We start from the raw sequence: 68,616 nt of genomic DNA, 5'->3' as shown, positions 1-68,616 counted from the left end.
TCTTGCTCTCTGTTTTTAATCCCGAGGCTTGATACCTATCCTTAAATTGCACTGTGATTTTATGACAGTGCTACATTTAAGATAGAATTGCAGATGATGCTTCAACTTTTGTGGTTTCTTATGTTTCCTACTAATATATATGAGATAAAATTCCCATGTGATCGAAGAGCACGATGTACCAAATCCCCACTTTAATTTGATCTTTTCTCAGCATACTGTTCTACTACTACTGCACCATGGACTTTTCACTCATCTTGAAAGATTGCTCCCGGGCAATATGAATTTAAGATAACTATGCGAACGACAACGTTTTAATTCACTTGCTGGTGCAATTGCAATTGATCTCTGTAATGAATTAAAGCAGATGATGTTCTCAACTTGGTTGCCTTGAGACGCAAGACTAAAGCTTCTTTCTCGACACTAATTCTTTTGGGGGAGGAAGGGTCCTCAAGAGTATGTTTTCAATTAATTATTAACCAATAATTTCTTCTCTCCATTGCCTCTCCCTTCCTCCATCAGTTACTATTGTAGAATAACTGAGAAATTATAACTCTAACATGTATATACCATCTGAGAGATCTGATTGCTTGATGAAGTTGAGGTTGACATAGATAAACCTGTAAATCAATGGGATTAAATTCCATGAGACATGGAATGAGTTCTGTTTATACCGTATATTAACGACCAATGACCGCCTGACACGTGGAGAAAAACGACAACTTGACATCACAGGCCCTTCGGCAGGAACACTACCGAAGGGCATACATCTTGACGCTTTTGCTTTTGGACACGCAGTCATGCTCACACAATCCACTACAAATTCCCCACATCGGAGATTCCAAAATAAGCACACCTCCCAAGGCCTATATAAGGAGACCCCTATTCCCAAAAAAGAGGAGAGACAGAAGGAAACGGTGACGCTATCGCTGATTCAGAAGTCAATCTTTTACTAAACTGCATTTATTTGGCATCGAGAGCTTTCGCCGGTACCGCACCGCATTCTTGCTCCAAGGTCTTACCGAACGTTTTTTTGTAGAACTTGATCTTCCGAAGACTAACTCCCTTCCGAAGACACAATATCACTAAGTTGGGCGAACCACGTGTCAAACCACTTTTTCGCATCAACAGTTTGGCTCCGTCTGTGGGAAACAAAAAACAATTAACCCACTTTCCCCTAAACACATGGGGACCACTTCAGTACCCACTTTTCTATCGGAGGACGGGGCACCGTTCGGAAGGCAAGCGGGAGCTAGCCCAGCGCTACCCCCATGCACTCCCTACGGAAACGCCCCCTCAACCCAAACAACCACCGAGGCCGAGCTAGTAGCCCAAATCGCATCCCTGCGAAAAGACATGGCTAGGCTTCAGGAGCACAACCACCACCTTTCGTCCAAAGTGGACGAAACCCAACGGCAGCTGCACCTGCAGCAACCGCAGAACGTCCAGACGACTCACTCTTCCGAAAGCTTGGGAACCCCTCACAGGAGGAGGGACCGAAGGGCAGCAAGGGCAACGCCTACTCCCTCCAAACAACTGGTGGTGCCGACACCTAGGGACCAACCACACATACCGAAGAAGGTCTACTCTGATTGCCGACACAGGCTTAATGATCGGGAAGCAGAAAGACAGAGATCCCCGATCAGGGTTAGCGCTCGACTACGGAAATCCCGGATGAACGCCGGGGGAAGTAAGTCACCTATTCGGAAGGTCCAAGGATTGAACTCCACGGAGTCTGCATCCGAATATATCCCTTCCGATGCGCAAACGTCCACCTACCGTTCGGTATCAACTCAATACTTGGGGGACAACTCCGTGAGCCCGCGAAGGCGCTTGGAAGACTATGATGCCGAAGGAATCCCAAGCCGCGATCCTGTTGTCCGACTCCTTTTTCAGAAGGTCCAAAAAATGGAAAAAGACAAGGCTCGCTCCCAGGAACCTGAGTGGGGAAAGCTTCGGCCCGGGCCGTTCACGGGACGCATCCGTCGTTCTCGGCAGGATCGGGAAGTACAACCACTGCGCATACCGTTCTATACTGGGACCGAGGACCCCTTAACCCACCTTCATTCGTTTCAATCCGCCATCGGATGCAAGGGTCTCAGCGACGAGGGGCAGTGTCTGTTATTCCCGTCTTCACTTAGAGAGGCAGCCCTGAATTGGTTCTACCGTTTGGAGCCGGAAACAATAGATTCTTTTGACGAGCTGAAGCAAATTTTCCTCAATCACTTCATGATCCAAACGGACCGTCTTTACTCTGCCGATGATCTGTACACGATTCGGCAGAGGGAGGACGAGCCATTGAGAGAGTACGCGGCGCGTTTCAGTCACGAATACTCAAGGTGTCCGGAAACGGATGACAGGGCAGCCTACGGCGCCTTCAAGAGTGGCCTTCGGTCCTCGCATTTTCGATACCTAGTACACAGCAGCAACTGGCGCACGTATGATGAGCTGATGAAGCAGGCGGCGGAGCACGCCAAGGCCGAGTACTTCAACTCAAAACCAAGCGCTTCGGCACGCCGAGAGGATGCCAAGCCAAGCGCTTATCCTGCGAAGCCGCCATCCTACGATAGGACCGACTCATATTCGGCGGACCATAAGCGGAAAGACAACCGTGACGATCGGAGAGATCAGCCAAAGAAAGGGAAAGGTCGGTATGGTCGCAACGACAACCGAGGACCCCTGCCCAACCGTGACCACGGCAACGAGGTCTTCACCCTGTTGAATACCACGTATGAAACCGTTCTGATGAACGAACAGGAGGCCATACCGAAGCCGAATGTTAGAAGACCCAATCGGCAAGACAACCGGGATACCGGTAAATTCTGCCGATACCATCAGCACAACAGCCACAATACCGAAGATTGTATAAGCCTGCGGAAGATTGTGGAGCAGCTGATCCGAGAGGGGAAACTGGACCAGTATATCGCCCGGAAGCCATCGGCGCCGGCGCCGAACCCTCCTCGGCAGATAAACATGATTAGCACTATCAGCGGGGGACCTACCGTTGCGGGGACGAGCCACCGTTCGATGAAACAGTATGTGCGTACCGCGCAGTTTCCTCAGGTGCTCGGAATAGAGGTGAATCGGTTCCAGGAAGCACCAAAAGTTCATTGGGAGCCGATCACATTTTGCCAAGAGGAAGAAGAGGGAATCCTCTATCCCCACGCCGACCCAATGATCATCCGAGCTGAAATTGCCGATTACGATGTAGGGCGAGTGCTGATCGATACCGGGAGCTCCGTAAGCGTAATCTTTGCTGAAGCTTTCAGAGAGATGGGAATCAATGACAACCAAGTCGACCGGCAATTGACACCTCTGCTAAGCTTCTCTGGAGACTTGGTGCAACCAATCGGTAGTGTCAGACTGCCAATTACATTTGGCACGGCACCAAAAAAAGCAACAACGTACGATCAGTTCCTCATCGTCGACTGCCCGACGGCATACAACGTTATCGTTGGCCGAACGGCACTGACGAGGATCAAGGCGCATCTTTCGCCCCACATGCTGTTGATGAAGTTCCCTACCCCGAACGGCACGGGGGCAATTCGGGGAAATCAATTCAGCGCCCGGACTTGCTACGCTACGGCGCTCAAGGCAACCTCTTTCATACTCCCCAACGAGACCATGACGGTGCAGGGTTCACCGAACGGTACTGGACCGGTTGACGACCCTAGAGATGAATCTCCCACCCCTCACACACAACCTGCCGAAGAATTGGAAACCATAACCTTGAGCGATGAATAGCCCGACCGACAGGTTAGGATCGGCACTAGACTCACTGCGAACCTCCGAACGCAATTCATAGACTTCTTGCGGCATCATTCGGAAGTTTTTGCATGGTCTTACGAGGACATGCCCGGCATCGCCCCGGACGTGATTAGCCATAAACTCACCATCTCCTCCGCCTATAAGCCCGTAAGGCAGAAGCGCCGGTCATATGATGCCGAACGGTATGAGGCGATACGCACGGAAGTCGAGAAACTTCAAACCATCGGTTTCATCCGGGAAGCAACATATCCGGTATGGCTTGCTAACTCTGTCATGGTAAGAAAGTCCACGGGCGGGTGGCGGATGTGCCAAGACTATACCGACCTCAACAAGGCCTGCCCGAAGGACAGCTTTCCGTTACCACGGATAGACCAGCTCGTGGACGCCACTGCCGGCGACGAACTGCTGAGCTTTATGGATGCCTACTCCGGCTATAACCAGATATTCATGCACCCTCCCGACAGCGAGCATACCGCATTCATAACGGACAAAGGGTTGTACTGTTATAATGTCATGCCGTTCGGTCTGAAGAACGCGGGGGCAACTTATCAAAGGCTCGGCAACAAAATCTTCGCCGGTTACATCGGCAACATCATGGAGGTTTATGTTGACGACATGTTGGTAAAAAGCAGAACTGCCGAAGATCAGCTGCAGAACTTATCGATCATGTTTGGCATACTAAAAGACTACAGGATGAGGCTGAACCCGAAGAAATGCGCCTTCTGTGTATCTTCCGGGAAATTCCTCGGATTCATGATCAGTCAGAGGGGGATTGAGGCGAATCCCGAGAAAATAAAGGCAATCATCGATATGGAGAGGCCGAAGACGACGAAGGACATTCAAAGCCTTATCGGACGCGTGGCCGCCCTGACCCGTTTCATATCGAAGGCTACCGACAAATGTGTACCGTTCTTCAAAGCCTTGAAAGGGGGCAAACGGGATATCACATGGGCTGCCGAATGCGATAACGCATTTCAAGCCCTGAAGAACTACATGAGCAAAGCCCCCCTTTTGTCAAAACCGCTGCCTGGGGAAATTCTCTACCTCTACCTTTCAGTATCCGGAACTGCCGTCAGCTCGGTACTAATTCAGAAGCCAGAAAAGGCAGAATTACCAATTTTCTACGTCAGCAAGGCACTCCAGAGCGCGGAACTTCGGTATCCCCCATTAGAGCAGCTGGCTCTAGCCCTTGTTGTCTCGGCACGAAGACTTCGGCCATACTTCCAGGCACACGGGATCAAAGTCCTGACCAACCAACCCCTCCGGCAAGTCCTCCAAAAACCAGAAATTTCGGGCCGATTGATCAAATGGGCGATCGAACTCGGGGAATTTGACATACAGTTCGTTCCAAGGCCCGCGGAGAAGGGCCAGGCTGTTGCCGATTTTATCTCCGAGCTTACCCCAGCAACTGTACAACCGGCATCTGAGGCGACTACCGAGACCATCTTACCGTATCAAACGGGCGCCGAGTGCCTCGACACATCAACTCCCGTCTGGTGTTTGCACGTTGATGGCTCGGCAAACCAGCAAGGATGCGGAGCTGGCTTAGTACTGACAACACCGGACGGACTCAAAATCGAGTACGCCCTCCGATTCGACTTCCGGACATCCAACAATGAAGTAGAATACGAAGCCTTCTTGGCCGGCCTTCGGTTAGCCAAGAGCATGAATGCAAAGCAAATCCGAATTCACAGCGACTCCCAGCTCATTGTGAACCAGGTAACGGCAGGCTTCGCCGCCAAGGATGCCTCCATGTACGCCTACCTTTCAACCGCCCATCAGCTACTCCGAAGTTTCCAAGCATACGAGATCAAACAGATCCCCGGAGGCGAAAACAGCCATGCCGATGCTTTGGCAAGACTCGCTTCGGCGATAAACGACAAAGTCGGAAGAAAGGTACCAGTGGAGATCCTTGCCCAACCGAGCACGGTAACCTCCGAAGCGTGTGCCGTACGATATGAGGATACATGGATGTCTCCCATCTACTTATACCTGACGAACGGCACCCTTCCTGAGGATAAAGCCCAGGCCCGAAAGCTGAGATACCAATCAGCAAGATACACAGTTATCAACGATGTACTCTACAAGCGCGGTTACACTACCCCGTATCTCAAATGCCTCACGGCAGAGCAAGGAGAGTACATCCTTCGGGAGATTCACAGCGGTGTGTGTGGCGATCATTCCGGTTCCCGATCTCTCGCCTACAAAGTCTTTCGGCAGGGATACTTTTGGCCAACCATGCATCAGGACGCCAATACACTGGTGAAGAGGTGTGACAAATGCCAGCGCTTCGGTAATGTCCCACATATCCCTGCCGACCCCCTCACGCCGATTGTAAGTCCTTGGCCTTTCGCACAATGGGGACTGGACCTGATTGGCCCAATGCCGCAAGGCAAGGGGCAGGTAAAATATGCAGTGGTTGCCGTTGACTACTTCACCAAATGGGTAGAAGCCGAACCTCTTGCAACCATAACGGCAGCAAAGATTGAATATTTCGTCTGGACTCACATATGTTGCCGATTCGGTATCCCATATGCTATCATTACCGATAACGGCAGGCAATTCGATTCGGAACTCTTCAGGCAATTTTGCACCCGTCTGAAAATCAACTTGTTTTTTGCATCGCCGGCCCATCCCCAGTCGAACGGTCAGGTCGAAGCAATAAACAAAATAGTGAAGAAACTGCTGAACCGGCAGCTGGACAAGGCAAAGGGAGCCTGGCCGGAAAAGCTTCCCGAAGCACTGTGGGCCATTCGAACGTCTTACCGAACGTCCACTGGAGAAACCCCTTTTTCTATGGCCTTTGGATCGGAAGCAGTGGTACCTGTGGAAATCGGCGAACCTTCCTACCGAACGGAATCCTTCGCACCGAAGGAGAACGAGGAGGCCATGTCTCTAAGCCTTGATCTACTCGAGGAGAACCGAGCACAGGCCAACCTTCGGAATGAAGCCTACAAACAGCGTGTGTCTCGGTATTATGACTCTAGGGTCAGACCCCGCTTTTTCCGAATCGGGGACTGGGTCATGCGCAAGGTGTCGCTTGCGACGAAGGATACCACGGAAGGAACCCTCGGACCTTCCTGGGAAGGACCTTATGAAGTCATCGATATCCTTCGCTCGGGAACCTACCGATTGAGAGGCTCCAACGGCAAGGCCCTCGGCCATCCTTGGAACGTAGAACATCTCAAGTACTACTACAAGTGACCTAGCCTACGGCAGGTTGGAACTGTAATTACTCGATGTATTTATTTTATTGGAATTAATAGAAAGCCCTCGGCACTATTACTTAAGCCTTCCTTTGATTATCATTTTTGCCCACGGCAACTAAATGTTAACATCCCACGGCAGTCTATACTAGCCTACGGCAACGAATGACTGTTCAAATCTTACCCTACAGATCCCCTCGGGACTTGTCAAAATTCAATAACGTCCTTATTAGCCTACGGCAATAAGTAACTTTCGACCCGCAGTTAGCCTACGGCAACTAGCAGTTATAACGCACTCACACTTAGGTTAAAGTCGAAGATTTGGACAATTGATGGTTGAATTAAAAAGAAGCATAAATTTGAATTAAAAGATGCCCTCGGCATCAGTGTGTTCGGGACAAACAGAAAATAAAAACTATTACAAAGATGCAAATAAGAACGCCTCAAGCGGCAGCTTCGCCTCCGGCAGCAGCCTCGGCAGACTCGGGCCCCTCAGCAGCCTCCTCCCCGTCGTAGTTCTCGACCATTTCCTCTGTTATCCCTTCGGGAAGGGGAGGGGGATCGGCAGCAAAATTGAGGTTCAGCTTCTGGCCAGGGTTGTACCGCTTGAATCGGTACAACATATCCGCCATCTCAGAGCCAACTTCCCCGTCCAGCAGGGCAGCGAACTCCTCCGATGAACGGTATCCCTGGATTGCCGTTTTAACGGCAGCCTCAACCTCCGCAGCTTTGGTCCGCTCGGATTCTTGCATGGCGTCCTGTATCGCCTCAGAAACGGCCTCGGCATCACGCGCCGCTGCCCGCGCAGCCTCCAAAGCCGCCCGCACCGCCTCCAGCTCAGCCCGCGCCTCGCCCGCCATCGCTTCCGAAGCAAGGGCACGCCTTTCGGCAGCCTCTTTCTCCTTCAGTAGCTGGGCGTGTGCCTGGATAGCTTTGCCAGCTTCGGCGACCTTTGCCCTGCCGTCATCATAGGCCCTCTTCGCCTTTTCGGCAGCGGAGATAGCCCGCTTGACGCAGAGCCACATCTCCATGGACGCCTGCACACAGAGCAGATAGTTAGAAACCCCACTTGCAGTCGGAATTAAGAAATGACAACCAAGGGTGAGATCCTTACCGCCGCTTGCAGTCGGAAGGCGCGTCCAGCCTGCTCCCGCAGAAGCTTCTTCGGCAACTCGTCAACCTCGGGCAGCTCCATTTGAGATCCGAGGATCATGTGGTTGACGAATTGCACCGTCTTCGACGGACAGGCGATCGTGACGGCCTCGGTAGGCCCGTCCTCGTACTCGGCCGCGAAGACGGCCCTTGAAGCCTCCGAAGGACGGCTCCGTTTGGAAGCTGGCGAGGCCTCCAAGTCCACCATCACCGGCCGTTTGCCGGCGGCCTTTGGAGCGGCAGCTTCTGCATCCGGCTGCCTCGGGACTTGACCCTCGGCAGTAGGCAGGGCGGCGGCTTCGGAGCTCAACTGCCGCAGACGCTCCGAGAGGACCACGTCCTCGGGATCCGTCTCTTGCCGAACGGCAGGGGCCTCAAGTTGTTTCTTCTTCTTCTTCTCGAGGCCCATCATAAGGCGCCGCCTCGAAGATTCGTTCATCTTCTTGGCCTCGGCAGCCTTCCTCGAGTCCGTCACTGGTTAAATGCAACCAATCAATCAGCGTGCATACAAAAATTGGAAACCATATAGGGAAAACCCAACTAGTATACTTACTCTCGGCAGGGGTGACAAGTCTGGCTCTGATGAGATTGTCGGTGAAGAGGAAACGCGGATACACGCGCTCGGCAGCAGGTACCTTCAGCCTCCCCCTGTCGATCTGCCGAATCTGACCTTGTGTAGGAGTCGGCTGCTTGAGTTTGCCTGTCCGAAGAATGAATCAGTAGCGGATATAAAAAGGAATAAAAAGTAAGACAGCCTACCGATCGGCAACTAGGAACCCTACCGGCGGTTTGGAAAGTCGTGGGCACAGAGAACTGCGGGCGTACTCCCGACGGCGATTCCCAATCCCCGGAGAGTAGAACCCGCCGATTCCTCCACGACTTCTGGGAAGTCGGCACCGAGCTGATGAAGTGCCCCCGCTCGGAAGCCTTCAGGCAGTTCGCCTGAACCCAGCCACCATGGACGGCACTCTTTGATTTGGTGATGCTGTAGAGATGGGAGAACTGCTCGTAGGAGGGCTCCCCCTCCCCGGCGATCCCAAATGCCGTTATCACCCCCATCAGGGCCACCCAGAAGTTAGGGTTGTATTGGCCCGGGGCGTACCTGATCTGGGCTAGGATCTTCTGGACGGCAGGCTGCAACGGCAACCTGACCCCTTGCACCAGCATATCGGTGAAGAAGGCGACTTCACCGTCCCCAGGTTCGCTAAGGCATTCCGTAGGGCTCGGAATCCTCATCTTCACCGAATCTGGAATGAGGTATTCGGCCCTAATCTTTTGGAGCTCCCGTTCGGTGATCTTATTCGGCTCTAAATAGTCGACCCCGAATAGAGCTCTCTTCGGCACGCCTACCGGTATCCTAGACCGCTCCCGGTGGACAATTGTTATCCTCGGCCGAGAGGGACCAGCAATGATCTCATCACGACCAGAGGTAGAAGCCTCCGGCAGGGGATCGGGGGTACCAAATCGGGTACCGTCTTTGAAGACTGCGGCCAGCGGAAGCGGCTGCCCCGTCATCAGCCCCTTGCCGACGCCATGAGCAGGAACGGAGTTGACCTCCTCACCGATAGTTCGAACATCGGTGTCCTCTTGCCCCTCGGCATCAAAACTCACGGCCAAACTAGATGTGTCCCAGCCCGATGATAACTCTTCATCGAATGCGTTGGGCTCACTGCCGAAGGAGGACTCGCTAGAAGACATCTACAAGAAAAAGGAAAAAGGGGGGCTAAGGTTCTGTAATGAACTACCCTACCGATGTCTAAGCCACTACCTATAGTCCGCTAGACTACCGGACGAAAGCTCCTAAGACGATCGGCCGGGCCTATACTACGAAGGCATGCACGAAATACGAAAATTAAAAGAAAATTGAGGGTATCGAACGGTATTTTACCTCGTGTAGTATGTAGCCTTGGTTGCCGTTCGAACGCTTCGGAAATCGCCTTGATTGCCGGAAACTCGCGCGAAAATCGCCTTGTTTGCCGTTAACACTCTTCGGAAATCGCCTACGCAGAGCTCTCGCTTCAGTTCTCAAATGCAAAGTGAGTTTTGCGCCTAGAGCAACCTCTATTTATAGGGAGATGGCTGCAACGGTATTCCTCGGGAAACCAAACGGCTCATAATTGCAGCCGTCAGACGTCACTTCGCCAGCCACATGTCGCTCAACGGGTGGCGATGTGGGCTGCACGCTGGGTACAGAAGACGAAGCGTCTCCGCACGCCCAACGCAGAAGACGAAGCGTCTCCACGCGCCAAGCACGGGAAACGAGGCGTCTTTGCCCTCTCTCCTCTGAGCATCGGCGACCCATCGGATCCCAGGTTGAACCTTCCCCAAACGAACTTGCCGAACGGCAGGGCATCTGCGAACCTTCAGGGGAGAACCAAATTCCCTTCCGAAGAACCTTCGGAAGAGAACTTGGGGGACTACTGTTTATACCGTATATTAACGACCAATGACCGCCTGACACGTGGAGAAAAACGACAACTTGACATCACAGGCCCTTCGGCAGGAACACTACCGAAGGGTATACATCTTGACGCTTTTGCTCTTGGACACGTGTCATGCTCACAATCCACTCCTACAGTCCCACATCGGAGATTCCAAAATAAGCACACCTCCCAAGGCCTATATAAGGAGACCCCTATTCCCAAAAGAGGGAGAGACAGAAGGATCAACGGTACGCTATCGCTTGATCTGTAGTCTAATCTTTACTAAATCCGTACTTACTTAAGCATCGGAGAGCCTTCGGCCGGTACCGCACCGGTACCCCAAGGTCTTACCCAACGTTCCCTTTTTGCAGGAACTTGATCTTCCGAAGACTAACTCCCTTCCGAAGACACAATATCACTAAGTTGGGCGAACCACGTGTCAAACCACTTTTTCGCATCAACAAGTTCTAAGTATGGGGCTATGGGCCTAATCACATTAGGCACTCAAATTGCAGTTGCCTTTGGGCGTGAATATACAAATTTCTATGCAAGAACACAATAGGCTGATTGTTATTTGGTCAAAGGCTAAAAAATAAAATTAAAAAAACCCTACGTCCAAGAGCACAATAACCCCTATAAGTAGACCCTAAACCCTAATCTTAAAACCCAAACCCAATAACCTTCCAAGTTTCAACCATGTTAAACATCCCACGGGAGCTAATCTTTGACATCCTTTCACGGCTCCAACTGAAGGATTTGATCCGATATATGTGTGTTTCCAAAGCTTGGTATGCTTTCATCCACAACCAAAACTTCATGAAACTGCATCTCGAACTCTCCATCAAAACCAACTCTACTCGCACCATTTTAATCCAGTCAGTCAGATCCATCATACATGGTTTCATTGCCTTTTGACAGCGATGAGACGCTAGGGACATCCAAAGTTGTGCACCCGATGCCTCCATGGAAACACGGAGGAAGATATACTCTAATCCTGGGCTACTCCATTGGTCTGCTTTTTATCTGCAACTATGATCTCAATAAGGATTTTACTTTGTGGAACCCGTCAATTCAAAAGTTGAAGAAGCTTCCCTTCACAACCCTTGAGCCGCATCCATCACCAGGTTTAGAGATATCCCGTTCCCATATTACAAATGGATTCGGGTACGATTTAGCCAATGATGACTATAAACTCTTGGGGATTTTGGAGCTTGCTAATAGCGACGATGTTATCGTGAGTTCTCAAGTCCATGTTTATAGCCTAAAATCCCACTCATGGAAAAGGATCCAAAACATGCCTTGCGATGGTTATGGTTTTTCAGAAGATTCAGATAGCATCGTGTTTCTCAATGGTGCTCTAAGTTGGCTCATGTCTAAAGAGTCAGATGGTGCAGATAAGTACATGATCGTGACCCTTGACCTTGCCAGTGAGAAATGTCGGGAGTTTCCCATCCCAGTGGACAGGATTGACATTGACATTTCTAGCCTGGATTTGGAGGTCTTAGGGGACTATCTGTGTGTTTCTGTTAATTGTTTCTGGTGTCGAAGTGAGGCTTGGATTATGAAGGAATATGGGGTGACTGTGACAGAATCTTGGAGCCTTCTTTATTCTATTGACCTGGGACCGAGGTATGACTCCTGCAAACCTTTGGTGTTTTCAAAGAATGGAAAAATGGTTCTTTTGAAGTTGGAGTGCAACGATGCCGATAGGTTTTTTTGGTATGATTTAGAGAAAAAGAGTGTCAAACAAGTTGAAACTAGCGGTCTGCCTCGCTGCTTCGATGCAACCATTTGGTGGGGGAGCCTTTGTCTTCTTGATGGCGATCCTGTTATTGCTGAGAGTCGGCAGCAAGTCCCCACTACCTCTAAGAAAGGGAAATATTCAAGCAGATGATGATTGGAACTAGAGAGGAAAGTAGTTAATTGGCGTGGGTGACAAGGGTGAATTTGGTTATACGCGTGTTAGTTTTTTAGCTCATATCATTACAAATCAATCACCTCTATTTCGGTAGTTTTGCTGTGTTTCCTGCTACATTTTATTGACCTACTACACCTTTTCTGATACGAGCGTGCTGCATCAATGATTTAAGTCCTCTTGCCATCCTACGCAAAAATTTATTTTTCTTCAAGATTCTATTATTAAAAAAAGTGTTAACTTTACATATAACACAAGTATAACAAGGGAGAGTCTCTAGGTCACTCCCCACGCGTTTACCTAGGTTTAATGTATAGAAAAATATCACAACGAGCAAACAAGAGTTGTCTTTAAATCATGGGCAGAAGTATTTACAGATTGCTACAGAGCAATATGAAGTCCAGATATCTACTCTTATTTCAAAGAACTATAAACTCTATATAAAACTAAGTATCAATTCATCTAATTATCCAAATACCTTTACCTTTCAATATATATTTATAAATCAAGTGAGGAACTAGACGGAATTGGGGAACGGAGGACACAAGCATAAAGCACGGGGAGTAAAGTGAGCCAATTGCAAGTACAACGGGTAAATTGAGATTTTTGGTAAAGCCATATCAATAATTAAGCCTTCATCTAATTATCCATGTACCTTTACCTTTCAATATACATTACAAATCAAATCCTTTTATCCAAAATCTCAAAGAATGCCTACGGTCATGAAGCGATGATTGAGTACAGCCTGTGCAATTGGCCGTTTTCGGAAGTCAGGATTCAGCATTGCCTACAACCGAGGGAAATAACATTGTTTTAATAAAACAAAATGGAAGTGACAATTGGAATTTTACATTCCGTTGAATTATTAAAGAAGCTTCTGTATGCTTAGCCCATCCTGCTTCTTCCAATTGGAAGATGCATCTTACTCAAACACTATAACCAATTCAATGCCTAAAAAGAGCTATCTTCTTCTACTCACCAAAATGAGACTGGACAACAGTAACCTTTTCTTCGACATGGTAATTCGGACTGTTTAGGATATGCTAAGATACCATATTTCATATGTAAAAGGACCCTAAATATACTAAGGGCCCGTTTGATAACCATTTCAATTTTAGTTTTTAGTTTTCATTTTTTGTGCTACAGTATAGAGGAAAATGAGAGTGAGAATTGGGGTGAGGATGAGATTGAGAGAGAGGATGAGAGGGGAGGATGGGAGGGGGGAGTAGCAAAAGTGAAAACAATTTGAAATAGATTTCAGTTTTCAGTTTTTGTTTTCACTTTTGTTACTCATCCCTACCATCCTCCTCTCTCATCTTCTATCTCAATCTCATCTCCACTCTCATTCTCACTTCCATTCAACCTCTTTTTCCTCTATATTCTAACACAAAAATAAAAACTAAAAACTAAATTTGAAATGGTTATCAAACGGACCCTAAGTGTTTAAAGTGAGTGCCGAAAAAGAACATCTATTTATGCTAACTTCGACTATATTAGCTCATCATATGCTGAAATGATGATGAGATTAGTAAATATAGTTGTGAAAAAAGAAAAAAATACAACCCAACCTGGAGTAACTCCCAACCAGCACCATCTCCAAGATCCAGGAACTTCACAGCATCTAATAGCCGGTCATCTGCTAAACAGTACCTGCCAAAAGGAGTCAAAGGGAAGAAAATAAGCACCTGAGGCAGAAACATCCCAAAACCTGCAAAGAAGATCTTAACTTTAAAAGTAAGAAAAAATTCAAAAAGTATAATACAAATGTAACACGAGCACACTTTTTTCTTATTCTACATAGACTCAATGAAAAATAAAGACAAAGAATCAAAGATAATTAATGTTTAAAAGGTCTTTACCAGTCCATTGATACATTTTAACCCCTGCATTGTTCATCTTTTATATTGTAGTGCAGCAAATCTCCCTAAACATAACTATTATTCCAGCAACAAAGCAGATTAGTAAAACAAGACTCCTTTGGACATACAGAAAATGGTAGCTCCATCAGATCAGACTGTAGAACAACTGAGATCACACTAAAAATATTCAACTCTAAAAAAGGAGCCGTAGATGGGAATTTAAACTCATAATTGATGTGACTCATATATTGTCTTAGTGAAGTTCAGGTCACAATGGATAAATTATGCTTCATCCTAGTGTAGTCTGTCTACCGCCAGTGAGGCCGGACCACATATGTGTAATTTCAGTAACTAAATTCCATGAAACAAAGCCCTAAACTACAGAAACAAAGATAGTGAGGTATGAAGCCCCTACAAGAGCTAAAGGAAGTTCTTTAAACAAAATTTTTAAGTGTTTATTACTATTATATAGACAAACTAATAATCATTATGAGCACTTTATGATATCAATGATATCTTACTCTCTAGTTGCTCCAAGATCAAGTTGGAACGTGCTCTCCAAAAGCCTCTGCAAATTCACAACATAAACAATTATGACTAAAAGACTTGCAAATATCACTATATCTGATGTAGTAGCAACAACAGGGTTAGAAACGAAATATCCTGTTAGCAAATGTCACTATAACTGATGTAGTAGCAACAACAGGGTTAGAAACGAAATATCCTGTTTGTGAATATCACTATAACTGATGTAGTAGCAACAACAGGATTAGAAACGAAATATCCTGTTTGTGAATATCACTATAACTAATGTAGTAGCAACAACAGGGTTAGAAAAGAAATATTATGTTTGGAATCTCAATACTAAACTAATTCTCCCAAGTTTGTGACTAGAAGCTTTTTTCCCCAAAGAGAACTGTTAATGGTAATCAAAGGAGTTGGACCATTTATTTCATTTATTTCTATTGTTACTCAAGAGTTAGTCAAACAGTTAACCTAAGAATCAATGTCAATAGTTTTAAGAGTCAACCTATTTGGGGTTTAGAAAACTGGGTCCTGTAAGTTTTCCAAGTCTTCAACTCTTTAATGTCATTTAGCATTTTGTGGATTCTTTTCAGATTTAAGTATTTGTTCGAAGGCTTGCTGCCTTAGTATCTTCGTCAATAATTTCTCCTCTACTTTTCTGTATTTTTTATCTCTAATTTTTCTGCATTCCTAGCAGTTTTTCTTCTTATCTCTATTAGAAAAATTTGTACCACCTACAGTACATCATAATCTAAGTAGCACCCACCTTGTGTTGTCCTATATCAATTTGGAAAAGAATGGAGGATGTTGAAGAGCTTGCTGCCTTGATATCTCCATCTATACTTTCTCCTCCTTATTTCTCTCTGTAATGTCTCTGCATTACACCAATCCCTTCACTTCTTCTTTTTTTCTCGGGTTGTTCTACCAACTATTAACTTTGTCTATCTACAACCCACCACAAACATAGCAATATCCACTTTGCGTTTTCCCACAACAATCACTCATAAGAGAAAAAGGAAACTATCAACTAAAATCAAAAGAAAAGGTATGGTAACGTTATAGCTTACTTGCAAGGAAAGTCCGTCCATTATGCCTGCTTCACAGAATGGAACAAATGCTAAGTATGCCAAGAGAAGACCTGCTTCATATCTGCATGGAGATCATAAAAAGATAGCGTAATGAATATGAGGTGGATTCAAACTTATGAAATGAAGCCAAAGTGCAACAAATTACATGTCATCTGATATTCCAAAGGCTCTTTTTTCCATAGGAGTGAAGGCACCGGCAGTAGATGCTCGTCTCCAAAGTCCCTCCGATAGTAATCCAGGATCCCCTTCTAGATTTGAATACCTAGAAAACAATGTGTTTGGATAATGCAACTGTTAAGGTACAGATGACCCGCTGTTATTCAATAAATCCTCATATGCCTTTCTTTAATAAATAGATAATTGTATATGTAAACTGCAGTGAATCATAAATAAGTAATGGCATTTTGATTCACAAATAAATTAGATTATACAAACTCATTGGAGTGTTGAGTTAAAAAAAATGACTCCACGTTTATATCCTTACTTTAAAAATATTATTAATTAACCTTTAAAAATTACTATTTTCCTTTTGATAAATTGAAGAGACTCAACAACAACATTTCCTTCTGCATGCTCCTTTGTTACCTCCTCCTTAGTCCATTGGTAGATTAAAAGACAGGACCTCAACAATTAAAATATTCAAAGAATCACTTTGCCAAGGATTGAAATTTTGGCCAAAGCACCAAAATTTTGATTACGCATAGATTACACATACAAAAAATATTACAAAAGCAAATATATTATATGACAGTTAGCATACCCAATGTCAACAGAAAAGGCTAGATCCCGAAGTCGTGGGACCAAGTAAGCAGCATCTCTCTCTGTAATTGTGCTGCCAGCAGTTGAAAATTTTGAGCAGATTATAGCAGAGAGAAAATTCATAAACTAATTATTTAGATGAAGCACTGTCTTGAACAAAATTGGATATCTCTAAGCAACATACTTCAGAATAACAGAAGCTGGTCCAAGACTCTGGTGCAACCTGTCATGATCATGCATGTAAGCCAGGCCTCTCATAATGCCCTGAAGCAGCTTGGTAACAAAATATCTTCTGCGTTTGATTGTTTCCTCTTGCTCAAATTTATTCCAAACTCCCGCTGCACGGTTTCTTGACACTTTTTCACTCATAACTTTAGCATAATCTGCGGCACTGGATTTGCCATGATTACGAAAAGCAAGCCACTGCACATGATAAATTTCTTCATTCATTCATTGTCGCTACCAAAAGAATTAATAAACACTTTGTATAAGCAAAGTCTTGAGAAATAATTTCATATAACAAACCTGCTCTCCAGTTTTCGTTTCAAACCCACCTACAAGTATTGCAAGATTCTGACAGATGCCATTTGAACTGTTCTGAACAAAAAAATTAAAACAAAAGGACAAAACTAAAAAACAGGAAAAGGAAACGTTTTTGGTATTGATATTGATTGTAAGTAATTGGGAAACGATGCATGCATATGCAATCATTTATAGGGTAATTTAAGTAACATCTTGTATTACTTGAAGGAATAGGTGAGCATTTAGCTCATTAGCAGCCATCATATCCGCCTCATTCCCACCAGCTCGTTGTCCAGGATAAACCTTCATGCTTAAAAATGTTACTGTTGAACAGAAATTATGAGCCTATAAAAGTGAATCAAAGTAAAGAGGATGGCATTGATAACAATATTACCTTAAAAACAACAGGAGTCCCTTTCAGCGGACCCTGAGAGACTCTCCCATCATATAGCCTGCAAAAGAACTGCCATGAGTACTATTAGCATCAGAAGGATAACAATTTAGAGATATCTTATTCACAATATAGATTTCCTTTGAGCTAATTTCCTCAAACTGATAGGACCAATCATTGTGTGCTTAAGCATACCATACATATATCCTTTAGAATGTACCTGATCTTTACACTGCCTTCTCCTACATCTTGAACTCTCAACCGCCCCAAATCACCCGATGAGTATTCAGTATCTTGGCCCAATGGAGACCCCGAAGAGCTGTTTCAGGCAGAGAAAAGGAGAAAAAATAAATAAATAAAATAAGATCAAATAAAAGAAAGAATAATGTATTAATAAAGTATGAACCAATGAATCCAAGTAGAAATTTTCTTTTTTAACTTTCTTCTTTTCCCTTTGGTTTCTTATCAAAAGATCAATCAAGCGGACGGTGATTATCTAAATTAATAAGAACATACAGCACTTCTTTTTCCTCCAATTTCTCAGCCACCAAACCAAACACAGAAAGCAAGTTCAACAACTATCAAATAAAATTTAACTCTAATTAACAACAATACTGATAACTGCCCAATCAACAACCTAACCTTCGTTCCAATTGTTTAATCAGAAAAACCAAAACAGAGACAAATTCATAGGACATTATGACCCCAAAAATCTCATAAAAGCTTCCCTCTTTATTAGGACATACAACTGCAGCTCTATACAGAAAACTTTTCTTCTTATTTTTTTTTCCTTTCATTTTCTTATAAAGCAAACAGAAAGGTAAGCAGCGTTGACAAAAGGATACCTGGTGATGTTCATGAAGCCATAGCTCCCAATGAGTCGACCCACCTCGAACGAGTCAGAGTTTGTGATCAGACTTGCTTTGCAACAGAACCGAGTCGTCCGTGTTCTGAGTAGTGAGTTGGGTTTGTGAATGTGACGAAGCGGAAAGAGGGAATCAGGTGGTGCGCGGAGCATGGTCGTTTGCTCAGCTTCCTTTCGGTCTTTCTTTCAGTGTCCTTCTGAAGAAATGGCGCCAAGTGGTTGTTAGAGAAAGTTTGGGGAGGAGAGGATAAGGGGGTTTTGTTTTGGGGATGGAATTCCGTACGGTTATTCAATGAACACTTTTTTTTTTTTTTTTTTCTCTCTTTTTAGTTGCTTTGCCTTTAATTTTATCCATGGGTGAAATTGGCTCTTTTGGAAAAGAAGTTTTTTTTTTTTAAAAAAAAAAATAAAAATGCTAGCGTTAGTAGCATATGACGTATGAGAATTGTACGCCACATATGACTTACATAGCATGTCTCAAAACTATTTAAGGAGCATTGAGGACTTTTGGCAATCAACTTTGATCATTAGGGTTTTTTCATCAATGGGACACCAATATTTTAAATGGCCAATGTCACTTAAAAGGTTTTGTGGTGAAGATCTAAACTATTTAAGGACTTAGGATTGGGGGATTTTCACCAGTGAAACACAAAGGTGTCATTACTTGTATTGTATGACAATATCATATTTCATTTTATTGAGAAAAAAGTGTAAGTTATTATTTCTAATCCGAGACCCACCCTCACTAGTATCTTCCAATTTTTTGGTAGTTTTACAATGAGAAAGTTATGTTGAGGGATTCTAACAATAGCTCTACAATTGATATGACTATCAAAGTCCCTCTCATTATAGACTCTCATTTTGGGTATGGGCTTTGTGGAGATATGGAGACATTATCTGCTGATGGGCTTTACGAGTTTGATTCCCTAAACTAAACCAAACCCTGGAACCCAATAAAATACTGATCTGGGCCACGTGTGAAGTAGACAAGCACACAAGTTATCACATTGATGGATGAAAAAAAGAGACCAAAAGAACATGAACAACACTGTTAGTATTATCGCTTAAATAAAATAAAATGTGAAAAGGAACGACCACATCACCACAGTTGATTGAAACAAACAAACAACCCAAGTGGGGTTTGGTTTAGTGGAAAATTGAATGGGCTAGGCCACACATGTTGGGCGAATGTGATTGGACTTCTCAAAGAGGTTCTGAGTTTGATTCTCCGCATGTGTAACGAACATCTTGAGGAGAGCTTTCCCTTAACCTGTGCCGACATTCCTGCCACCTTTTTTTGTAACTAAAAAAAAACAAACAAACAAACAAAACAAAAAAAGCGAAGAATATTTGTTTACCCATGCGCTTGTCTCCACAGAAGGATTCTAAAAAAATTATTGAGAAGAGCCTGTACAGTCTGTACTGTGGACCCATATGTGCCTGTGATCTTACTTTCTTGAGGTAATGTTTCCATAAGATCTCTTGTTTAGTCGTCTCAAAAGTTGTTTTCTTTCCGGCAATCAAGTTCGTTAAAAAAAGTTTGGATTTTTGTAGACATGTCACCTAAACTTATACCTTAGTTTCAATTTGTTACTTTAAAGAAAAATTTAAAAGAAATGTCACCTTAATTTTTCAAAATTCATGATTTGTCATCTAACTTTAATACCATCTAATTTTCCATCCATTTTTAAGGGTATTTTAAAAATAGAAAAATCATTTTTAAAAAAATTTATACATGGTTAGAGAGAGTAGAGAGAAGGGGGGAGGGGGGGGGGGGGGGGGGGTTGTGGGGTGTGGGGTGTTCTTGTGTGATGTGTTTTGGGGGCGGGTAGGGGAGAAAGGGAGGGAGAGGTCTCTTTTCTCTCTTTCTTTTTTTTTTTTGAAAATAGAAAGACTAAAGTACCCTTAAAATGGATGGAAAATTAGATGGTGTTAAATTCAGATGACAAATCATGGATTTTGAAAAATTAATGTGACATTTCTCTGAATTTTTTCTTTAAAATGACAAATTGAAACTGAGGTATAAGTTCATGTGACATTTCGACAATTATCCCAAAAAAATTTGTCGTAACTGCATGTAAATACCGCGTGCGTAAAATGTGACTAGGTTAATCTCCTTGCGCTCCAAATTCTCTCTTCAAATCTCTTTTTTCTAAAGTCGCTTGTCCAAATTAAAAAATTATAAGATTAAATAAGTTGACGAAATGCTTAATTTGGTCAAATTTATAAATATTGAGTTTTATATTGATAAAATTGAAGTCCCGAGTCCCATTTTGATAATAACCTCAAATTTGAAGGGAGCATAGATATAGATTTTACACTCTTTCAAAGAAAAAAGAAAAGAAAAAAATAAAGTCCAACAACTGCATAAAGTGTGTCGGTCCTCACTAATTTGTTTTCCATCAAAACAGGAAGCCCAATAGATTAGATAAACATGGAAAACGAAAATAACATTAGAATTTTATAAAGTGGACGCTTGAGCTTTGCTTTTGTTCACTTCTATTTATAGCACTGGCCATTCCTGCTGGAATTCTATTCGAAATCTTCCAACCTCTCGTTCACACTGCAATATAATCATCTTATTCCAACATCTCTCAACTTGCAAGGTTCGTAATCAACTGTTTTGGTTGAAAATAATTTCTGGGCGTGGTGGTTTTGCTTTGATTTCTTTCATTTTTTTACTGTCTTTTCCTTTCATCGTCTCGTCTGCCTCCAGTTCGATAATTTTGCTTATGGGCATGTTTTACTTTACGCAAGTATTGTGATTTTCAGGTTATTTTGTTTATTGGGTTGTCTTTATTTCCTTGTTTCATGAGGGTTGAGGATGCTCTGTTTCACTAATTTTGATTTTCTGCTGTTTATTTAAATTCATTTGTTTATTATTCCGCAGTGAGAGTTTTAAAGTGATGCTGTGGCATGGAGTTATGTGAATGTTTTTCAATTAACATACAGTTTTTGTGTACCCTGTTATGTTTGCCGAGAAAATGTATGCAGTATCAGAAAATAGCATTCCTACAGCAGTATCTGTTCTTCTTCCTTTAAACCAACCTCGGCATTAATTTTAGATGGCACCCTTATAACAATAAGAAACTTCATTGGCAAGGCACTTATTCGATTTGTTTAGATGTTAAAATGCTTAATTAATCATAGATGCTGAAAAGTCTTCAATACAAACTCTTCTCATTTTTTTGGGTATGTTTATTGTTGCAGAATGGGAACTACTGGGGGAAGTAAATACGGTGAATACACATATGAGACCCTGGAGAGGGAACAGTACTGGCCTTCCGAAAAGCTTCGGGTTTCCATAACGGGGGCTGGTGGTTTCATTGCTTCGCATATTGCCAGGCGACTGAAGAGTGAAGGTCACTACATTATTGCTTCTGACTGGAAGAAAAATGAACACATGACAGAGGACATGTTTTGTAATGAGTTCCATCTTGTTGATCTGAGGGTGATGGATAACTGTTTGAAGGTCACTTCTGGTGTTGACCATGTGTTCAACCTTGCTGCTGACATGGGAGGTATGGGTTTTATTCAGTCCAACCATTCCGTCATTATGTATAACAACACAATGATCAGCTTTAACATGCTCGAGGCAGCGAGGATCAATGGAGCTAAGAGGTTTGTTTGCCTTGGATTTGTTATCTGTTTTTAGACATTTCAGTTAACTTATTCCACTTGGTTTCAGCAATGTTTAAGGGTCTATTGATCCACACTAGTCACCACTATAAATATTTTCCACTTCGTTTTTTTTTTTAAAAATTTTACAAAACAACTTAAATGGTTCTTTTATCTGTTTATTCTGTTTTTGAAGTCTTTTTTTCTTCATGATATCACATATGATTTCAAACTTCTGTTTTTTTTTTTTTTTTTGCTGTTTGAATATCTGCTAACTCGATTTCTCATCATGGTTGCAGGCTCTTTTATGCATCTAGTGCTTGCATTTACCCTGAATTTAAACAGTTGGACACTAGTAATGTGAGCTTGAAGGAGTCTGATGCTTGGCCTGCGGAGGTTTCTGCCGAGTTCTTTGCATTCAAATATGTTAATTATGAAATGTGTTTTCGTCATTTTTGAATTCCTTTGCTTGTGTAATAGCCTCAAGATGCTTATGGCTTGGAGAAGCTCATGACTGAAGAATTATGCAAGCACTATACTAAGGATTTTGGTATTGAGTGTCGGATCGGGCGGTTCCACAATATTTATGGACCCTTTGGAACTTGGAAAGGTCAGCCTCCAGTTGTGAGTTCTGTTATGACTTGATACACACTGCATATTTATGTATTTTGGCATATTCATTGTTGCATATTGTTCGTGATCTGTTTTGCAGGTGGTAGAGAGAAGGCCCCTGCTGCTTTTTGTCGAAAAACCCTCACTTCCACTGATAAGTTTGAGATGTGGGGAGATGGGCTACAAACGCGGTCTTTCACCTTCATTGATGAATGTGTAGAAGGTGTCCTAAGGTAATACTGCCTTCAAATGAAAACATTTGTTGCTACAATTTTGTGGCACTCAAGATTCTGTTGCTTTAATTGCACAACAATTGGTTTAATGTTTAGTTTACTGTGGAAATTGTAATATTCTTCTATCAATCCCCTCCATCATAGGAAAAATAACTGCTTTTTAAGCTTCATTTGAAAATCAATAAGTTGGATTTTGAAAAGGGATAATGGATGCATACTGATTTGACATTCAAATGCATTCAGATTGACAAAGTCTGACTTCCGGGAGCCGGTAAATATTGGAAGTGATGAGATGGTTAGCATGAATGAGATGGCTGAGATAGTCCTAAGCTTTGAGAACCAGAAGCTCCCCATCCATCATATCCCTGGCCCTGAGGGTGTTCGCGGACGAAACTCAGACAACACTCTGATTAAGGAGAAGCTTGGCTGGGCCCCTACCATGAAGTTGAAGGTACAATTTTTCAGGAGTGATTTGTTTTCTTGACTGAATCTCACTTCTACTGAATGAACTAATGTGTGTTTTACTCTGATTTTAATAGGATGGATTGAGAATTACGTACTTTTGGATTAAGGAACAGTTAGCGAAAGAGAAGGCTCAAGGCATGAATTTGTTAGGTTATGGGTCATCAAAAGTAGTGGGAACCCAAGCACCTGTTCAACTGGGCTCTCTTAGAGCTGCTGATGGGAAAGAGTTGCTCTAAACTACCAAGACATATATGATGAAGATGACTATATAATTTGCTTACCCAGCATATCTGGATATGACAGATTTTCATACATAAAGCAACTGCATGGATTTGGTCTTAATTATTCTTCAGCTTTTCGAACAGCAGCCATTTCATGAATATGTAGTATCTAGGGTAGAATAATGTTCTGCGCTTTCTTTTACTGATGAAAGCTTTCGATCAAATCATAGGTTTGGAATGTCATTATATCAATGACATTGACAATTAGTAGCGATGAGTGTTTGTTGTCCAGCTAGAAGATGTGATATCTTGAACAAAAGAAGAAACAAGGGTTTAAAAGCTCAAGTATGCATATTGGTCATTCTAATATCTATACTTGTGTTTCCAAAGCTTGGTATGCTTTGATCCACAACCAAGACTTCATCAAAGCGCATCATGAACGCTCCATCAAAGCCACGAAAATCGGGAGGCCGATGCCGTCAAAATACTCATTGCATATAGTTGGCTGCGCCAATGGTCTGGTTTGCGTACACAACTATACGGATGGGGGTATTGCTTTGTGGAACCCGTCAATTCAACTATAAACTAGTGCAGATTGTAAAGATGGCTAATGAGGAAGACATTGTTGTGTTGTGAGTCATCAAGTTAGTGTTTATAGCCTAAAAGCCAACTTATGGAAAAGGATCCAGGACAGTCCTTCCAGTGGTTATGGCTATCCAGTCCTTGCGAGTGAGAAATATCGGGTGTTTCCCATCCCAGTGAATAGGTTTGACATTGGAGATCATTATACGCCGGATTTAAAGATCTTGGGAGACTATCTGTGTATTTGTATTAATTTCTGGTCTCGATGGGATGTTTGAATTATGAAGGAATATGGAGAGACAGAATCGTGGAGCCTGCTTTATGGCGATCCTGTTATTGCTAAGAAGTCTAACAAGAGGAAAACTTCAAGCTCTAAGAAGAAAGAAAACTTGAAGCTCTAAGAAGAGGAAAATTTCAAGCTCTGTTACTGTTAGTCGAAGCAAAAAACGAAAAAAAGATTATCTGAATATTTGCTTATGATCGTCATTATTGTAACAGTGTTAGCTAGTCTGTTAGTCCGCAGTTTTCTTTTCAACTCTTATCAAATTCTACAGGAAGCTACTGCATGGATTTGGTCCTAATTATTTAACGGTTGAATAATTCTGCTTGTGTGTTCTTCAGCTTTTCGGACAGCCCCCGTTGTGTGCTATCTAGATTCTAGAATAGAATCCCGAACATGAATCATTATACTCTTCTTCAATTTCAATTTGCTGATGAAAGCTTTCCTCATAAATTTGGAAGCAAAACCTCGTTATAACTTATACCAATGACAACAAGTAGCATTGCAATGAGTGTTTTTTGTCTGGCTCTCTCTACAAATAAAGAAGAAACAAAGGGTTTAATAGCTTTAAAAGTGTTTAAGTGAGGTTAGATGTAAATAAACACTTTCAAATAAAGAAAAATCATGCCTTGTATCCATTCACTCATCAAAAAATTATGTAATTTCCACTTTAAAATTCGTAATTCAATACTTAAGAAATTAAAAAAGATTTCTACCTTTCACGATTCATGACTTTTCCTGTTCTAAATAAGTAATATGTTGTAAATGTAATTTGGAATTTTTTTTTAATTTTTTTTTTAATTTACTAACAATATTGAGGGCCTTGTGTTAACTGGGGTACATTTTCCAACCATCAGATTCTACATCAACAGTCAAACATTATAAAACAAAAAAAAAGATCGAGCCAAGTCGGTGGCCCTGGCCTATAAAAACTCTTTGCAATTGAAAATCGCACACACGAGACGAGACAACAAAATAGTCGAGACTCCAGATCCTCCTTTTCCCTCACTTTTTCCCCCAAAGAAAAACTTTCCCTCGCTTTCCCGCCCTCCAAACAATCCCCGAATGGCCGCAATCAGTCTCCGAAAGGGCAACACTCGTCTGCCTCCGGAAGTCAATCGGGTTCTCTACGTCCGCAATCTCCCCTTCAACATCTCCAGCGAGGAGATGTACGACATCTTCGGCAAATACGGCGCCATACGACAGATACGCATCGGCACCAACAAGGACACCAGAGGCACCGCCTTTGTCGTTTACGAGGACATCTACGACGCCAAAACGGCGGTGGATCACCTCTCCGGCTTCAACGTCGCCAACCGCTACCTGATCGTGCTTTATTACCAGCAGGCGAAGATGGGCAAGAAGCTTGATCAGAGGAAGAAGGAGGAAGAAATTGCCAAGATGCAGGAGAAGTACGGCGTCTCCACCAAAGATAAGTAGTTAATTTTCTGTGATTTAACTCTTCTTCTGGTTGGAAATCGTTGGGTTTATATGTTTGTATATGTTGAGGGTTATATCTATGCTCTGGATTTTGTAATCTAACTATTTGGGATTTGGAGGGTTTTTTTAATGCTCTAATTGGCTCTAATTGATTTTTTTTGTAATTTCTTCTGCTTTGATTTGTTTTGACTTGTGAATGTAGATGTGATGAATTTGAAAACAATGGTAGATTTTGAGGTATGCATTGTTGAATGAGATTAGTGATTGAACGCTTTTGATTTTGTTGGTTTTAGAATTTTGCGGCGAGGTATAGTATTTGATGCAAAATCAAGTTTTGTCACCGATAATAAACGTGACATGGAAGGCGGCATGTTTGTGTGGATGTGTCGTGTCTATGGATTGCTATGTGAACAAATATTGTATAAGCTCAATGTGCAAGTCTCTACATTAGGAATACTGGTATGGAGAGTTGAATTTTCTTAGGAAAGTGCTGAAATTGATGAAATATCTCGTTAAGTTTTTCTTATAGTGTCTACCAGTCCATTGGCATGTATTTGGCACGTCCCATAAGTAGGAGGAGAGGTTAGGATATAACATCCTTTAGAAAGGATATCAACTTTTTGTAAGATTTCGCATGTTTAGATGGTCCATGAGGAAGCTGGTGAAATCCTATATGGCATTATCCCTTTCTTTTGTAGTTTTTTGGTGGAGAGGGGGGAGGGGGGCGTTAGTGCTCACCAAATATCCTATCCTCATCCAATGTGCCAAACACAAACCTTAATACACAGAATGCTTGTAGCTGCTTTCTATTCTTTGGTTTGGATTGGATTGTAGATTTGGGGAGAAGTGATGGGATTTGAGCACGAAGAGACAATATACAATTAAGAGACTGAAGAAAGCACTTGGATGAATTTGATTTCTACTTACTAGTTCCATCTATGCTTGCTGATTTTTGCAAAACTCAAGGACTGACACGGGGAAGAATTCATCTTTCCGGGCAGTAGATTAGTGGATTTGTTAAAGGATGTATCTTGAGTAGCCTAAATGTGTAATTAAGGGAGTAGCTGTAGCATAGAGGCAAATTCTATAAAAAAAAAACAGAATTGTCTATAATAGAAAACAAATTCTGCTGCAGTTTTGGTGATGCACCAGAAATAGAAATCAAAGCAATGGACAATAACTTACAGTGAATATAGCTTAATAATTGAATCGGGAATGATTAATCTATGAAGGGCTAAGCTTAAGAACACTATTTTAGTTCAGATTCGATTTTCATTGACTCGATAGGGAAATGTATTTAAAAGAACTTCTATACTGCTATAGCAACTTTGGAATCCCCTTCATTACATATGTTTTCATGAAATCTTAGCCATACAAGCTCATTTAAAAGTCACATGACAAGAACTTCTAAAGCTTTTAGTCTATAGTTATAACATAATATAAAGCAAGATAATTCTCATAAAGTGACGATTACGAACTTGATACATAATAATAACTAGTATGTAGGTCTGAAGGCTGGGCCTACTTGGTGTCACGGGATGACTTTTTCGGAGCGGCCTTAGACTTGATCGCCTCTCGAACAAGCTAAGTCAGTCTCCTTCCTATAATACAAGATCGAACCAAGCAAAGAACAATCGCAAGAGCAAGAACACAATAAGAACGCTTAAGAAAGTTTGGGAGAATATATGCTTGTATTGCTAATTAATGCTTTACAAGTTGTGAGGTCCGGATTCACAATGTGACATCCTCCTTATATACTTTCCCTATCTCACCTACCATCATGGTAGGTGGCTAAGATACAATGTCACCTATCGGCATCTACCAACTACTGTCACCAATTGTGGTCTACCTACTACCACACAACGAATCTGGACATGTAGGCTAAAAGGTCTAGCATGATCAATCCAACGGGTTGGGCCTTGAACATGCGGGCCGTGACATTCTCCCCTACCTAATCCGGTAACGTCCTCGTTGCCGCGGTAGATCCGTCTCGTTCGAATGCTTTGCTGATGTTCTTGTACTTCCACAAGGACTCTTCTTTCTCCCAATTGCCTTCGGACTCTGGCAGGCCCTTCCATTTGACAAAGTACTCAAAGTAACTTGGTACACCCTTGCGTCGCACCTCTCGCTTGGCCATGATGCACTCAACCTCCCTGTCAAATGAAGTCACCATCAAAGATGGAGCTCGTTGAGACTCTTCACGACTTGGCTCCTCGGGGTCGGCATGGTAGGGCTTGAGATTGCTCACGTGGAACACCGGATCGCGTCGTGACACTCCTTCAGTAGCTCTCGCCTCAGATTGTCCCACCTTGGAACATAGATCCTCTTCCATGTTGCATAGAGAACACCATCATCGAGCCAAAATCTTCTTGCCTTCCCATCTTTGACAAGCTCCAACAGACTTTTGGCTTGGGGATCATGCAACAAGCCCTCTCATATCCTCTGCATGATAGAACTCTGGGGTTGTGTGACAACTGCTAGTACGGCCTTCCTGCTTAAGGCATCGACAACGACATTCGTCTTCCCTTGCTTGTACTCCAGTTTGTAGTCGAACTCCGCCAAGAAGTCTTGCACATAGCCTGCTTGGGTGACAACTTCTGTTGGGACTGAAAGTAGCTTGTGGCAACATTGTCAGTCTTAACCACGAACTGAGAACCAAGCAAATAGTGCGTCCAAGTCCGCAAGCAGTGCACTACGGCTGTCATCTTATTCTCTTGAACGGTATATCTCCGCTCCGTGTCATTGAGCTTCCGACTCTTGAAAGCCAATGGGTGTTCATCTTGCATGAGTACACCACCAATAGCAAAATCTGATGCATTAGTGTGTACCTCAAAAGGTTTGCTAAGATCCGGAAGTCTCAGCACTGGTTCCTTCATAAGTGCCCTCTTCAACTCATCGAAGGCATGCTGGCATCGAGGTGTCCACTTCCACGTCTTGGTCTTCTTCAGCAAATCCGTCAAGGGGGCGGCTATGGCTGAATATCCCTTGATGAACCCGCAGTAGTAGTTCACCAATCCAAGGAAAGACCGCAACTCAGGTACCTTGGTTGGTGGTTTCCACTCTTGAATGGCTCGCACCTTGCCCTCCTCCATGAGCAATTGTCCTTCCCGTATCTTGTGACCAAGGAACTCGACCTCTTCTTGGACAAATGAGCACTTCTCCCTCTTCACATAGAGCTGGTTCTCCCTTAGAACATGGAAAACCTTCTGCAAATGCTCGAGGTGTTCCTCCAGAGAATTGCTGTACACCACAATATCATCGATGTAAACCACAACAAACTTGTCCAAGAAAGGATGGAATACCTTGTTCATAAGAGTGCAAAATGTTGCAGGGGCGTTAGTCAAGCCGAACGGCATGACAAGGAACTCGTAAGACCCATATCTTGTCACACATGCGGTCTTTGATTCATCTCCCGGTGCGATCCTCACTTGATAGTATCCTGAGCGCAAGTCCAACTTGGTGAAGTACTTCGCTCCTCCCAACTGATCAAACAAATCTGCAATCAAAGGGATTGGATACTTGTTTTTGATGGTCACCTTGTTTAGCGCCCTGTAGTCGATGCACAACCTTAGTGTTCCCTCCCTCTTCTTCTGGAAAAGAACTGGGGCACCATAAGGGGCCTTGGACGGTTGGATGTACCCAGCGTCCAACAACTGCTTCAACTGCTTCCTCAATTCCTCCAACTCAGGAGGTGCCATCCGGTACGGCGCTTTGGCAGGGGGTTTGGCACCCGGTTCCAACTCAATGGCATGATCCACCTCTCTCCTAGGTGGTAAGGTTTTGGGCAACTCCTTGGGCATGACATCTGCAAACTCCTTAAGGATTGCCTCCACAACTTTCGGAACTGGTTGGACTTCCTTCTCAACTACATTCATCTTCATAGTTGCAAGGAACGTCGGTTCGCCTTTCTTCCAAGACTTGGAAAATTGCATGGCTGACAAAAGCTTCGTCTCGCTTTGTTGCCTCACTACTGGCACCATGCATGGCATTGTTCCACCCTGTGCAATGCACATAGTATTGTAAAATGGAATGGGAAATGCTTTACCTTGTCCATGAACTCCATTCCTAGCACGACATCGTAGTCATCCATCGAGATCACGGAGAAGTCAGCTACTCCCTTCCAAGTGGCAATGTGTAGCTCCACACCACGAGCTACTCCATCAATGGGCTTGGCAGTTGAATTCACCGTCTTCATACTGCCTGCTTCCTTCGAGACTCGACACCCAAGTCTCTTTGCTTCCTGCACGGACATAAAGTTGTGCGAAGCACCTGTATCCACCAGGCAACGGGTTGTCTTGCCATTCACCATGGCATCGACGAACATTACTCCTTTAGCTTGAACCTGTGGTTGAGCTCCTTTGGCCTGCAAGGCATTGAAGCGGTGAATGGCCCCCATTCCTGCTTCCCTCTCGGCCTCCTCTTCCTTCTCTTGGTTCATAGCATTCAGAGCTTTCTTTCTCGGACAATCCCACATCATGTGCACTCCATCGCACAAGTAGTAAGCTAGCTTCGACTTGTTTTTCCCCTTGTCACCTTTGTCATTCTTCTTCCAAGATGACTTGTGACCGTCAGACTTGTCTCCTGTCTTGCTACCCTCTTTCAGCTTCTTGCCTCCCCCACCGGATCCACTGCCACCTTTCTTTCCTTTGAACTTGGAGTCGCCTTGATCACTCCTCTTGAACTCAACAAGAGACTCAGCTGTAGCAATTGCCTCTGACAAGGTTTGGACGTGTCTCCTTTGTAACTCCAGCTTGGCCCAATTCTGTAGGCCACTCATGAAGTACATGAGCTTGTCTTCATCTGTCATGCTAGGCACCTCGAACAACAGGTTGGTGAACGCGGCGACATAGTCCTTCACGTTCCCAGTTTGCTTTAGCCATCTTAGCTTTTCCTTTGCCTCATACTTGGCATTCTCTGGATAGAAATGTAACATAATATCCTTCTTAAAATCATCCTAAGTCTCAAGTGTAAACGTACCTTGTTCGATCTCTATAGATCGACGACGCCACCACATGAGAGCATTGTCGGCGAGAAACAACGTTGCCGTATTGATCTTGGGCTCATCATCCTCGAGCTTCAGATACTTGAAATACCTTTCGATATTCCACAAGAAAGTGTCCAGCTCATTCGCCTCCCTCTTCCCATTATAGGATTTGGGCTTGAAAGAATCTAGCACCTTGGGTTCCTTCGAAGTCCGGGTCTTGTTCAAGACAGCTTCCTTGCACAAAGCCCAATCTCCTTTCACATCCTTCACCTCATCACGAAGCAAAGTAAGCACCGCTAAGAAGTGATCCAGTTTGGCTTGAACATCTAGCGGGACTCCCTGGAATTGGCCCTGAAGCTCATTCACTACAGCTTCGAAGCCCCCCTTCGTAAGGACGTGCTCCTCGAGTCGCTGATCAAACTCGACCACGGCAATCTCCATCTTAGAAAGCCGCTTCTCCATCATGGCTACCACATCTCTAGATCGTTCCCTCTTTGATTTGCCCTCACGATCCATGTTGACCTTGGACAGGTCTGTCTCCACATCTGATCCGCTCTTCGATATGCTTCTTCGAATGATTCGAGCTTTCGCTCTGATACCAACTGTTACGGGATGACTTTTTCGGAGTCTTCCTTCCGTGCGGCCTTAGACTTGATCTCCTCTCGAACAAGCTAAGTCAGCCTCTTCCTACAATACAAGATCGAAACAAGCAAAGAACATTGCAAGAGCAAGAACACAATAAGAACACGATACTTGATACAGGTAGGATAATATGTGACATTAGGTCTGAAGGCTGGGCCTACTTGGGCTTAGAAGTCTTCTTAGGTGCTCTGCTTCCAGGGGAATTGTCTAAGACTGTTTGTGGGTGTAAGATGGCTGTCAACTTCTTTTGACTTATTTGAGATTGCATCCCTTGGAATTGGAAGATTGGAATATTTACCTATTGCTTGGAGAATACTGCAATTGAAGCTTACTTTCTATTCATACACGTAGCCTTCCCCCTCCGAACTCCATCCCCCCATGTGTGGTGGAACTCAAGACCTGCTCCTATTAGAGAAGTGTACCATCTTGGTAGCAGTGATAATGACAGATGATTAAGGGTAAAGTGAGTGGGATGTTAACAGTAAGGGATGCACTTTGTGATAGGTTCCTGTTTCCAGGTAAAACTAGTTTTGTCTACCTATTAAAGAATACTCTAAACTTGACTTACAGTTCCAATTACCATCTTTCCCCTCACTTGTTTGTGTGGTTTTTTTATATATATTTTATTTATGTTTTTGTGGTTTGCCTTGAAAGCTTTGCGGAAAGGAAGGGTTTTTGATGTCACTATCTCTTCTACTGTTTTCTACTTTTTACTAAATATTTGTGATTACTGTTATTGTGTTAGTGTTGTGAATGTTGTATACATTCAGATCCTTACTGGTTAGGATTTATAAGAACATGAGAAGGTGCGAATAATAGTGTTAGCCTTCAACTCTCTGACCCATAAACATGAGAATATTTTGAAATTGTTTGCTGCCTTGTTTAATGGAAGGGCCGAGATTGTGCCTGCGAGTAGACGTTCTAGATGATGTTATAACACCACCCAACCATCAAACAACTTGACCGTAGCCTTGCTTGTCGAATCCAAACATCGGAGATACTGGTCAACATTGTCATAAAATGACACTGCATATGCATTTCTTTAGAATAAAGTTTCTCTAAAAAGAGACTCAAATGATATTTCTCTGCAGACCATTGACTACAAGAAAATTCATTTCTAGCTCGCCCCTCGCATTATTTATTTATTTTTAAATCATTTTATTTAATTTTCACCCATTAAGGTTATCTATTAATTATTATGATACTTGAACAACCAGTTGTACATGTCTCAATGAGAATCATATAGATTTGATTATTTCTCTTTTATCGGTTGGTAGGCCAACGACAGCCTTCTAGCCTTTGTTTGAATGATTTTTTCCCAAACCGAAGAAGAAATATTTCTCCTCATTCCAATGTTTCCATGAGTGGATTCAAGTTCAAATGTCCTTTTCCAAACATTTCATGACTTGTCAAATAAATTTGTTCAAATTATTATCACTGTGAATTTATCTATTTTACTAGCCCAAGAATTCAATTCAAGCTCCGGAAGTGGGTCATGCCAATTGATCAGGGTAGTGAGTCCACTCATTATGCGCCCACTTGTAAATTAGATTTATTTAAAGTTATTTATACTATCGTTTATAATATCAATCCAAGCCAAACCTCTCACCCAACTCAACGTAAGTAAATAATAATAATGAAGTGATACAACTTACAGTTTGAAGACCCACAAATCATGCAAAATGTCAACATGAAATGACAGCATAAATCAACCTAGTTTTCCCAAGAAAAAAGGGCACAACTGAGATCAAGGGATTAAAATGGAAGTGACTTTTGAACGTAATGCAAGTAAAAGTATAGGCATTTGAAATACGGCAATAAACTTTCTTGAAAGCTCTTTGCAGCTGAGAAAGGCCTGCCAATAGACATGAATTAAGAACAAAGCTGCTAAATTCTTTTTTATTTGGTCAACAGTTTGCTAAATTCAATTCCAAGTCTCTTCGCCTGCCAAATTGCCAATGGTCATGAACTAAAAACAAAGCTTGCTAGGTTCAATACCAGGTCACTCTGCTGACTATCTAGATACTCTGTTTTGAGCCCAATTACAGGATTCAAAGATATTTATTTATTTATTTATTTCATATTTTTTTAAATTTTTTTATACTTTATTTTTTAATACAAACGATAGTTTAAATTAGAAGAGATTGAGAGTTTTTTGACACACACTATTAAGGTTGAGTCATGACCACAGCTCCATAAATTAAGATATATTTCCACTAGACCTCGTTGGTTTAATTCTTTGTACTTAATTTATTCGTGGCAACCAACCAACCAAAAACAGAACTTTATAGATTATAATGACAGCCGAAGTCGAAATCCAATTAGAATGAGCGGCAGAAAATGGTTTGGCTATATCCTACTGGAATCCAATGGGAACCTTCTTGAATTGGTCATATTAGAATGCATCCTGAATCCAAAAAAAATAAATATGATATAAATAAATAAGTAAAACCCCACTAAAAAAGATGGTACTAGAATTTGCTCATCAATTGAAGCCTGTCGAATATAAACAATCAAGTGCATCATTTAAGCAAAGATTTTGGCCATTTTTTGTTGTTGGGTATAATTAATTCCTCATTCAAGTTTGAAGTACTTGTACAACAATTAGTGGTTGTAATTCAAATCTAAAAATATCCTTCCTTCGCCTCAGTAAATTAATATAAATAAGAGGTAATTTCACAGGCTGCATCATCTCTCATTTATGAAGCTCAGGCTCAGGCTCAGGTAATTTCACAGGCTTTCTGAGGATCCTCCAGCTAAACAGTAGCATCTGCAGTATCTCATAATCTCAATTTTCTCTTCTTCTTTTTTTCTGATTCTCTAACATTTAATTTAATTTTTTCCTCAAATGGTTCACAACACTGTCCTCTTTTGAAAGAATTAATTGGGGTTTTTTGCCATTTTGTTATTTCCTGTATTAAATTTGAGTCAGTAAAATAAATGCAAGTATTTATGTTTAATTGGCTCAAAAGGGTTGCATAGTAAAAGCCCATCTAGAAAGTGCCAAGCCAATCTAGATCATTTCTTTTTCTTGTTTTAGTTTGATAGATAATGCAAGGATTATGACTTCATGAATTTGGGTAATTTTGTGGGAAATGTTCATTTGGAAAGCAACAATCCGCCAAATGCAACCTATTGGTCACACCAAAGGCAATCAAAAAAGCTTATTGGCGGTCGCACAAAATGCCAGGGTTTCCGCGTAAACGTGTTTAGGTCATTTAACTTGGAGAATAAAAACAAAGTAAATGTGACCATTATTTTATATATGGCTAATTATTTTTTGTTTTTGGGTCCAATTATAATCCCCCTCTCTTTTTCAAGTCTTTTCACTTTGTCGCAAATGAAATATTGAGACGGAATAGATGTTATAGGTCTTGGGCCATTTCCCTTCATGATTTTTGAAATTATTGCTTTTGTGTGGAATATTATTAGTCAACTTATTGAATCTAAACCATGAAATGCTACAACAGGTTGAGCGAGGCGCATGATTAATTTTTAGTCGTTGATGCATGTGTCATCACTCAATTCGATGTGTAAAATTCACCTATATTAAGATAAAAAATAATCCATATATGTGTGCGTGATTGACCAAACAATATTGACCAGGCATTTAAGCTTTATACTAGATATTTAACAAATATACCATCAAGTGACATTAGTTTGATTATAAGCATAATATCAACCCAAATTTTAATATACGTAGAAGATATAAACACTAATAAAATACCAATAAAATCAAATGATGTGCTAACAAATAATTGAAGTTTGTTTCTTCTTTTTCTTCCTAAGCAGTTTCTAAGGATGTTACCCATCCATGTCCAAACTTGGATAAGCCCTAGAAATAGGTGGATTTTATTGGATTGTGCCCTAAATACAAAATAATCAAAGTCTAAGCAAGATTAAAAAAAACAGTTTATTTTAGTTCCTTATAAAAGTCATGAAACATTAATTTCCATGGAGTTTGAATGAGACCATTTTGTCTTGACACAAACTGCTGACCATGGCTTAGCTGCTACGTGCATCTTCATGACTGGTTTTGGTTCATAACAATAAAACAGTTGACGTGAAAATATTAATTGTTTTGTGACAGCAATTGTGAATCACATACTGATTTTAGGTTGATAAAATAAAATAAAATATTTTTTTGAATGATGGTGAAAGCTTCATATTGGTTTTGATTTGAAGCCTAAAGTCAAGCAAGAAGCATTCAACTCCATTGAAATCATCTGTCCCCATTAAAGCGATGGGAGATATGCTAAATCAATTTACTTGTCCATGATTTTTTTATATAAATTTGTGGACATGTATGTTTCAAAGTGACCTCAATTTATATTCTCATTATGTTTTTTTTTATGAGTGTGATGGATGGCATGCTATGTGCACACATAATGTTACAAGAAACACACAGTTGTGAGGTTTTAACTTTTTACCATTGATCCACGTCATCCTCCGTGGACACCTGTCATGCATTTAGGTCTCAAGCAGGACAAGAAAGAAAAATAATAATAAAGAGGGGAAATAAAGAAGAAAGGAAAAGATAAAGATAAAAGGTTGGCTTGTGTTATAATTTGACATCTTGTACTTTTAAAACCTTTTAGATTTTAGGGTTTGTTTCTATCGTATAGAATTGTGGATACATGGTTTTTTTTTTGTTTTTAAATTTTGAATATAAATGATAATTTAAATTACTCTAATCTACAAAGTAGAGGATTCGAGCATGGATTCAAGTGGGCATACTCACCGTTCTGACCAACTAGCCTAACATGCATATGCTATGGATAGAGGTGTTTAATAAGTTGAATATATAGAAAGAAATGAAAGTAGAGATGAATATAGAATGGATAAGTTATAAGGTGTTGATATCTTACCAGTTTTTGAGAATTGAATCAAATAAATTTCTTTCATGAATAAATCCTTTCTTTCGAACAAAATTTCTTCATTCCTCTTTCAACATATCTCAAATCTAATGAGTTATCCAATTTAATTCTAGACAATATATATATATATATATGAAGACATTATATGATTAATTGGGTAGATTCAAAACATTTTTGTGCACGTCTAGATAATAGTGTTGTGGATCAAAATGTGTATTTCATACTCCTCTGGCACGACCTTGTGAAATTATATGGTGACAGAATATTTCTAAATGAATAAAGAAATTTATCAGAAGCAAAAAGAGGAAAAAAGCAAAAATTGGGGGACCTGAGAGCACCACATGTCATCTAAACACTGGGTCTATATTTCGTACAGGATAGAGAATGCATGAATGAAGAGCAGGGCAGTGGCAGTGGCACAGCACAGACATGTCAAATCATGATTGGATAAGAGTGAAGGAGCCCTACACTTTTCGTGAACCCCTCACAGGGTTTTTGGGGTTGGTACATTCCTCAAATTTTGTGCTATCAAAAAAAGAAAAAGAAAAAAAAAAGCACAAAACCTAAAAAGCATATGTCCAAGAGAATATCCTAATCCCACAGCCAAACATTGTAGAATCCACTACTGTCAAGATGGGGATGGGTGCACCTTATCCTCTCTCCCCAATTTCCAATATCCAAACACTTGATTTCGTGTGGTGTGGGCAAACTTGGGTGAACGAATTTGCACATCACAAGCAATCTCTCATTGAGAGAGAGAGAGAGAGAGAGAGAGAGAGAGAGAGAGAGGGTAGGTGGGAAGTTGCTTTCACAAGGGTATTATTATTATTATTATTATTATTATTATTACTATTATTTTCAAAACTTTGTAGCAATTTATTTTTTTACTTTGAACAAAAAAGAAAGCCCCAGCATCAGTCTTATCACCCAAAAAATAAGGAAAAAAAAGAAAATTTAAAATTTAAAAAAAAAAAAAAGAGGAAAGGGACCCCACAACCACAACCCCCACTTTTGGAGCCTTTGTAGTTCTTGAGAGCATTGTAACCGACCCTACCCACTTCATACAATTATAAGATATGAATGACCATAGCAATAATAATATGAACATATATTTTACACAACATAATGGATTGCAAAGTCCCCACCACAATCATTTCTAAGCAAAAAAATTGTAAATTGGTTGAGAGGATCACATTTTTTAATCATACTAATAAATCTTTTAATATAATAGTTGACGCGTTGAAATAATTTTTAATTATAATAATAATTGATGTAATAAGTGCATATTGAAATGATATCCGTCATAAATAATAGTCGGATCGTATTAGTAACACGTAGTCAAAAACTTATGGTCCCATTGAAAAGAAAATTTCGGGCAAATCTATCACCAATGTAGCACAACAATAGAAGGGAGGTTTGTGCCATGAAAAGCCAACAAGGTCGGTTTGTCTGTAGATAGCCATGATGCACATTACCTTAATAATTAAGGTTAGGATAGACTCTGAAAAGGTGTGTTTGAATTGAACCAGAATTGGGGGGGTTTCTCCGAAGGTGGATTTATAAGGTTTTCAACCCTCCAAGAGGCTTGAAATTTGTCAAACACTCCACTGTTTTTGATCATGTATTAAGTATGACTTCTAAAATATGTAGCACACTCCACTTCTCCTATTATTACGGAAGAAACTGTCGAAAGCTAATAAAATTTAGTAAGAGATTATACAATCAAATATATTGACATCAATTTTGTGACATAAATATCACAAAAATGAAAGATGATTATAGAAGACATCCATCTAAATAAATCCATCCGCAAACAAACTTTTACAAAAACTTAGCTGAAATTAAATTCGTGCAGTTAAACTCAACGCATTCGCTCTCCTTCGCGAACAAAAAGTTCAGTCAAATAGAAAAAGAGACAGTCTTCTTACCTTTGATTGATGTTTCCATTATCCCTAATTGTCAATTTGAATTACAAATTACCCCTAATTATCAGCTTAACCCAAAAAAAAAAAAATTTACATCAAGCAATGCACAATGAACATCTTAAAGAAAAGGACATGAGTTCTAAATTCTTCTAGCGAGCACTAGGGCACTAGGGTTGTGGGTTTCACTCGAGCTTCATTTGCACAAAAAAGGACCCAAACCCAAAAATCTTTATCTTCTTCACCGCCCAGTCAAATTGTTGCACGTGTTGGAGAGTAGCTTGTTGTGAGTCGTGAGAGCAGGGAGTCCTCAGTCAAACTAACACTTGCACACACACAAAAATGAAGCTTCCCTCATTTCTGGTGGTCGTGGATGAACAGAACGAAACTCGTTTACTGGTTTTCACTTTTCACGAGCAAATAAAAACACCCAAAATAATAAAATTGCAGGGAATATCACGCAATCCTAATGAATTTTATTCATTTTTATTATTTATTTTATTATTATTATTAACCCCTCACGACCTTCGAGACTCCACGAGCCCCCCCTTCCCTCTGCCGTCATCTTCATCATCATTTTCTCTCTCTTTTTTCTTTAATGATTTTAATTTTTATAGAAAAAAGTACAAATGCCCTAAAAAGATGAGAAAATTGAGAAAAGAGTCTCATATCCCACTTTGTTCCCCTTTCAAGAAACCGTCACTGCAGAGAGTACATTGCCTCAAAATACCCACCACCAAATAAATTAGTAATTATTAATAATAAATTAGATGTATAAATAAATAAATTAGGTGCTAAATATTATCTATCTGTTTTTCTTTATCTATTTTAAAACTATTTTTATTACATAAAGATCATGGTGCATAGATTTACTTTGCTTCTCTTACATTGGGGTGCCCTCGCTAACAAAAAAGTAAGGGGAAACTGGGAAAAAGACACGAGTTCAAAAGCCTGTACCAGTACACTCTTACTATTCCAACTGCCATTTATATATTTTTACTTATATTTTTATATTTTATATCCTCTTTTTTTTTGTCCGTGGATTTTCAAAATTAAGAAAAAAGGAAAAAAGAAAAATTAAAAAACCAAAATTTGCCTCAAGGTTTCTCCTTAAGCAGCGAGGCCAATCCGGTCACGATCCGCGCTCCTCTCTCGACGCTCTTCGGCTTGATCGCCGGCGGCTGCCACTTCACCACCTCCTTCTCGCCGGAAATTGGATTTTCCGCAGGCGACGGCAGAGGGGTAGCCGGCAGCGACGGGCTCTTGCCGAAGATCAACTCGAGTTCGCCGCAATCGCTGAGATTGTCGGTCTCGGTCGGAGCATCGGAAACTACGGTTGGGACCTCCGGCACCGGAGCGGCATCGCTTTGGGGATTGATTGCTGTGGCTCGGGTGTAGGGAGAGAGCCACTTGGCGCGCATGTACTCGGCTTTCCGCCATGGAGGGAAATGCATGCCCTTCTTCTTCAGGCTCTGTTTGGCTGCCTCCGATACGATGGAGACGATCTGGCCAAGACGGTCCGATTTTCCAACAAAAATGTACGGCAGGGATTGAAGGACGGCCTTGTAGGGCCCAGTGGATCGAGCGACCTCAAATTCCGATCGGAAATCTATGTCAATCAACAACCTGTCGCCCTCTACCATCACATCGATATACTCGTATTCACCTGAAGCCCAAACGCCAGAACCAAAATTATTATTTTTAATTCTTGTATTTTTTTTAAAAATAGAAAATCTGTTTGGATGCTCGGAAAGTGACAGAGAATTTCAAGTACCGGCAGGGAAAGAGGACGATTTCTCCCATTTCGATTTGCAGATGGAGGAATCGTAGCCGAGAGAGTTGAGTTCGTCGGTGACGGCCTTCCTCCAATCGTCTTTCTGTTTCTGATTCTTGTTTGCTTCGACGATATTCGCTGTATGGGCTAAGAGGTTTCTCTCCTCCACACTCACGCATGGAATCAGACTCTGATTTTACAAAAAAGCAACAATCAATCATCTAAAATACTCTGGTTGGTTGCCAGGAAACCGCGAGAAAATGAACAGCTACAGTAATAAAAACGTAAAGAGAAGTAAAGGAAGAATTGAAGCGGCGAATATACCTTCAGAATATCGGAGGCGTCGCCGCCGAACGAACCCGAGGGGATTGAATCGCCGAAACCGCCACCGAAGACGTCAAGCTCGTCGTCGGAGCTGTCATTGCTGTTGCCGTGAAAGCAATTGCAGCGGTTGCGGCCACATTTCGGCGGTGGCTGCTTCTCGTTGCTTTCTTCGATGAAATTCTGAACCATCTTCGCCAAGCAAACCGAGCTCGGCTCGAACTCCGTGGTAGCAGCGGCGTTGCCTCCGTCCTTGCTGTTGTTGAAGCTCTGCTGCGGTGGCTCAGTACCACTGCTAGGCTTCTCCTGAGCCGAAGAAATTCTAAGCACGCTCGGGAACTGCCGGTCAAACAGCCTCCTGAGCCGCGATTTCAAGACCGGTTTCGCCGAGTCGACCCTGGCCGGTTCGATCAAGGCCTCGGAGTCGACATCTATCGGCTGGATCTTCATCGGAAATGGCATAGAAGAGGGAAGCTCCGGGAATTTCTTAAGGATTTTAGTGCTTTTTTTTTTTTTTGCTGTGGTTTTACAAATTACAAATAACTAGGCTGACGCACCGCTTATCTATATCTCAGTTCTGCTCAATTTTCAGAGCCTCGTTAAACTTTGGGATCCAAAATCAAAATCCACAGACACACAGACTCTTCGCATTTACACCGCTACGAAATTACCCAAAAATTTCTACAAAAATCAACTCGATTCTGAAATCAACGTTTTCTTCATCCACATTCACTCCCCTCCTCAACTACCAAAAACACTCAAAAATCTCAACGCGTTCTCTCCGGCTACAAGGCCAATCCGGTCCAAAAGCTCCAAAATTAAGATTGAACAGAAAAATTAGTACCTCTCTCTAGAAACTGTTAATGTTTTTGATTTTTTTGGGGAAAACTTGAGCTAAAAAAGTATGGCTTCCGATGAGGGTTTTTCGTGGAAAACGTGACGGCGATGATCGAAGATACGAACATTTCGTATGCATATGAGTAGTAACGTCGCCGGAATATTCATTTCCGGCGATCTATTCTGGCCTGCAACGATGCTGGTGGTGGTGGTGACAGGTGAGCTGATGATGAAGAAGAGGAGAGAGTTTTGAGTAATCTGTGGGTGAGGCAAATGGGTTTTGTGGAGAGTGAAGAAAAGAGGTTGGATGGGTTTGGGTTATATAGGGGGAAGCTGAGGGGTCTGCTTAGCAGGATCGGGTCTGCCACGTTGGATATTACGTGGAAGAAATTATCCGGAAAATGCAGTTTCCAGCGTGGCATGGTGGATGATGTTGTATGGATGAAATTACCACCGTGTCCTTCATAACCAGACGACATCGAAAACTGGCACGAGGGAGGGGATCGTGGGGTCGTAAGTCGTGTGAGAGGGGGAAGTATGGGTGTGAGGCGCTCGGACGTTTTTCGAGAGGTGCGCGGCTAAAAGCTTGTGCGACACGTAGTTTGCGTTGGTTCGCGCGCGGGGTCTGTTTTGGACTTTCGTGATTTTAAACTGACTGCAACGCAAGGACATCATTTTGGACCGTTTTAGATTCCTACCCCCGCCCCCCCCCCCTCTCTTTTTGAGCTTTGAGCTACATAACTCCCCCCCTTTTCTGTGTTTAACTGAGCTCAGTAACTCCCTTTTCTTTGGAAAAAGAAAAGGGGAGAAAATTCAAGTTTTTATTTATTTATTTTAATTTTTCACTTTATGACAATTGTCCATTACAAAAAAGAAATTAACGTGACACGATGTGTATCTTATTATGTTAAAATATTTGATTTATAAATTTCGGCGACACGAATAAATTGTGTGAAACGTAAGTATAAAATAAGCTCATTTTAGACTTGATCTGTTAAAGAAAGGTCAAATTCATTTCATCATTATTAAATAAATGTATATGAACTCTTGGCTTGTTTTTACTTGTATTATTCTTCAAGTCATCAAATAATGTAATTGAAAGTGTAAAAGGATTATAATTAAGTACACAAACATTGTCCAGCCAAAATAAAGGACTATAAATACCAATGCTTGGTCTTTATCTAGATAAACATTGATTGTTGCTTATTTAAAAAGAATGAACTTTGGCGTGACTATATATTGAAAACTATGCTCTTTACTTAGTCAAAATTACCATGAATATTCTATCTCTAATAATATTTTCTTCTATCTATAATCACACGCACTTCGCGCGACGTTTTTATTAATTTTATTTTTACAATAGCATTTGTCAAAAAATATTTTAGTGAAATGTCACTTTATATGTTGGCATGTATAGGACAAAAAACCAATTGAAGGAATCCCCTTTACGATCAAAGACACTTAAGTTGTTCCTATATATATAATCGATTAGTGCCCATTGTGGGGAGCCAATTATGCTTTTTGCTGTTTTCTTTCAAATCATGATTTCTCATATTTTTCACAATATCAATCCAATTATGATCATGAGTGCAGCAATGTTTTCTTATAGCCCTGTGTCAGGTGGAGTCTCGGAATTCATCTAGAGAGGCTTAATTGATTTTCGATTGTGAAAAACGTGTGACATTATACTTTCGTATTGAGTATTTCGAACTTGAGTAATAGAACACGTATCGATCGCTTGTACAAACGTCTGCTTGAATTTTCTGATAAACATTACGGCCAAAATTAATTTAAAGGTTATTCGCAGCAATGGTCCCTCAACTCTACCTGTAGTTATACTTTGGTCACTCAATTCAATTATTAATTGCAGAGGTCACTCAAGTAGGTGTTTTGTTGCACCATTAGTCATTCCGTCAAACTCTGTTAAATTTTCTTTCAAAAGTGAGAGTAAATTCGGAAATTCATCCACAATCCTCCCCTTCCTCCACAACCCTCCATTGCCCAACCCCATCCTTGCAAACACCAAAAAATTCGAAGCCGCACAGCAACAAGAAGTGGGAAGATCTCCTTGATGTGAAAAGGCTCACACCAACAAAGGAGCTTGGACCAAAGAAGAAGACGATCGTGATATCAGTCTCTGCATTCTCAAGCATCCTCACAACTTCAGTGAACTGCTCTTGTATTTCTTGGACGCTTTTGATTTTGTATATGAGTTGTCGTTTACACAATTACATTTCGTTGGGTACTAATGATGCTTGGCACAGAGGTTCACCAGTAGAATTGGTTGTAGATTACAATTGAGTATAATATGGGTTTCGATTCAAAATACCGTTTATTACTGTTGTGTATCAAGGGGTAATCGGATCCTTTATGTATACAGTGGTGGAGATGGTGAAATTGAGAACTTGGCTACTTTGTGCTTGGAAAAGACGACTCCTTTTCATAGGTTGTATTTTGAGACTGTGGGTAAAAGGACTTATGGGTTCCTAATTGAAGATGGGTATATTTATTTCACAATTGTTGATGAGTTGGGAAACCCTAGTGTTCTTCAGTCTCTAGAGCATTTGAGAGACGAATTCAAGAAGGTAGCTAGGAAAGGTTCCAGGGGAAATTTTTTGGTGTTCGCAAGGATTGGGTTGCGGCAATGGAGGGTTGTGGAGGAAGGGGAGGATTGTGGATGAATTTTTGAATTTATCCTCACTTTGGACAAAAAATTTAACAGAGTTGATGGAAGGACTAATGATGCAACAAAACACCTACTTAAGTGACCTATGCAACTAATAATTGAATTGAGTGATCAAACTGTAACTACGGGTATAATTGAGGAACCATTACTGCGAATAACCCTTAATTTAAATGAGATCCAATGCAATTTCACAACTTACTTTTGTTACCCTATACAAACATAAATTTGGCCATTTTATGTCGACGAATCAATCTCTTTGACTAGTCCAACTCCAAGAAATGATCGTGATGCAAAAGACAACGAAGAAACAATAATGACCTAAAATTATATTGGTCTAGACATGCATGAATTCCACTCATCAGTATTGGCAAATCTTACCATTTTATATTTTAGTGTCCCCGTGAGTGAGTGACCAATGAAGGGTTAAACGAGTTGGACCGTTAGGTTGATCGAGCTATGTTTGAATTGAAAACAATGATGGACAAATTGGTTTATTAGCAGTAAAAAAATAAAGTTAAATCCAGATTTACAGTGAGGGTACGACTCTTATATTGTACGCATGTCTGGTCAATTCTCATCAGAGTTAATAATGAGAACACACAAAGTTATAATTTTGTGTACAAAATTTTGGGTACATTTCGAAACTGAGAAGTGATCGTATTAAAAGCAGAAGGGGACAAAGCTAAAATCAGTATGTCAAACCATATGAACCAATGAAGAATAGGCCAGTATTTTTCATGCTCAAGATATGCTCTTCCAACATGTCTTCCTCTTCTGGGCAATCACTTCTCTCCACGTACGTACTTCTGCTTCGTGCTACATATTTTGTGGCTTTTAGGTCAAATACAAAGCATTATTATCTATATATATAAAGCAAAAGGCAGAGAATGGTGAAACATTCAAAATACCAAAAAATGCCCTTGGTTAATTCAAATATTAAGAATTAAAATTATTAATTAAATGAGGATAATATAGTAAATTCACACTTTTCATATTAAAAAAATTAAAATTAAAAGAAAAATCAGATAATGAATCCTATTTTTATGGAACACAACTACCCATTATCTTTTTTAATTCTAAAATAAATTTAAATTTTTTTTAAAAAAAAGCCTCTCGCAGGCGCGGAAGCGCGTGCAAAGAGGCTAGTATACAGAATGCATATTCCTGAACGCAATGCTTGGGTTAAACCAACTCAAACGGCATGTATATTCCTGAAATATCGTATTTTAGCTGTACATTCTTAGCCAGTATGTTATACGACAATTTCCAAAGCTGTAAAATTGTTGCCCCAACATTTAATACCAAAATTCTTGTGCAAGTAACCAAGTGCCAAAGTTTCAAAAACCTGCAGCCTCCTCAGCATCTCCTTTCTCCAAAGTCCAAACATCAAATGAGGAGGCCTGTGTGCTTTGCTTCATGCATATCAAAGTTTCCCAATTGTCAAAAACTGCAAGCAACTTTTTCTTCTTTTGTGCTTTAGATGATGAAAAATTATACTCTTTAAAGAATTGGAGAAACAAAATTATGTCCCTAAGATTATTAGCAATTCATCACTAAACTAAACCCGCCCTTTGGGTTTAATTAATTAATTTTCTGTGTTATGACTTTAATGAGGCAAGACTATTGATGTCACTTTAGTGAACTTCTTTTGATGATGGCCAAATGCAATAATGGAATTTCTTTTCTTGAGACTCATTATTCTCTCTTTAAAAAGCTTTTGGGAACATGGGCTTGTTATTAGCTTTTGGGGACTCAAGTGCTTTTAATTTACAATTAAGTGTATTTTGGACTTAATCAGAAAAAGCAACAGATTAATTAAAGAAGTTCTTTTTTTTGGTGACATGCTTTAAAATTTGCATTAGTACTTAGGAGGGCCCCTACCTTCATAATTTGAAAGGAGTATTTTCTTCTTTAAACTTATGCAAGGATAAGCCTCATCACAAAGTTGATTTTCGTACCTCTTATATGGCCGAAAGAATTCACTGTATGTTGAAGCTAGATGTCCGTTACTATTTGTGCTTCTTTTTTCTTTCGCAAATATTCGACTTCTTTTGGCTATTTGGGTTTTTTTTTGGGGGCCATTTAGGTGTTTTTGAATCAAATTTTTTGTTTTATAAATTTTTTGGGGGGTTTAATGGACTCAAATATTTTAATAAATAATAAATAAATTGAATTCAACATCCATCTATTTCCATATTCAAGAAAGAAAGCTAAATAATTCCATGATTAAGTAAGAAATAGAAAATTTAAGATAAGTTTCAAACTAAGTTATGCAACTAAAATCAAGTAACGCAATGTCCCAAGAGGCGTTGTATTATGAGGAACAAATAATAAAAATATAATTGACTGTAAAAATAAATAAAAGTACCACTCAAAATGCTCCGGTATTATTATTATTAAAAAGGATAAACTTAAAAAAGAAAAGAAAAGAAAAGAAAAGCCAAGGGTTGATGAAGATTCATTGCAATCATACCCGTCGACATCCAAAGAAAAGCCAAGGGATAATCTTCTTAGTGCCAGTTTGGCATTACTTATTTGTAGTGATAACTGATTTTTTAAAAATTTTAGGAAGCACATCCCGTTTGGTAAACTATGAGAAAATCACTTATTGTTAAAAATTGTTGTGAGATAAATCTATAAGGGAAAGCAGCTAATGAGGTGCTTTCATTTTCTAATTATGCAGGAATCAGTTTCAAAGAGGTGCTGGGTTTAATGATTTTGCGACAATCATTTTCTGATTATGTGGGAATTAGTACCAACAACACTTTTAACAAAAAGTTTACCAAACGCCAAACTGCTTTCTCTCACAGCTGATTTCTCTCACAGCAAATCTGACAGCGATTATTTTCACAGCACAACAATGCCAAACTGGTCCTTAGTATATATTTCCCCCCGCACAAATGGAAGTATTCATTGCAATCATACCCGTCGACATCCCAAGATTGAGATTGAAATTGAACATATAGTTTAGATTTTAATTATAAAGTATTTTGCAAATATTAATATGCGGATTGAGTAATGTATATATATAATTTTTCGATGGAGAGTGGGGAAAATATGTGGGTGGAGTTTTATTTTTAGTTTTTATTTTAGTACAAGTGATAGTCTAAATTACAGGTAGAGGTGTCAAACGGGCCATGCCGGGCCCGTCCATTTATGAAAATCATCAATCCTGGCCCAAGCCCACGGCCCAAGCCCATATGGATTCGGGCCGTGCTCGTGTCGGGCCACTAAACGGGCTGAGATAGGACCATGCCAAATTTGACTTATGTAATGCTTCTTCTTCTTTTTCTTTTTTTTTGGGTAATATTTTTTGCAACTTCATTTACATCTTTTTTACAATTATGTATATACTAACAAGATTTATGTGCTCGTCATGGGCCACTAAATGGGCCAAGTTGGGCCCACGTCAAATTTGAATTATTATTTTATTTATTTATTTTTTGCATTATTTTTTGCAACTTCATTTAAATCTTTTTTACAATTATGTACATACTAACAAGATTTATTATTTGTTGAAAAAAGTGGCCAATAAATTTCTTTAAAGTATATTTAAATAGAAAATGAGTAGATTATTGTTTGAATTTTAAAAATAACTTGAAAAACAAAATTATTATATATAAAGAAAACATTAAATTTTAATATACATTATTAGAGAAAAGAAATATACTTGAAGTTAAGATATAAATGCAATATTATTATGTATTATTTTTTTATAAAATAAATATAATTTAATAAATGGGCTTTTAACGGGCAGGCACATTGGGCCTAATTACCTTTGGGCCGTGCCTTGCCGGGCCTTACTTAATTGGCCGTGCTCGTATTTTCTCATATGAAACCCCATGGAAGGACGTTTCACACACAATTAAAATGTCATAGAGTTTTGAACCTAAAATCTATAATTTACAAGTTAAGGCTCTTTTTCACCAGGTTAGAACCCGTTGACGTGAATAAAGCATTTTAAGTTTGATAAATAATAGCACTTTATAAAGGCGCTTCTATGGTTTCCCTAATATACCATGCCAATTTATTTAAACTATTTCAAGAAGTATAGCAAACAAAATCAAAATGACTAAAACTGTCAGAAAAATCTTTTATAAGCAAAACCATAATAAAAGATTTCTGTAGTTGTAGCTTGAATCTAATTTAAGGTAGCTCTCTCTATCATAATAAAGACAAAATTAAGCCACCTAATTATTTATTTATTTTATAATTATGGCAAGAAGTAACGACAAAAAATTGAACAATTAGGAGCAAATAAATAAGCTTGAGAAAAGTTTTATTTGATACAATTGGAATTAAAGAATTTTGGAAATTTGCTCCTAATTGTTTCTGATAAAAGAAAATAAAGTTGGATATGATCTGACTTAATTAGTGGCAATGCCGATAAATAAATTTTTGGTGCTTGCGTCACTTTCCAATTTCCATTTAGACATGACAGTTGAAGAAGAAGGTATCAATGAGTGGTTTATGAAGTGGGCCTCTCTGTGTTTATGTTTTGGTGGTAGATGAGAGGTCTAAGTCCTTCTGCAGAACCCTACAATAATGCAACTACTAAACTACTGATATAGATATATGCAAATCTGGGTTTTGGAAAACCTAGTAGTATCACAAACTTGGCCATGTTTTCTTCCAAGCTTTTGAATTAAATTGAAAGGTTTAGATGGAACAATCATATTAGGTACGAAATAGCAAATTCCAACTTGAATACAAAGAGGCGGACATACAAAGTAACTCAGATGTTGAATTTATTTCCATTTTGAAATAAAATTAATTTAAGATTAAATAGGATCATATGCTACATCACAATGTTTCTTTAATATCACCGGGTGTCATTTTCTGTTGTATTTAAGATTTAGATTTTCTAACAATTTGCCATTAAGTATGAAGAGGTAAATAATGGGGCATGCATTTTAAAAACCTAAATTAATATTATATCATGAAAATTGGACATTATCGTTTTCTAAGATTGAAACTTTGGTGAACACAAAATAATTAGATTCATTTTTGTCAAGCGCTATATCTCAAAAAAGTTGATTTAGCAAATGACAGCAAAGCGGGAATGACCAAAACATGAATTATATAAGACATGATATATCTAATCCGCCATTTTCTTGTATCGATCATGATATCATGCTTGTGCTTCATGTACACGGTTTTGGATTTGTTTGCTGAGGTTTTGTTATCTATATAGGTGACTTTCAAGACTCTCTTTGTGACGTCGTACTGCTAACTAGTTAATGGCACTCAAACTTGACCCATTCCTCTAACCCACTTTCATGTTCAATTATGGGATCATGATTTATTAAACCATAGCTATGTTAAATAATGGTATGTTGTCAAGACTCGATGACCACTCATATCAACCATCTACCTCGATGATGATTTAAATTAATAGTTTGATAACATAACAACATGTTAAATGACTCGATGAAAAATTATGTGCGGCATTTAGATTTTCATTTTTGAAAAAAAAACAAAAAACAAAAAACTCTGGCGTGTTTGATTGCATCTCGATTTTGATTTTTCTGTGTTAGATGTATTATCATAAATACATATTGTTATAATTTGAGTGAATTCAATATACATCAACATGCCACGTAACGTATCACATACACACAATAATTTCTCATATCTAACAAGAGTAGATCTATGATGATTTAGCAAGTTAATTTGTTACAACTGGAAATCTGCAGAGTGACAAATTAAGAAAGGAGAAAGGCAGGGGCAGAGGACAATATTTTAGCCATTTAACGAAAGATTACGTCTCAGTTTTCCTACTAAAAGTTGGATCTATGCAATACCAATTGCATTATTCGAACCCAACACAGCAGATGAGGGGAGAGAGAGAGACAGAGAGAGAGAGAGAGAGATGGGGTGTCATGATCAACAATATTATAATACCAACATTGGTGACCATCATGCAGAAGCTACCTACTAAAAAAACCCCATCTACTATTTAACCACTTAAAAGTAGTACTAAATAGACTGCATATGTCACTCACATGTACTACATTAGTGTTACTGCTCTATCTTTCTCCAAAGGACCATATCTGTTGGCCTACCAAACCTCCTATTCCCTATTAAACTAGTCACATCTAAACATCTTTATTTAGCTAGCTAATCATAATTATTTAGGGCTATTTTTTATTTAATAAAGAAGAGATTCTCAAAAGTGAATCATATATTAAATATACATAGTTTTATTTGACGACATATTGAATAGAATTGATAGAAATATGATGGGGGATATATTAGCTAGTTATGTATAATTCATCGGGAAAATTGGCTAAAAAATTCTTGGACGGATAAATTATTGATGGCATATTTTATAGCAAACAATACATGCTAGATTTATAATGAAATGCATTACTTTGCATACTCATAATTTTAGTATTCTTTAGTCGTAGGTGATTGTATAATGATGATTCATGTAAGTCTTACAATGTATCAACGATTGATAGCTACTTATGAACACAACTATCTTCAGCATCGTCATCATTTCATATATTGGATGGGATGATCCCATTACAATTCAAATGAAAGAACTTAATCCATGGATCAATACCATTAGCGAGAAGATTACCCGAGAACAATCTACACCATCCTAAACCTTGACCTCATTTAATTATGAGAGAGAAGAAATATTAATGTGATGCAATACACATGTCTAGGATAAGGTCCTTTGCCTGACTTTGTCAACAGATCGGACGCCGTAGAACCTCCTTAGTTATCATCCCCGATGAGAAGGCACATACATCATCTTAATCTACAAGTCATAAAATATGTTAGCCTTGTTTGTTTGTATCAATTACAACAAAGTTGGTACCTCACGAATTAAAATTGTTTTAGCTTTTTTAAATTAATTTGACAGATGATGATTGATGAGGACATAAAGGTGCTCGGGTAAGGAAAGCTATAGATGATATGATGGCTTTGTCTTTGTCCACCCAACACCAGAACCCATCTGCTTGGACTATTTGGGGTTATATTCTTTAGCTGGGGCCTCCTTTTTTTTTTCCCTTCTTTTTGCTCTTTCTTTCCGTTTCTTTTTTCTGGGTAAAAGCCGACCTGAGCAAATGCCCTGATATTGTTTATTTTATTTTATTATATTTTTATAATTATGATGAGGTTTAGGTTACTATTTTACAATAATTGCATAATTAACTGCTTCATGATGGTGTTTAGCTTATGGGTTGATTCGTTGAAGCGGTCCAGACTCATAAAGATAATGGGGGGTATGTGGGTTTGATACAGTAGGGCCCATCTGTGATGATGCCAAGATATCATCAAGTGTTAAATCCACCACACATTTTCTTAATATGTTTCTATTCCACAAACATTGTTTTCCTTTTTCTTCTAATTTTGTGTTTAACGAGGATCTCCAACTCACATTGGTAGTGATAGCCCATTTTGTCCAATAGTTTATGCCAACTTTATATAAATTGACCCAGAAGACTTTGATAGGACCAACGTATATAATATCACTAATCGTTTGATGAGAGAGATAAACACATATGGTTATTCTTCCGTTCTATTTAAGTTTTTCCAACCATTATATTTGGTGGCAAAAGCCTTATCAAAAATTTAAAATTAAAAAAAATAGTGAAAGGTCTGCATAATGTAGCAGGTATTATATGGGCTTTCAAGTCGCCTCAAAATAAGCAACTGGGCATCAAAAATGGACCCATATGAAGTTGGATTGTGATAGTTCGAGCCCACCTTGTAGCTTGCACTTGGGAGAAAGCTGAAGGCAAACTACTGTATGATTATGTCATTGACTCATTGTCCTGTGTCTCCTTTTCTATTGAAGTACAGTATCAAGTGGGGAAATCAAAGTTTACTCGACAGATTGATTTGAAAAATTCAACAAATACAAGAGGAAAAAGAAGAAACAAGAAGGAGAGGACAAAAATGGTGCCCATGTTGCTGCCTCTAAGTGCAAATGGAAAAGTGTTAAAAGCGCTAAGTAGGGTTGTTAGAGATTTTCGTCCTGATCTTAGGCCTGCAACACCCCATATTCCTTGTTCTCCAAAAGCTCTTTCATATTTTGATTATTGTATGCTGATTATATATAACTTTCCTCTCACAACATGTACGTGATTCACTGGTCGCACTGTTATGATGTGGATTTCACTCTCACAGGGATGTTGTGAGAGAAAAATGATATATATAACAGGCACATATAAAAATTCATACATAGTAGAAGGTAACCAAAAAAGCACAATTACTGACCGTTGATAACTTTTTTCCCTTTGACTTTTGAGGCATAATGTTAAGTAAGTTGAGAGATGATGTGGTTGGGTGGGTTTCAGTAACATTAGCCTTTATCTTTTTAATGCACCTCAAGTGATTTGGACAAATTGGACTTGTAGGAATTTTATTTGTATGTTTCCCTTTAATGAATATGTAGGCTAAATCTGGGTATGACTCTAAAAGTGGGTTTCCAAAGGGATACAACTTACATTTACACCCAATGCTTGATCATTCAACCAGAATTGTTTCTGTGGCAGGGAAACAATTCTGGTTGTATTTTCACCCCAAAAGGCTACTGCAATGTGAGTGCCTGCCTAATGTCATTGGGCCCATAGCCCCATACTTAGAACTGACTCCTGCAAAACTAGCTTGCAAGGAAAGCAAGCCGAATAAAAGAACTCTCATTCCAATTGATTTGGCCCAATAATAGATGTCACCTTCCTACTAGTATTCTTAATCCATATTAATTATAGGAGTTTTTGGAAAATCCAAAGCAGAGGGAAATTTTTTAAAGAAGCTAAAATAGACAAAATTGCCTTTATTTGTTTTTGAATTTCCTAATGAATCTTTTACATTTGCATGTCTTTGATTTGAAAGTTGAGAGATTTTTTTTTGTCTTTTTTGAAAAAGCTTTGGACAAATATATTCATCAATAATATGAGTTAAAAACAGTCTGCAGACTAACAAACAAACTAACGTTGTTACAATAAACAGAAAAATAATGACTACAGAGATTCATAAGCCTAGTAGTCTAAGGGATTCCTTAGTAAATTCACATTGTTGCGCCAGTGAACTACTTTTCTCCCTAATTCTGATCATCATCCCTTTTTTTTTTTGGGCGTTGATTACAGATCGAGAAACCGTTCACTGCTTGAAGTTTTCCTCTTCTCAGAGGTAGAGGGGACTTGCTGCTGGCCTCTAAACAATAACAGGATCGCCATCAAGAAGACAAAGGCTCCCCCAGCAAATGGTTGGTTTGAATAGACCGGGCAGCCCACTAATTTCAACTTGTTTGAAACTCTTTTTCTCTAAATCATACCAAACAAGACTATCGGACTTGAAATTTTTGCTCATCTTCAAAAGAACCGTTTTGCCATTCTTTGAAAACACCAAAGGTTTGTAGGTCTGAAACTCCAGAGTATAATAAAGCATGTCAATAGAATAAAGCAGGCTCCAAGATTCTGTCACTCCATATTCCTTCATAATCCAAGCCTCACATCGATTCATGAAACGATTAACACAAAAACATAGATAGTCTCCCAAGACATCCAATTCCAGCATAGAAGTTTCAATTTCATCAATCCTATCCATTGGGATGGGAAACTCCTGATATTTCTCACTGGCAAGATCAAGGGTTACGCCTACGATCATGTACTGATGTTCATGGTGAAACTTTTTCCACATAAGCCAACTTAGAGCGCCTTTTGAAAACACCATGCTATATGACTCTAACGAAAAACCACTGCAAGGCATGTTCTGGATCCTTTTCCATGAGTTGGCTTTTAGGCTATAAACACTGACTTCATACTCATTAGCAGGCTTCCTAATAATCCCCACTATTTTATAGTCGTCATTGGTTGAATCGTACCCGAATCCATATATATTCAACATCTCTGATTTTAGGGATGGCTGTGCACGCGGTTCATGTGTTCTAGTGGGAATTTTCTTCAGCTTTTGAATTGACGGGTTCCACAAAGCAATATAAGACATATCCTCATCGATAGAGTTGCGTATGCAAACCAGACCATTGGCATGGCCCACTGTCACAGTAGTTTCCCTTACTGGGTCTTTTGACGGAATCGAAAACCTGACTACCGTGGCTGTCCCGAGCTTCTCATCGTTGTCAAAAGGCAACGAAAAGAAATATGAGGGAGTAGTGTGGAGTAAAATGGTGCCAGTAGAGTTGGTTTTGATGGAGCGTTCGAGATGCAGTTTGATGAAGTCTTGGTTGTGGATGAAAGCATACGAAGCTTTGGAAACACATCCGTATCGGATAAAATCCTTCAGCTGGAGCCTTAAAGGATGTTCCAGATTAGCTCCCGTGGGATGTTTAACATGGTTGGGTTTAGGGGTTTAAGATTAGGGTTTAGAGGTTTAAGATTAGGGTTTAGAGTATAGGGGTTATTATTGTTCTCTTGGACGTAGGTTTTTTTAAATATATTTTTGGGACAAACGATAGCAGAGCTAGGATAATCGTCAATTGTTTTACGAGGAGTGCTATTTATAGGGTTTATTGTCCTAGTAAACCTAGGAAACCTAGTTAACCGAGTAAACCTAGGAAACAAACTTACTGTAATAATAAAGAGAAAAATAATAATCATTATAAAGATTAATGGCTTTTTATCACAAAACGTCCCTAACCTTTGCGAAACTATCACATTGTATCCTTAAAGTTTTTTTGTATCACTCATGGTCCCTAACGTTAATATGGGTGCTCTTAAATAGTTTTTCTGTCAAAAAAACTGTTAAATCCAAGGATATAATCGTTAAATCAATTCAAAATTATAATATATACATATAACCAGGGAAATACAAAAAAATAGAAAATTTGGAACATCCGTCGCAATTGGCCAAGCCCAAGGCATATATATAAGTCTGAAGTTGATCTGGAAATTTGACTTTTAGTGAGGAAAAATCTGAAGAGCACCTTCGCAGAAAATGTTTAGTCACGAAAAATCTGATGAACATCCGTCGCTAAAAACTTTTGGTGACGAAAAGCTTCAAAATTCTGGGCAAAACAACAACTGAGTTTTTTGGGTTTTAGGTCCTTTTTTCAACTTCAAATCGTCAGATTGCGAAGATACCTCCCCAGTTAGTATAGCTTCTCTTGAATATATGAATTACTAGCACCTAGTGGATTCAACATATATGTAATCAAGAATGGTAATGACCCCAGTAACAAAAGCTTGATCCATGTCTGGGGTCACCACAACATGGTAGAGATCCTTGCTTGCCATCAACTCCTTCTTCACCCCTATCCGTGTTTCATGGTGATCAATAAACAACTCCAAACATTCAGAATTTCAATAGAAACAAACAATGAAACTTTTTATATATTCTTTCATGAATAGGAATTATTACCTGTGACATTGTGTTGCCTCTTGAATCGACAATCCTACAATCTTTATCAGGAAAATATCCCTTGATGTCAAAGTCCCAGTCTTTGTTTTGCCTAGCCTTGGTGGAGATTCTGATTGCATGAGTTCTTGCCAAACAGGAGTTTGGCTCTTTCAAACAGAAAATCAATTATATATATTTTATAATTTTGGATTGATTTGACGATTATATATCTGGATTTAACAGTTTTTTTGACAGATAAACTATTTAAGAGCACCCATATTAACGTTAGGGACCATGAGTGATACAAAAAAACTTTAAGGATGCAATATGATAATTTCGCAAACGTCAAGGACGTTTTGTGAAAAAATGCCAAGATTAATAATAAGCCTAGTAGACTAAAGGAGCATTAGCTCACATACTCATAAGCAAATTCACCATTGTCGCCCTAATTCCGATAAAAGGAACGCTAGCAACCTTCTCTTTTTGTTTTGACTACCAGATTGAGAAAGTCTTCAATGTTTGAAATTTTCCTCTTCTTATAGGAAGAGGGGACTTGCTTCTTCATCTCAGCTGAAACAGTCAGCTTAATGTATTCTTGCATAGAAACTTATATATTTTCACCTCAAAGGCAACTTCAATTTGAGTGCCTAATGTCATTAGGCACATAGCTGACGCAGCACAAGCAACAAAGGTTTCAAGCGAAACCTTGAGTAACAAGAAATCTGGATTCCACCAGTAATTAAGAGGAATTCTCTTGGGATAATTTTATTAAAATCTGAGATAATTAGAAACGTCAGACAAACCTGTCTAAATACACAACTCTCAACCCTTGAACTGCTAGGGGAGTTGTTACATTAAAACTGAAAAACAGAATTAATTCGGAGACTTAACTACGTAACTACGAAACTGAAAAACAGAATTTATTCGGAGAATTAACTACGAAACTTTGAATGCAGTTTTAGAAGGCCAAACGACCTCAGAATGCCAAAATCCATCGTACATCACAACATAATGGTGAGTTTGACTCGTGGCGTCGTTCCCTTTCCGAAATGGTATTTTGCGTCCTAATCGGAGCTCGGACAACAAATCTGCAAATTTCCGCTACGTCCTTTTTCTAGCTCAACTGCGATAAAATCTGCCATCTGTTCTACATCAATCCCCTCCACCTCCGAAGAACTCGACCCCGAGTTAAGATCTGGATAAAGGACCTCATCTTCACGGAACTCATATAAATCTGCAACATTAAAAATATTGAAAATTCCCATGGAATCCGGTAACTCAATAACATAGGCATTATCATTGATCCGTTTGAGCACTTTGTAAGGACCATATTTTTTTGGTTTAAGCTTGCTATATGTGCCAACTGGAAACCTCTCCTTCCTCAGAAATATCATCACAGAATCGCCTTCTTGAAACACTTTAACTCGCCTATGCCTATCTGCAGCAGCTTTGTACTTAGCATTAGTTTGCTCAAGTTTCTGCTTGACTTCATCTCGAACGGCTACTACTTCCTCAGCCAAATTTTTCGCTGCCACACTGGTTTGCTGGCCTCTAGGCAGTTTCACCAAATCTACAACATGGTTAGGTATAGCAGTATAAACAATGGAAAATGGAGACTTCCCAGTTGCACTATGGACTGCACTGTTATATGCAAACTCCACCTGCGGTAGTGCATAATCCCATTGTTTTGGCTTCTCTCCACAGACGCTTCGTACCATATTGCCCAATGTCCGGTTTGTAACCTCAGTCTGGCCATCAGTCTGGGGATGGGCAGTGCTGCTACGATTCAAAGTAGTCCCAAACAGCCTCCACAAAGTGATCCAAAAATGGCTCAAGAACTTGGTGTCACGATCTGATGTAATGGATGTAGGAACCCCATGCAAGCGAACAACCTCCCTGAAAAACAGTTTGGCTATATTTGATGCATCAGCAGTCTTTTTGCAGGCTATGAAATGCGCCATTTTTGAGAACCGATCAACCACCACAAATACAGAGTCCACTCCCCTTTGTGTTCGGGGCAAACCGAGGACAAAATCCATAGCAAGATCCTGCCAAATATCGTTAGGAACTGGTAATGGCATATATAATCCAGTGTTTTGTACCTGCCCCTTCGAAGTTTGACAAGTGTAGCACTTGCGCACAATAGTTCCAACATCTCGTTTGAGCTGTGGCCAGTAAAATCTCTCCTCCATCCCTGCAATTGTTTTATCACGGCCTAGGTGGCCACTCAACCCTCCACCATGCAAGTCCCGAATGAGCTTCTCCCTTAAAGAGGAAACTGGAATACACAACTGGTTGCCTTTGAACAAATAACCTTCATTAAGAAAGTAATCTGCCATCGGCTCTTGATTGGTGCACTTAGTCCAAATTTCCCGGAAATCATCATCACCTTCATATAATTCCTTCAGACATTCAAACCCCACAACTTCTTGAGTCAGCGTGATTAACAATGAAGCTCTTCTACTCAGCGCATCCGCCACACGATTTGTCTTGCCGGAAGTATGCTTGATAACGAACGAAAATTTCTGCAAAAAAGTCACCCATCTAGCATGCATTTTATCAATATTTTTCTGGCTGTTAATATACTTCAACGCTTGATGATCTGTAAACAGAACAAATTCCTTCTGGATAAGATAGTGCTCCCATTGCTTCAAAGCTCGAACAACTGCATAGAACTCTTGGTCATAAGTACTCCACTTTTGACGTGCATCGCTCAACTTTTCAGAGAAGAACGCAACTGGCCGCTTGTCTTGTGAAAGCACAGCTCCGACTCCCACACCGCTGGCATCACATTCAACTTCAAAAACTTTCTCAAAGTTTGGAAGGGCTAGAACCGGCGCGGTGCAAAGCTTTTCTTTTATATCTGCAAAGCTTCTCTCTTGCTCCGCTCCCCAGCTGAACCGGCCCTTCTTCAAACACTCTGTGATAGATGCAGCGATGGAGCTGAAATGCCTCACAAATCTTCTGTAAAAGGTGGCCAAACCATGGAAACTTCGAACTTCAGAAACTGTTTTTGGAGCTGGCCAGTCAAGGATTGCCTTGATCTTCTCGTCATCTACCTGGATACCATTCTCACCAACAACAAAACCCAAGAACAGTAGCTTATTTGTGCAGAAAGTACATTTTTTAGGTTCACATACAGTTTATTTTCTCTCAAAACATCTAAAACTTGTCTCAAATGCACAAGATGTTCTTCTTTTGTGGTACTATAAATTAAAATGTCATCGAAATAAACGACTACAAAAGAGCCAATAAATGGTCGAAGAACTTGATTCATGAGTCTCATGAAAGTGCTAGGCGCATTTGACAATCCGAATGGCATCACCAACCATTCAAATAATCCGTCCTTGCTCTTGAACGCTGTTTTCCATTCGTCGCCAGGTCTGATGCGAATCTGGTGGTAACCGCTTCGCAAATCTATCTTGGAAAACACCCTTGAGCCGCTAAGAACATCCAGCATATCCTCCAACCGTGGAATGGGAAACCTGTACTTGACTGTTATCTTGTTGATTGCTCGGCTATCAACACACATTCGCCAAGTCTTGTCTTTATTCGAAACCAGCAAAACGGGAACTGCGCAGGGACTCAAACTCTCCCTGATAAATCCCTTCTGCAGTAATTCTTCAATCTGCTCTCTTAGGATGTCATTCTCCTTGGGGCTCTTCCGATAATGAGGCAGATTCGGAAGGCTAGCTCCAGGCACCAAGTCAATTCGGTGTTGTATGTCCCGCATAGGTGGCAGCTCGTTTGGCAATTTTTCAGAAAGTAGTTCCTGAAACTGTGACAAAATCTGCTGCACGTCTTGTGGAATGTCACTTTCTCCTTTGCCAAGCTTCAACAACCCCTTCAACACCAAGGGACAAAAATACTCCGCCTCTTTGACAGCCTCGTTCAACTCCTGCTCGCTGCTAATTAGGGTTAGGAAACTAGAACTCCTCGTCTTGGGCTCAACAGATTGTTTTGAGGGCTTTGTAGTTGCCATTGCAATTTTTCGGTTGTTCTAAGAAAACAGAATTACATTATCTCATCCCTTGTAAGTCGCATCCACATCAAATTGCCAAGGTCGCCCTAATAAAATATGGCATGCATCCATGTCAATAACATCACATAATACATCATCGCTGTAATGCTTACCAATGGACAGTGGCACACGGCAAGTCTCAGCAACACGAACCGAAGGGCCTTTTTTAACCCAACCTAGTGAGTAAGGGCTGACATGTGGCTCCGTTGATAGCTGCAAATGCTCCACCAATTTCTTTGACACGAAATTCTCGCAACTTCCATTGTCGACGATCACATCACACACCTTGTTTTTGATTGAGCAGAGGGAACGAAAAATACTATGACGCTGCCCTTCCTCCTTTGGTGCCAAAAGAACTCTCTGCAAAACCAAGGTAATCCTCTCCATTCCTTCCTCAATTGCAAATTCAGCCCCTGCATAATCATCTTCCCCGACTTCATCTTTTTCCTCATCTTCATCGACCTCCTCGATAAAGTTAGCCTGCTTTCGCTCTGGACAAACATTAGAACGATGCCCTAGTTTTTGGCAACGGTAACATATGTCCGTCATGGGCTTAGCATACGGATTCTGGGATTGGTTTCGGGACTACCCTCTATTGAAAGTCCGGCTGCTGCTTTCGTTAAAGTTTTTATTTTGGACAGTTGTCGCTGGTTTCATCGTTCCTCCAGGTTGCTGCTACACTTTCCCCTTATCTCCGGAGCCACTAGAAGCACCAGTAGCATATTCAGAGGCTTCCGTCGTGTTCTTGCGGAAGTTGGGTTGGCGCTTCTCCTTCTCCAACAGTTCAGCTTTCATCGCCATGTTAATCGCCTCTTGCAAAGTCCATATATTCTGCATACCAATTTTTTCTTGGATGGAAATCTTCAGCCCATTGTTATACCTCGCGACCTTTTGATTGTCAGTCTCGGTCAAATGGTTTCGCTATGCCAAACGCATGAATTCTTCGGTATATTCAGAAACCGAACGGTTGCCTTGCGCACAACCTGGATACATATGGTATAGAATCTGCTCATAATCTGTGGGCAAGAATCTTTCCATCATAAGCGACTTCATCTTCCGCCATGTACGAACCCGCTGCTTTCCTTGCCTCTGCCTTGAATTTTGCAATTGATCCCACCATAAAGCAGCTGTAGCTTTTAGACGGAAAGCTACCATCTTCACCATTTTATGCTCAGGAACCTCCATAATATCGAAAAACCTCTCCACTTCTACAAGCCAATCCAAGAAGTCTTCAATCTTCAGATTTCCCCAAAAGTTAGGGATTTCGGCTTTAATCCGATAATCGCCAAAATTTTCGTAATTACGATTACGACGATTATTAGCCAGTGGTGGTGGTTCCTCAAGTTCTTCTTCTGACTCTGACTCGCTATCCGGAATATGTTGCCTCCTATTATATCTTCTCTCGCCATCTCTACCTCTCTTCGATTGTCTTCCCTGCCTTCTCTTCTTTCGTCATCTCTGCCACCTCTTCTATTGTTGCCACCAAGAGCTTGCAACAACAATTCTCGCATCTCTCCAAATTGGTTGGTGAGGTTGTCGATCTGTTGGTTTTGAGCGTCCAGATCCGCTCTAGTAATTGGGGCTGGGACATCAGCTTCTCGATCACCCATGATAAGACAAGATAAGAATACCGAGACGGGAGAGACCCGCTCTAATACCACTTGACGCAGCACAAGCAACAAAAGTTTCAAGCGAAACCTTGAGTAACAAGAAATCTGGATTCCACGAGTAATTAAGAGGAATTCTCTTGGGATGATTTTATTAAAATCTGAGATAATCAGAAACGTCAGACAAACCTGTCTAAATACACAACTCTCAACCCTTGAATTGCTAGGGGAGTTATTACATTAAAAATGAAAAACAGAATTAATTCGGAGACTTAACTACGTAACTATGAAACTGAAAAACAGAATTTATTCGGAGAATTAACTACGAAACTTTGAATGCAGTTTTGGAAGGCCAAACGACCTCAGAATGCCAAAATCCATCGTACATCATAGCGAGGCAGTGAGTTTGACTCGTGGCGAACAAAAAGTTGAAGCATCTTCTACAATTCTATCTTAAATGTACCACTGCTGGTGCATTTCTAAACGTCTATGTTTTTCACAAGGGTGTCATAATCTATATATACCCTTCGCCAAAAGATCATCAGCCAGACAAAAAACGAAGAATTGGACTACCCAAACAAAGCTGAGTTGGTGATATGTGTTGTAAACAAGTCTGCAAAGTAACAAACAAACTAATACTAGTAGTGTTACCATACAAATATAATGATTAATTAAAATGATCAATAAGGCCAGTGTAAAGGAAGGAGCATAAGTTCACTTTGCTTTTGATTACACCAGAATTTGATTTATATATATTGAAAGGTTAAAAAAAAAGTACATGGGTAATTAGATGAATTAAAATTTAGTTAAACGAGGAAAAATCAAGATGCATTCTCAAAAGAAAATATTTGAAGTCCCAAATTATAAATTAATACCCTAACACTTTTAATCTTGTTTGAAGTCCCAAATTATAAATTAATAGAGAAGAGAAAATGTTAAAATATTAAAATAAGCGCTGCTGACTGCAATTCTATCTTAAATGTAAGCACTGCTGCTGACTGCAATTCTCAACTTCTAATTTTTATTTTTTTTATTTTTCACACAAGTACGAACTTCATAAAAGGCGAGTCGTAGTGATATGCATTGTAAACAAGTCTGCAAAGCAAACTAAGAAAAAAACTAAAATATACTGTTACCAATTAAAAAGAAAAAAATTCATTAAAATGATCATCCCCTAACTTTGTGTCGCGACAATTAACTCTGATCATCTTTTGTTGATTTGACTTCCAGATCGAGAGACCCTTCCCTGCTTAAAAGTTTACTCTTCTTAGAGGTAGAGGGGACTTGTCGATCCCTTCCAACAAATAACAGGATGAAGAAGATAAAGGCTCCCGACACCACTAACTGCCACTTTAGATACATGGGGATGACCACGAAATTCAACTTGTTTGAAACTCTTTTTCTTTAAATCATACCAAAAGAACACAGAATTGTGGTACTTGTACGTCAAAAGGACCATTTCTCCATTCTTTGACAACACCACTGGTTTGAAAGAATGAACATGCACCCAAGGCACAGCTTCTGGCTCAATAGAAAAAAGCAGGGTCCAAGATTCTGTCATTCCATACTCCTTCATAACCCAAACATCATGTGCGGCGCCGAAACGATCAACACAGAGACATAAACAGCCCCCCAAGACCTCCAAAGACAGCGTAGGCGTATACATGTTATACACGTCATCCAGATCGACCGGGGTGGAAAACTGGCAATATTCCTCACTGGCAAGAGTAAGAGTTCGAATTATGTGCGGGGTTTCATCTAACACCGGGTGCATCAGCCAATTTAGAGCACCGTTGAAGAACACGATATAATCTGAATGAAAATCAAAATTATTGCAAGGCATGTTTTGGATCCTTTTCCATGAGTTAGATTTTAGGCTATAAATATGAACTTGACAACTCTCGGTATGGCAATCCCCTATTCCCACAACTTTATAGTCATCATGAACAGAATCATACCCGAATCCATAGTAAGCAGTGAATTGCGGCGTCTCAAAGCTTGGGAAGGGAATCTTCTTCAACTTTTGAATTGAAGGGTTCCACAAAGCAATTTCCCAATCGACACAGTTGCGTATGCAAACCACACCATGAACAGAGTTGCCCAATATCTCTGTGTAATTGTCAGCGTATTTGAACGGCTGCTCAGTTCTCACGGCTGCCCCGATCGTCTCGTTGTCCCTAAAGGTCAATGAAAAGAAACCTGAGGGAGCATCTTCGGGGTTATCTGACCAAATTAAAATGGATAGAGGAGCAGAGTTGGTTTCAATGGAGCGTTGGAGATGGGCTTTGATGAAGCGTTGGTCGTGGATGAAAGCATACCAAGCTTTCGAAACGCACAGGGATCGTATCAAATCCTTGTACGAAAGCCGTAAAAGGATGTCCAAGATTAGCTCCGGTGGGAGGATCGACATGTTTGGTTGAATCTTGGAATATTGGGTTCTTATTAGGGCTTTAACGGAGGGTTTTTAATTAGGGTTTAGAGGCTGGCTCAACTCTGAATGAGGCTTGAAATCTCTTTTTTCAGCTTTTAAAACAAACGAAAAAAATCTCTCCAAAAAAAAAAAAAAATAAATAAAAAACTACAAACCAAACTTAGAACGGATTCTTTTTTTAAAAAAAAACTTGGAACTAATGGAACGTTTTTTGGTTTTCCTAATGTGATAAGTAACTGTAATGAATTTCCAGACTCTGAGTGAACTCATACGCGTCATTGACCTTCCATTACCTTAAATTTTTTTATACAATTTTACCTTGATTTGTCATCTTTTGGGTTCATGGAATTTTATGGAGGTTTGAATGCTTGAAGTTAACTAAATATGGACAATTAAGGGTACTTCTAGCAAGATTAATGTTCCCGAACCCACCTTCAGGACCCAAACCTCCTACCACCCCGTCTGCCATGGCTGCCTCCCAGGCTAATATCTCTCACCCAAGGATTTATTCTTATTCATATATGAAGTGATCTAATTGGTGTTGAATCCTACAGGAGATGCTAATCTTTTGCATTACAATTTGATTAGAGAAGGTCTTGAGTATAAAGGCCAAGAGCTTGACCAAATTAAAAATAAAGGCCAAGAGCCAACACATATTTGGTACATTTCACACGAAGATTGACAATGAGGCTTTGGTTTTGGTTAAATATGTGGTCGACAAGGAAGTTATCAAAAAAAGGAAGAAACAAGTATGTATTAACAAAGAAAATTCAAGAGAGGATGGTCTTTATTTGGATGCCCAAACAAAGAAAAGCTACTTTTTAAGATAAAGACTCCAAACATCTATTAGGCTCGACAAGTTGCATGGCAGATGCAATACATGCTTAGCTGAAGTGAATTAATTTCTCTCAGGTATATGACTGCATATATATATATATATATATATATATATATATTAAGTGGTGCAATTTATACAGATTTAATGGAAACAAACACCAAATACGACTCTCTGTCCAGGTATTGGATCATATAGGAAGATCATGATGCATTATAGTTCACTTGCTTTTGATTACACCAGAATTTGATATCATTTATTGTATATATTGAAGGGTAAACAAAGTACAGGGTTAATTAGATGAATTGAAAGTTACCTAAACAACGAAAGATCATGATGCATTCTCAAAAGAAAATATGAAACAGCATGAAACACTATGCTGATAAGACCGTCATTCACTCAGAAGGTTTACTTAATCTTGAAGCCTCATTGGCGTGGAAGGTCAATAAAATGTAGCAGGAAACACAACAAAACTACCGAAAACAGAGGTGATCTGTAATGATATGAGCTAAAAAACTGACAAACAAACTCACCCTTGTCACGCACGCCAATTAACGACTTTCCTCTCTAGTACCAATCATCATACGTTTCTTCGTCTTCGCTGCTTGAATATTTGCTTTTCGTAGAAGTAGTGGGGACTTTCTGCTGCCTCTCAGTCTCAGGCTCAGCAATAACAGGATCGCCATCAAGAAGACAAAGGCTCCCCCAACAAACAACTGTCATTTCATATAAATAGGGCCGACCATGAAATTGAGCTCGTTTAAAACTCTTCCCCTTCAAATCATACCAAAAAAACGTAGTGTTGTTATCCGACAAGAGAACCATTTCACCATCCCTTGTCAACACCAAAGGTACGCACATAAAATCAATCGACCAGGGCAAATCTCCCCCCTCAATGGAATAAAGCAGGGTCCAAGATTCTGCGACTCCATATTCTTTCATAATCCAAACATCATGTTGGGTCTCCAAAAAAGTATCACAAAGACATAAACAGTCGCCCAAGACCGTCAAAATCAGCCTAGACTCATTAATACTCAGATGATGGACCGGGATGCGACACTGGCAATATTTCTCACTGGCGAGACTAAGGGTTAGAATTATGACCTGATTTGTACATAACCTGTTATAAACGAGGCAACTCAGAGCACCGTCGCAAAACATGAGATAATCGTGATGAATTCCAAAACAATTCCAAGGCATGTCTTGGATCCTTTTCCATGAGTTAGATTTTAGGCTATAAATGTGAACTTGAGAACCCACAATTCTTCCTTCATTTGCGAACTCGAAAATTTGCACAAGTTTATAGTCATCATGAACAGAATCATACCCGAAGCCATAACAGGTGTCCCTTGGTTCTCTTCGTTGCTCCATCTCTGAACCAGAAGATGATGATGCATCCGGTTCAAAGTTCGGGACGTGAATCTTCTTGAACTTTTGAATTGAAGGGTTCCACAAAGCCATATCGCTCTCGTCATCGTTGTGAATCCAAACCAGACCATGAACAGAGTAGTCCAATAAAATGTCAGTGTATTCGTCAGGGCATTTCAGCGGCTGCTCGGTTTTCACGGCTGTCCCGATCGTCTCGTTGTCGCTGAAGGACAATGAAAAGAAATGTGATGGAGGACATTCGGGACTAAATTTCCTGAGTAAAATGGTTAGAGGAGCAGAGTTGGTTTCAATGGAGCGCTGGAGATGGGCTTTGATGAAGATTTGGTCGTGGATTAAAGCATACCAAGCTTCGGAAACACAGAGGAATCGCATCAAATCCTTGGGCGGAAGCCGTGAAAGAATGTCGAAGATTAGCTCCGGTGGGAGGAAGGACATTGCAGGGTGAATCTTGGAAGATTGGGGTTTTAGGGTTTAGAGGTTATTTCTGAATTTGGGGTCGAAAGAATGATTGGGTTTTTAGGAGGTTATTTGTGAATTTGGGGTCGAAAGAAAGATTGAGTTTTTAGGGTTTAGAGATTATTTGTACATACGGGATTGAAAGAAAGATTTGTTAGCTTAGCTTTCCTCCAAGAAATGTCAGTTGCTCAACGCTGTTTTCGTTTTGCCTACAACTGGAAATGGAGGGAGATTGGCTTCTTTAGAAGTGGCGGTTAGACTTGCATACGTGGCAGCTTTTTGACTGCTTTAGCTTAGTCAAAACTTTCACCTCATGGGTTAAGGCTTGGCAAGAATCCCAATTTTTTTTTTTTTTTTTTCATATATAATATATTTTAATATATTTAAAAGTTAGAGCCGGTCGGCTATACTTTGCAAGTATTTTAATATATTTAAAGAGTATAGCCGTTGGGCTAGACTTTAAAATATTTCTTTATTATTTTAGGTTTTAATAGAAGAAAATATGAAAAACATGTACAATGGAATTTTTTATAAGAGTTGACGCATAACCTATCGATCAAGGCTTGCGTACGTGGCAGCTTTTTGATTGCTTTAGCTTAGTCAAAACTTTCTTCACCTCATGGGTCAAGGCTTGGCAAGAACTTGCTTTTGTTTTTTTTATGTTGGGCAAAAGATTTTGGGTTTATTTATACCCTAACACTTTTAATCTTCTTTGAAGTCCCAAATTATAAATTAATAGAGAAAAGAAATTGTTGTTGGCACTCCAATAGGATCATCATCCATGCCTCAATTGGCAATTTCTTCACTATATTATTATAAAGTAGAAGTGTACAACTACTTTTTGGTTATCAATAACATGATGTGAAGCCAGAACAGTATGTGGCCTGCAACTTTAGGTTATGATCAAAGAGTAATGTTACATTTTATTTCAATCTCAATAGAGAAGACACTCTATCATTTGAATGTTTCTATCTTTATTTCAGGAATTTTACGTCAATCGTCTAAATTTATGAGGGAGAACATAAACAACAAGTGGAAAAGAAAAGCACCCCATAGCAAGGAATATCAAATGACTCTTGTTTCATTTATTGAAATTGAAACGAAATACAATATTCCTTTCTAATCATAACTCCAAAGTGCAAGTCAAAGACTGTTTTTGTACGGTAAAGAAAAAAGATTTGCAACCCGCATCGCATCTAAAAAAATAGGAAAAAAAAATAGAAAGGACATCATATAACATACTGATGTGGTGTATCGAATTTACTCCAACTAATACATAATAATTAATAAAACTTTAAACATATAGAATATACGACTTATGTGCCTATCTCTTACAACTGTTCCACAGAATTTAGTGGTAGATGGGATATGGAGGAAAACAGATTGAAAGGTCGCCATATAATTGCCAATGTGGCGGGCATTATTTTTTTTTTTTTTTTACTGAAAATTAGTATCAAGTAGCCAAATCAAGTTGACTTAACATTAGATCCCGTCGGCTGGTAACAGGATCACCATCAAGAAGACAAAAGACTCCCGACATAAAAAGTTATGTCAAGTTGAGTTGACGGAGGACGACTAAATTGAACTTGTTTGAAACTCTTGTTCCTTAAATCATACCAAAAAAAGCCTCTTCCGTTATGTGTCAAAACCATTTCACCATTCTTTGACAACACCAAAGGTTTGGAGAAATAACCCACACCCGAAGGCACAGCTTCATTCTCCAAAGAATAAAGCAGGGTCCAAGATTCTGTCACTCCATATTCCTTCATAATCCAAACAGCATGTCCGGTCGGGACATAAACAGCCCCCTAAGACCTCCAAACTAACGGTATAATTGCTTTTCAGAACCAAGGGGAAGGGAAACTGGCAATATTTCTCACTGGCAAGATTAAGGGTTTGAATTATGGACCGATTTCCATCGACCTCGTTATTAACAATCAGCCAACTCATAGCACCGTTGCAGAACATAATGCGAGGGCGACCCGAAGAAATATTACTAAAAAGAGGCCCGTTTTGGATCCATTCCCACAAGTTTATAGTCATCATTAACTGAATCATACCCTAATCCATAGAGGGGATTTCTTTTTCTCTTCGAAAACCACTCTGAACATGATGGCCCAAAGGTGGGCAAGGGAATCTTCTTCAACTTTTGAATTGACGGGTTCCACAAAGCAATACACCTCCTGTCCTTGCTGTGAATGCAAAACAGACCATGAACAGAATGGCCGGATAACCTCAAGACATCGTAGGCGTCAGGGAATTTGAACGGCTTCTCAGCTTTCACGGCTGTACCGCTGGTATTGTTGTCGCTAAAGGGCAATGAAAATAAATCTGGTGGTGGTGGAGAACTGGGCCGATATGACGCGATTAAAATGCTTTGAGAGTTGGTTTCAGTGGAGCGTTGGAGATGGGCGTTGATGAAGCGTTGGTCGTGGATGAAAGCATACCAAGCTTTTGAAACGCACAGGGATCGTATCAAATCCTTGGGCGGAAGCCGTAAAAGGATGTCCAAGATTAGCTCCGGTGGCAGGGTAGACACGGTTGGTATTGATTCTTGAAATATTGGGTGTCTAGGGTTCTTATTAGGGTTTTTATGA

At 40.2% G+C, this 68,616-nt stretch overlaps 10 protein-coding genes across 10 annotated transcripts; 5 read left to right on the top strand and 5 right to left on the bottom strand.

Moving 5' to 3' along the window:
• The first annotated feature begins 2,448 nt into the window (after positions 1–2,448).
• On the top strand, positions 2,449–3,741 carry LOC117614777. The gene is made up of 2 exons (XM_034343680.1): positions 2,449–2,775; positions 2,890–3,741. The coding sequence occupies exons 1-2, from the start codon at positions 2,449–2,451 to the stop codon at positions 3,739–3,741; spliced, it is 1,179 nt and encodes a 392-aa protein (XP_034199571.1).
• Positions 3,742–4,575: 834 nt separating this feature from the next.
• On the top strand, positions 4,576–6,969 carry LOC117614741. The gene has a single exon (XM_034343638.1). It carries the CDS (start codon positions 4,576–4,578, stop codon positions 6,967–6,969), a length of 2,394 nt encoding a protein of 797 aa, XP_034199529.1.
• Positions 6,970–11,242: 4,273 nt separating this feature from the next.
• LOC117614711 (F-box protein At4g22390-like) lies at positions 11,243–12,440 on the top strand. The gene is made up of 2 exons (XM_034343607.1): positions 11,243–11,334; positions 11,465–12,440. The coding sequence occupies exons 1-2, from the start codon at positions 11,243–11,245 to the stop codon at positions 12,438–12,440; spliced, it is 1,068 nt and encodes a 355-aa protein (XP_034199498.1).
• A 366-nt stretch (positions 12,441–12,806) lies between these two features.
• LOC117613820 lies at positions 12,807–18,752 on the bottom strand. Its single transcript, XM_034342407.1, has 12 exons — positions 18,451–18,752; positions 17,826–17,924; positions 17,609–17,666; positions 17,437–17,517; positions 17,218–17,289; positions 16,877–17,115; positions 16,694–16,765; positions 16,079–16,195; positions 15,913–15,994; positions 14,842–14,888; positions 14,030–14,111; positions 12,807–13,248 (listed from the first exon to the last, which is right to left on the bottom strand). The coding sequence occupies exons 1-12, from the start codon at positions 18,621–18,623 to the stop codon at positions 13,165–13,167; spliced, it is 1,206 nt and encodes a 401-aa protein (XP_034198298.1). The 5' UTR covers positions 18,624–18,752; the 3' UTR covers positions 12,807–13,164.
• Positions 18,753–20,940: 2,188 nt separating this feature from the next.
• LOC117613821 (GDP-mannose 3,5-epimerase 2-like) lies at positions 20,941–23,967 on the top strand. The gene is made up of 7 exons (XM_034342408.1): positions 20,941–21,076; positions 21,681–22,091; positions 22,388–22,484; positions 22,569–22,698; positions 22,801–22,933; positions 23,177–23,384; positions 23,473–23,967. The coding sequence occupies exons 2-7, from the start codon at positions 21,682–21,684 to the stop codon at positions 23,632–23,634; spliced, it is 1,140 nt and encodes a 379-aa protein (XP_034198299.1). The 5' UTR covers positions 20,941–21,076; position 21,681; the 3' UTR covers positions 23,635–23,967.
• A 1,440-nt stretch (positions 23,968–25,407) lies between these two features.
• Positions 25,408–26,144, top strand: LOC117615006 (splicing factor 3B subunit 6-like protein). The gene has a single exon (XM_034343967.1). It carries the CDS (start codon positions 25,547–25,549, stop codon positions 25,919–25,921), a length of 375 nt encoding a protein of 124 aa, XP_034199858.1. The 5' UTR covers positions 25,408–25,546; the 3' UTR covers positions 25,922–26,144.
• Positions 26,145–39,170: 13,026 nt separating this feature from the next.
• On the bottom strand, positions 39,171–41,563 carry LOC117614134. Its single transcript, XM_034342833.1, has 3 exons — positions 40,445–41,563; positions 40,121–40,310; positions 39,171–40,012 (listed from the first exon to the last, which is right to left on the bottom strand). Exons 1-3 carry the CDS (start codon positions 40,901–40,903, stop codon positions 39,444–39,446), a joined length of 1,218 nt encoding a protein of 405 aa, XP_034198724.1. The 5' UTR covers positions 40,904–41,563; the 3' UTR covers positions 39,171–39,443.
• An 11,575-nt stretch (positions 41,564–53,138) lies between these two features.
• LOC117614657 (F-box protein CPR1-like) lies at positions 53,139–56,275 on the bottom strand. The gene is made up of 5 exons (XM_034343540.1): positions 56,256–56,275; positions 56,084–56,140; positions 55,302–55,410; positions 55,071–55,225; positions 53,139–54,234 (listed from the first exon to the last, which is right to left on the bottom strand). Exons 1-5 carry the CDS (start codon positions 56,273–56,275, stop codon positions 53,139–53,141), a joined length of 1,437 nt encoding a protein of 478 aa, XP_034199431.1.
• Positions 56,276–62,175: 5,900 nt separating this feature from the next.
• On the bottom strand, positions 62,176–62,959 carry LOC117614613 (F-box protein CPR1-like). The gene is made up of 2 exons (XM_034343482.1): positions 62,867–62,959; positions 62,176–62,720 (listed from the first exon to the last, which is right to left on the bottom strand). Exons 1-2 carry the CDS (start codon positions 62,874–62,876, stop codon positions 62,176–62,178), a joined length of 555 nt encoding a protein of 184 aa, XP_034199373.1. The 5' UTR covers positions 62,877–62,959.
• A 1,782-nt stretch (positions 62,960–64,741) lies between these two features.
• On the bottom strand, positions 64,742–65,998 carry LOC117614601 (F-box protein CPR1-like). The gene has a single exon (XM_034343469.1). The coding sequence runs from the start codon at positions 65,996–65,998 to the stop codon at positions 64,742–64,744; it is 1,257 nt and encodes a 418-aa protein (XP_034199360.1).
• Between the last annotated feature and the right edge of the window lie 2,618 nt (positions 65,999–68,616).

This window comes from Prunus dulcis, chromosome 1, assembly GCF_902201215.1.
Source record: "Prunus dulcis chromosome 1, ALMONDv2, whole genome shotgun sequence".
Lineage (NCBI taxonomy): Eukaryota > Viridiplantae > Streptophyta > Magnoliopsida > Rosales > Rosaceae > Prunus > Prunus dulcis.
Note: the sequence above shows the minus strand (reverse complement) of the source record. Positions and strands in the feature narration are given on the sequence as shown.

What these genes read in the sequence shown, in the direction of transcription:
- LOC117614601 (XM_034343469.1), bottom strand. Translation starts at nt 65,998, where the DNA reads ATGTCCTTCCTCCCACCGGAGCTAATCTTCGACATTCTTTCACGGCTT.
- LOC117614741 (XM_034343638.1), top strand. Translation starts at nt 4,576, where the DNA reads ATGGAGAGGCCGAAGACGACGAAGGACATTCAAAGCCTTATCGGACGC.
- LOC117614657 (XM_034343540.1), bottom strand. Translation starts at nt 56,275, where the DNA reads ATGGATTTTGGCATTCTGAG. An exon ending in GAGGCAACACAATGTCACAG is followed by an intron (nt 55,226 to 55,301) that starts GTAATAATTCCT and finishes GAATGTTTGGAG; the next exon opens with TTGTTTATTGATCACCATGA. An exon ending in ATATATGTTGAATCCACTAG is followed by an intron (nt 54,235 to 55,070) that starts GTGCTAGTAATT and finishes ACATCCTTTAAG; the next exon opens with GCTCCAGCTGAAGGATTTTA.
- LOC117613820 (XM_034342407.1), bottom strand. Translation starts at nt 18,623, where the DNA reads ATGCTCCGCGCACCACCTGATTCCCTCTTTCCGCTTCGTCACATTCAC. An exon ending in GGCTTCATGAACATCACCAG is followed by an intron (nt 17,925 to 18,450) that starts GTATCCTTTTGT and finishes TGCCTGAAACAG; the next exon opens with CTCTTCGGGGTCTCCATTGG. An exon ending in AAACGAAAACTGGAGAGCAG is followed by an intron (nt 17,116 to 17,217) that starts GTTTGTTATATG and finishes TATCATGTGCAG; the next exon opens with TGGCTTGCTTTTCGTAATCA.
- LOC117614711 (XM_034343607.1), top strand. Translation starts at nt 11,243, where the DNA reads ATGTTAAACATCCCACGGGAGCTAATCTTTGACATCCTTTCACGGCTC. An exon ending in ATGTGTGTTTCCAAAGCTTG is followed by an intron (nt 11,335 to 11,464) that starts GTATGCTTTCAT and finishes GCCTTTTGACAG; the next exon opens with CGATGAGACGCTAGGGACAT.
- LOC117614134 (XM_034342833.1), bottom strand. Translation starts at nt 40,903, where the DNA reads ATGCCATTTCCGATGAAGATCCAGCCGATAGATGTCGACTCCGAGGCC. An exon ending in ACGCCTCCGATATTCTGAAG is followed by an intron (nt 40,311 to 40,444) that starts GTATATTCGCCG and finishes TTGTAAAATCAG; the next exon opens with AGTCTGATTCCATGCGTGAG. An exon ending in ATCGTCCTCTTTCCCTGCCG is followed by an intron (nt 40,013 to 40,120) that starts GTACTTGAAATT and finishes TTTGGGCTTCAG; the next exon opens with GTGAATACGAGTATATCGAT.
- LOC117615006 (XM_034343967.1), top strand. Translation starts at nt 25,547, where the DNA reads ATGGCCGCAATCAGTCTCCGAAAGGGCAACACTCGTCTGCCTCCGGAA.
- LOC117613821 (XM_034342408.1), top strand. Translation starts at nt 21,682, where the DNA reads ATGGGAACTACTGGGGGAAGTAAATACGGTGAATACACATATGAGACC. An exon ending in AGGATCAATGGAGCTAAGAG is followed by an intron (nt 22,092 to 22,387) that starts GTTTGTTTGCCT and finishes TCATGGTTGCAG; the next exon opens with GCTCTTTTATGCATCTAGTG. An exon ending in TGTGTAGAAGGTGTCCTAAG is followed by an intron (nt 22,934 to 23,176) that starts GTAATACTGCCT and finishes AAATGCATTCAG; the next exon opens with ATTGACAAAGTCTGACTTCC.
- LOC117614777 (XM_034343680.1), top strand. Translation starts at nt 2,449, where the DNA reads ATGAAGCAGGCGGCGGAGCACGCCAAGGCCGAGTACTTCAACTCAAAA. An exon ending in AGGCCATACCGAAGCCGAAT is followed by an intron (nt 2,776 to 2,889) that starts GTTAGAAGACCC and finishes ATTGTGGAGCAG; the next exon opens with CTGATCCGAGAGGGGAAACT.